This window comes from Saimiri boliviensis, chromosome 15 (genome assembly GCF_048565385.1).
Source record: "Saimiri boliviensis isolate mSaiBol1 chromosome 15, mSaiBol1.pri, whole genome shotgun sequence".
Lineage (NCBI taxonomy): Eukaryota > Metazoa > Chordata > Mammalia > Primates > Cebidae > Saimiri > Saimiri boliviensis.
In genome coordinates, this window is record NC_133463.1 from 61182296 (window position 1) to 61254384 (window position 72089).

The following is a 72089-nucleotide window of genomic DNA, read 5'->3' on the forward strand; positions in this document are numbered from 1 at the left end:
AAAAACGTTTCCAAATTTGTTTTTCTGTTTTCTCTTGTTTAATATTATCCTTGTTCTTTTCTTAACATGGCTATTCATTTTTAAGACTCAGCTCTTTTTGCTGCTTATTTTTTCTAATTTATATTAGAAACCCCTTTATTTTCCGTTCGCACTGTACCTTGCTTTTTATTTCATAATATCTGTCATCAAATTGTAATTTTAAAAATTTTCCATTGTGTTAAGGATACTGTAAGTTCTCTAAAATCATAAAACTATTTAGTTTTCCATCTGATTACCTTCCGCTACAAACCTAGGACCTAGTATAAAGCAGGCAATTAATAACTTAATTGAATAAAATGTTTGGATATAGGACATCTACTAGTACTGTTGTCTTAGTTGACATCATTACTATATATATTTGAAAAATATTTTAGGACAAAAGTTATAGTGGAACTATTGCTAAAAGGCAAATTTATAGCTTTATGAAGTTAGAAAAAGAAGATATATTAGATAAATAAACACCAGGGTCAACAGCAGAAAGATAAATACCAGGGAAAGAGTAGCCCTGGGCTTCAGAGTTCCTCTTATACCAGGCTGACTCCCATTTCCCCAGTCTTTAGGCCAGCCCATGTGGCTATAGGCACAAAGACAGTACCTGTGATTCCAGGCTTTACATTAGTCCCTGCAGACCCAGATTCCATGCCTGTGCCTGAAACAGGCGCACTACAGCCTCCAAGCTGGTCCCAATTACACCAGTCTCCAGAGAACTCAGGGTCCAGCCCTGCCCTAGCAAACCCATGGTTCAGGCTCATCCAAGTAGACCCCAGTGCTAGTCTGCAGAATGAGGATCTAGAAACACTCCTCCAGACACATTCTTAAGAACAGCATTTGCGAACCCAGGACCCAGGTTCATTCCCATGAACTTAGCCTTCAGATCCATTCTGGTGCTTGGCTGGCTTCTGAAGACTCAGGCACAAGGCCTTTTCTAATGCCAAACTAGTCCCTGTGGACCCAGGCATCAGGCCAGCCCCTGTGGATAGAGGATCCAGGCCCACCCCAGCAGACCTAATCTACAGGTGTATCATAGTACAACAGTACAACCAGGTCCCAGGCCTATACACTTGCTGACCCAGGCACACCCAAGCCAACCTGAAAACTCCAGAAGCAGCCCTGTCCAATGACCATGCCAAATGGCCCACCCAGAATCTCTGGATCAACTGACAGATGAAAGGCTTTTCCCAACACAGCCAGTCTGCAAGAATTGAAAAAGTACCTACATCATCAAATGTATAAAAATTGACATATGACCACAAGGATAGAGAAACATCAGAGAAACATGATATTACCAAATGGACAAAACAGCGTGGGTACCAGTGACTCAAATTTTTGAGTCAGAGGAGTACAAGAAGGTGAAAATAAATACCAAAGGGTAGAAAGTTTCTTTAAAGGTATATTAGCAGAAAACTTTCCAAATATAGAAAAGATACACATATGTAGGTACAACAAGGTCAAATGGTCCTAATCAGACCGGACAAGACTATCCCAAGACATATTATAATCAAGATGTAAAAACTCAAAGACAAATAGAGAACCTTGAAAGCAGTAAAAGAAAAAAGAGGCAAATAATATATAAATGAGTTCCAATAGAGTTAGCGGCAGATTTCTCAGCAGAAATCTTGCAGGCCAGGAGGGAATGAGACAATGTATTCCAAGCACTGAAAGCGGAGAAAAAAATTCTTTCAGAAATGAAGGAGAGATAAAGATATTTCCAGACAAACAAAAGCTGAGGGAGATCATAAACAAAAGAACTTCCTTAAAGGAAATGTTAGTGAGAATTCTTAAAACTCAAAGAAAAGAATGTTAATTAATAATATGAGAATATTTGAAAGTATAAACCTCATTGGTAAAAGTTAGTACTCAGTCAGACTCAGAATACTCCAATACCTAACAGTGGTGTGCATTTACATCCTTAGTATGAATGTTAAAAGACAAAACTATTTTAAAATGACACAATATTTGTTAAAACATATGCAATATAAAATGTAAATTGTGACATCAAAAAATCAAAGTTAGGAGCAAGAGTGTACAAAAGGTACTAAAATTTGGGGAGAGGCTTAAAAAAAAAAAAACAGTAAAATTGCTATCAGCTTAAAATAACCTGCTATAACTATAAGATGTTTTGGTAAGCTTCATGGTAACCGTAAAGAAAAACTGTATGATAGTAACATAAAAAATTAAAGTGAAAAAACAAAGCACACTACTAGAGAAAATCACTTAAGCACAAATGAAAACAGCAAGAGAGAATAATGGAAGAAAGAATCTACACAACTAAACAACATTTAAGAAAGCAGCAGTAGTAAGTCCTTACCTATCAATCAGTACCTTAAATGTAAACAGATTAAATTCTCCAATAAAAAGACACAGAGTGGAGAATGCTGGGAAGATGGTCGCCTAAGAACAGCTCAGGACTTCAGCTCCCAGTGAAGGTGCAGAGGGTGAGTGGACGCCGCATTTCCAGACGAACTCTTATCGCCCACAGACCAGGAGATACCCAGGCAGAGGGGTCGCCCGCAGTCCCAGCCGGTGCGGCTGTTTTGGCCCCTGTGGGGCTGATTCCGCCCGCGCGGCTGCTGTGACCACTCCCTGTTGCTGTGGTTCTCCGTACAAAAGCCACTGGTCTGGGAGCCCTCTTAGCTGGCGAACAGAGCCCTGAGACGGCAGAGTTGCCCATTCATCTGAAATAGCGAGTCAGGCCAGGAGATTCCTAGGCAAAAAACCTGCCAGGAGCCGGCGCCACAGTTCGAGCCGACTCTGTGAGTCGCAGCACGGGAGATCCCGCGCCTTTTCAGCAGGCGACCGGAACGCGGGGTCCTTCAACTTAAAAGACTCTGAGTCAGGGAGCCAGGTGATCAGGCTCGGTTGGTCCCACCCCTCAACCCCCAACAACAACGAAAACAAAAATAGTAATTGGAAACCCTCTGGGTTGAGCCCTCCAAACCAAGCACAGCTGAACCGGGACGGTCTGGCTCCGTGGGGGAGGGGCTTCCACCATTACTGAGACTCTCCACCGCTCCAGAGGCAGGCTGCCATTGCCAAGGCAACCCGCCGTTGCCGAGGCAACCTGCCACAACAGAGAGAGTCCGCCATAACAGAGGCGGGGCCACCATTGCCGAGACAGTTCTAACTACGCCCATATAAAAAGGACTACAGGGAAGAGCTCAGGGCAGCTGGGCGGAGCCCACAGCAGCTCAGCAAAGCCCCTGCGGGCAGGCAGTGGCGAGGCGTGCTGCTAGCTGGGGGGGTCAGACCTGAAAGAAAAATCAAAAAAGGCAGTAGTGCAACGGAAACTCATAAAGCTCCAACTCCTTGGGACAGAGACAGACAACAGGTGGATAAACCCACAAAAATGGGAAGAAACCAGCACAAAAAGGATGAAAACTCCCGAAACCAGAACACCTCTCCTCCTAAAAGGGATCACAACTCCTCACCAGCAAGGGAACCAGACCAGATGGAGAAGAAGGGTGACGAAATGACAGAATCAGACTTCAGAAGGTGGGTAGTAAGAAAGTACAATGAGCTAAAAGAACATGTTCTAACCCAACGCAAAGAAAATAGGAACCTTGAAAAAAGATTGGATGAACTGCTGACGAGAATGGACAGCATAGAGAGGAGTATAAGTGAATTGATGGAGCTGAAAAACGCAACACGAGAACTTCATGAAGCATGCACAAGCTTCAACAGCCGAATTGACCAAGCAGAAGAAAGGATATCAGAGGTCGAAGATCAACTCAATGAAATAAAAAGAGAAGGCAAGAACAGAGAAAAAAGCACAAAAAGGAATGAACAAAATCTTCAAGAAATGTGGGACTATGTGAAAAGACCTAATCTACGTCTGATAGGTGTACCTGAATGTGATGAAGAGAATGAATCCAAGCTGGAAAATACTCTTCAGGATATTATCCAGGAAAACTTCCCCAACCTAGCAAGGCAGACCAATATTCAAATCCAGGAAATACAGAGAACACCACAAAGATATTCCTCAAGAAGAGCAACCCCAAGGCACATAATCGTCAGATTCACCAGGGTTGAAATGAAAGAGAAAATGCTAAGGGCAGCCAGAGAGAAAGGTTGGGTTATCCACAAAGGGAAGCCCATTAGACTCACAGCAGATCTCTCAGCAGAAACCCTACAAGCCAGAAGAGATTGGGGGCCAATATTCAACATCCTTAAAGAAAAGAACTTTCAACCCAGAATCTCCTATCCAGCCACACTAAGCTTCATAAGTGAAGGAAAAATAAAATCCTTTGTGAACAAGCAAGCACTCAGAGATTTCATCACCACCAAACCTGCTCTACAAGAACTCCTGAAAGAAGCTCTACACATATAAAGGAACAACCAGTACCAGCCACTCCAAAAACACACCAAATGGTAAAAGAGCATCAACACAATCAAGAATCTGCATCAACTAACCAACAAAACAGCCAGGTAGCATCAAAATGACAGTATCAAATTCACACATAACAATACTATACCTAAATGTCAATGGACTAAATGCCCCAATCAAAAGACACAGACTGGCAAATTGGATAAAAAGCCAAAACCCATCAGTGTGTTGTATCCAGGAAACCCATCTTACATGCAAGGATACACAAAGGCTCAAAATAAAGGGATGGAGGAAGATCTACCAAGCAAATGGAGAGCAAAAAAAGGCAGGAGTTGCAATTCTCATCTCTGATAAAATACACTTTAAAGCAACAAAGATCAAAAGAGACAAAGAAGGACATTACATAATGGTAAAAGGATCACTGCAACAAGAAGAGCTAACGATCCTAAATATATACGCATCCAATACAGGAGCACCCAGATACATAAGGCAAGTTCTTAATGACTTACAAAGAGACTTAGACTCCCACACAATAATAGTGGGAGACTTTAACACCCCATTGTCAATATTAGACAGATCATCCAGACAGAAAATCAACAAGGATATCCAGGACCTGAATACAGACCTGGAACAAGCAAACCTAATAGACATTTACAGAACTCTCCACCCCAAATCCACAGAATATACATTCTTCTCAGCACCACATCACACCTACTCTAAAACTGACCACATAATTGGCAATAAATCACTCCTCAGCACATGCAAAAGAACAGAAATCATAACAAACAGTCTCTCAGACCACAGTGCAATCGAGTTAGAACTCAGAATGCAGAAACTAACCCAGAACCGCACAGCTTCATGGAAACTGAACAACTTGCTCTTGAATGTTGACTGGATAAACAATGAAATGAAGGCAGAAATAAAGATGTTCTTCAAAACCAATGAGAACGAAGACACAACATACCAGAATCTCTGGGACACATTTAAAGCAGTCTCTAGAGGAAAATATATAGCAATGAGTGCCCAAATGAGAAGAAAGGAGAGATCTAAAATTGACACCCTATCATCAAAATTGAAAGAGCTAGAGGAGCAAGATCAAAAAAACTCAAAACCTAGCAGAAGACAGGAAATAACTAAGATCAGAGCAGAACTGAAGGAAATAGAGACACAAAAAACTCTTCAGGGCCGGGCACGGTGGCTCAAGCCTGTAATCCCAGCACTTTGGGAGGCCGAGGCGGGTGGATCACAAGGTCAAGAGATCGAGACCATCCTGGTCAACATGGTGAAACCCCGTCTCTACTAAAGATACAAAAAATTACCTGGGCATGGTGGCACGTGCCTATAATCCCAGCTACTCAGGAGGCTGAGGCAGGAGAATTGCTTGAACCCAGGAGGCGGAGGTTGCGGTGAGCCGAGATCGTGCCATTGCACTCCAGCCTGGGTAACAAGGGCGAAACTCCGTCTCAAAAAAAAAAAAAAAAAACTCTTCAAAAAATCAATAAATCCAGGAGCTGGTTTTTTGAAAAGATCAACAAAATAGACAGACCACTAGCCAGATTAATAAAAAAGAAAAGAGAGAATAACCAAATTGATGCAATAAAAAACGATAAAGGGGATATCACCACAGATTCCACAGAAATTCAAACCATCATCAGAGATTATTACAAACAACTCTATGCACATAAACTAGTAAACCTGAAAGAAATGGATAAATTCCTGGACACCTGCATCCTCCCAAGCCTAAACCTGGAAGAAGCCGAAACCCTGAATAGACCAATAACATGGTCTGAAGTCGAGGCAGCAATAAAGAGCCTACCACCCAAAAAAAGCCCAGGTCCAGATGGGTTCACAGCTGAATTCTACCAGACATACAAAGAGGAGCTGATACCATTCCTTCTGAAACTATTCCAGACAATCCAAAAAGACATACGGGAGGCCAACAAACATATGAAAAAATGCTCATCATCACTGGTCATCAGAGAAATGCAAATCAAAACCACATTGAGATACCATCTCACACCAGTTAGAATGGCGATCATTAAAAAATCGGGAAACAACAGATGCTGGAGAGGATGTGGAGAAATAGGAACACTTTTACACTGTTGGTGGGAATGTAAATTAATTCAACCATTGTGGAAGACAGTGTGGCGATTCCTCAAGGACCTAAAAATAGAAATCCCATTTGACCCAGCAATTCCATTACTGGGTATATATCCAAAGGATTATAAATCATTCTACTATAAGGACACGTGCACACGAATGTTCATTGCAGCACTGTTTACAATAGCAAAGACCTGGAACCAACCCAAATGCCCAACGATGATAGACTGGATAGGGAAAATGTGGTACGTATACACCATGGAATATTACGCAGCCATCAAAAACGATGAGTTCACGTCCTTTGTAGGGACATGGATGAACCTGGAAACCATCATTCTCAGCAAACTGACACAAGAGCAGAAAATCAAACACCGTATATTCTCACTCATAGGTGGGTGTTGAACAATGAGAACACATGGACACAGGGAGGGGAGCACTACACACTGGGGTCTGTTGGGGGGAAATGGGGGAAGGGCGGGGGGGTGGGGAGGCAGGAAGAGATAGCATGGGGAGAAATGACAGACACAGGTGAGGGGACGGAAGGCAGCAAACCACACTGCCAAGTGTGTACCTATGCAACAATCTTGCATGTTCATCTCATGTACCCCAAAACCTAAAATGCAATAAAAAAAATAATAAATAAATAAATAAAAAAGACACAGAGTGGCTGAATGGATTAAAAACAACAATAAGATGCAAATAAATGTTGAAATAGTAGGAAACTAAATTTAACAGCATATTAAAAAGATCATTCACGCTGACTAGCTGGAAAGCTCTGGATTCCTGCGGGGTGTGGGGAGTGGGTAGGCAGGTGAGCAGGGGCAGGGCAAGACAGTCCACTGGTGAAAGGCTGAGTAGAGCATGAACAGGACTGACTGAGTTCAGAGGGGAGTTAGAAAGTAAAGGATGTAATGTTTACAAAATGCATGTATAATGGTGCATGTGTATATATATTCACACACACACACACACACACACACACACACACACACATGTGTATCTCTACCTTGTTTCAAAAATGTTTTATGCAGGCTATGCATAGTGCTGTTATTTAAGCCAGTATTATCTCTCTATAATTTTATACCCACAAGTAATAAATTATTTAGGGAAATAATTAAAATAAGAAAAATAAAAATCACTGAGGATGATCACATTTCTGACACTACTGATAAACCCAAGTTACAGTGGCATGGCTAAAATATTATAAAATCAAATTAAGTTTGATCACTTAGTTTTTCTGTTTATTTTCTGTATGGGTATATATTTGTGTATTCACATCTTTGTGTCTCTAAAAGCTCTAGCTTGAGAACATTTTCTTTCGAAATTTTTCACCTTTGTGAAGTAGGACAACCTGATTTTACTTCCTTAATTATATAATTGATGTTTAAACATTACATTGAAGTAGACAATCTATTCCATCTCAAATATAACCATTAAACAATGGTTTATCATTGCATTTTATGAAATGATTGCTTTGCCCTAGTTCTGGTTAGAATTTCATAGTCTTTATAATTTGAAGTAAAGAAGAAAGTTGGCTTAGATCTTCTTCCTTGTGTCTTTGAAGAGTTGTAATTACCCTAATTATCTGCTCCAGTGCAATGTTAAAATGTTTTAACACTCCACTTTATCTCCTGAGGAATGTACTTAGTTTCTAAGAAGTTGCCATCTGTTTTTTATTTGAACACTCACTGTAGGTTAAAAAGCCACTTGTGTGTTCAGCGCTATCAACTTCATCCATTAAGGACTTCCTATTTCAGGGGCAGACACTCTGCAAGTGACAGTAGGAGGTATAAAAGCAAGAGCCACAGTGCCCAGAAAGATCCAAATTTATAACATCTCCTCTCTCTTCTCTATCTAAAGAACATAGAGAGACTTTATTTTTAAAAGCTTTTCTTTTTCCTCTTTAAATAATCTTTTCATAATATCTAACAAAGTGCAATTGTCTTTTAACTTTCCATAATTTCCTCCAGTTATCTATGTTAATGTACATATATTTATGAAGAATTATGTGAATATTGCACTTTGAGAGGAAAGAAGTATGATAATTAGTGGAATTAAAAAGGTTGAATGTAACAATAACATCATGTTTGGATTTTTTAAGTGATGTAGAAAACATCTAAATTTAACTTAAAGTTACAAAGACAGAATCAACTAGAAGTGCCATTTTATGTCATTTACTGTGTTGTAAACTTCCAATATTCTTTAAAAATTATTTTTAGCTTTAATTGACACTCAATAATTATACATAATTGTTGAATATACTGTGATGTTTCAATACAGGTATACACTGTTTAACGATGAAGTAAAGGTAAATAGCAGATATATCATCTCAAACATTTGTCTCTCTTTGTGATGAGAACATTCAAAATCCTCTCTTTCAACTATTTTGAGGTACACAAATGACTCTAGTCATTCTACTGTGCAATAGGACACCAGAATTTACTCTTTACTTTCTACTTGTAACTTTGTGCTCATTGATCAACCAATCCTCATCCTCCTCTCTCTTACCTTCCCCAGTCCTGTGTAACCACTGTTCTATTTACTACTTCTATGTGATCAACTTTTAAAGATTCTGCATATGACTGAGAATATGCCTTACTTGTGTTTATGTGCCTGACTTGTTTCACTTAATGTCCTCCAAGCTCATTTATGTTGTCACACATGACAGGATTTTTTTTCCATGGCTAAATAGTATTCCATTGTGCATATGTGCCACATTTTCTTAACCATACATCCGTGGTTTGACACTTAAGTTGATTTTGTATCTTGGCTATTGTTAATAGTACAGCAATATACATGAATGCAGATATCTTTTCTATATATTGATTTAATTTTCTTTGAATATATACCCAGTAGTAGGATTACTGAATTATATCATAGCAATATTTTTATTTTGAATACTTATTTTTTGAGGAATCTCTTATTATATTAGGCCATTCTTGCACTGCTATAAAGAAATATCTGACATTGGGTAATTTAGAAAGACAAGAGGTTTAATAGGCTCACAGTTCTGCAAGCCTTATAGGAAGCATGACAGCATCTATGAAAGCTTCTAATCATGGTGGAAGGCACAGGGGAAGTAGGTATGTATCTCACATGTTAGGAGCAGCACCAAGGATGGGGAGGTGCTACACACTTTTAAATGACCAGATCGCACCAGAACTCACTTTCATGAAGACAGCACCAAGCCATAAGGAATCCTTCCCAGTGAGCTGAACACCTGCCAGGCCCCACTTCCAGCACTGGGGATTACTACTCAGCATGACATTTGGGCAAGGACAAATATCAGAACTATATTATTTCATCCTTTGCCTCTCCCAAATCTCATGTCCATCTCATATTGCAAAATACAATCGTGTCTTCCCAACCGTCTGCCAATGTCTTAACTCATTCAACTTGTTTTCAAGTTAGTTACTTCCAAGATACAATAGTGCTATAGGCATTGGGGGCAACATTTCCATTCCAAAATGAAGATATCAGCCAAAAGAAAGGGGTCATGAGCCTCATGCAAGTTCAAAATCCAGCAGGATCATTTTAATTGATGCTGAAAAAGCATTTGATAAGATTCAACATTCTTTCATGATGAAAACTTTCAAAAAGCTGGGTATAAAAGGGGCATACCTCAATATAGTAAATGCCACATATGACAGACCCACATCTAGTATCGTACTGCCTATCTAAGCTGTAAACAAGGTGAAACCGTTGAATGGTTACAGTGGGAGGTAACTGGATCATGGGAGCAAACTTAATTCTTTCTTATTCTTATGATAGTTAGTTCTCATGAGATCTGGTTGTTTAAAAATAGATTCAGGGCCCATGAAGACTGTGGGTTTGCCTTGCAGTAAGAACTGCAAATGTGTGCATCAATAATGAGGATGTTGGAGGGGGCTCCTGCTTATATTTTCTGCACAATGAGAAATCCCTCCTGGCTTCAAGCTGATCCCAGCAGTGAAGATTAGGTGCTGGGGACAGGAAGTTCCAGTTCCCCTGTATGCTTCCAACCTGGGCTTCTGTGTCCCAGAGGAATTTTGCCACTCGTTTGTTGCACTTTGTTGTATTCCATCTGGTTTCAGTCATGCTAGTCAAAAAATAATTGTTTATTTTGGTTTTCGTCTTTTTGGAAGGAAAGAGCAAGAGCCAGTTACCTCTAGTTAGGCATCTTTTTCATAAACTTCTAATCCTGATTGGTTAATTTAAATAAAAGGAAATTATTGGTTTAAAAAATATCATTGTCGATTAGTGTTTTATAAGCATTTTTTCTCACTGCATCACAAATTCATTTGAGAATTTGATGAAGGCCATATGTTCTCTCCTCAGAGAGAACAATTAACATTCATCCAATATTTTATATTTAGTTTTATAAAATTAATGGGCTGCCTGAAATACAGTGCAATCTTGGCCTGCCATCCAAAACTGCACTTTAATAGAAGAAAAACATTTCAAATTGGCACATAAAGTTTTTGAACATCAGATAAAGCTTTCAAGTTAAAGTATAAAAGACAACCGTGTCTGTAAGTGGTAATTTTAGATAAAATAAAAGTATTCTTCTTGCCAAAAAAAAAAGAAAAGCAAGTGTTATCCTCTATGTAAGCAATCAAAGGTAGTGTCTATTTAAAATGAATTTTCCTGGCACATACTCTTGGAGTATGTCACAGAGTTTGCTCTGATTTGGGTCCTAAGGTTCTGAATTTACTACAGAGAATAGAGACTGAAAATAGACAAATCTTCTAAAATGAATACGAAAAGTTTTAGAATGGTAATAATATTCTAGTTCCTTCATGTTTCATCTCTTATAAAAAGTTGATGACAAAATATAGAATTTGAAAAACAAGATTAGGAAAACCACTATTGCTATTAAAATGCCATAGGTATTTTTATAAAATACATTACATTTGTTTTCACAGTCTTGGTTTACAGACAAATCTAAATTTTTTTTTCTACCATATCTTAGAGTTGAAAATAAAAATTTACTCCACATGTATTATTTACTATGTGCCAGGCACAATTCTAAATGTTGGGAATTCACCAAACGAAACAGTAAAAAAAATTCCTTGTCCTGATGAAGCTCATAGTATAGCAGTAATGTGTGTAACAGATGGCATTAATAGTTCTCTTAAAAACAACTGAGTGAAATGTTACACAGTTTGCACTTGGCTCTCTTAATTATCCCCATCTCACATAATATAATTTCATTACTTACAAAATATTAAATCTACTTTTGGGGACTTATACATTTCTACATTTTGTCATTTTATTTTTAAATTTTCTTTTTTTGTCATTTAATCAATTTGCTAATTTTCGTAAGTGCCCTTTTTCTTTGTCTGTTAATGCTGCTAAAACAAAATACCACAGACTGGATAACTGATAAGCAAAACTACTTCTTACTGTTCTTAATTCTACAAAGTGCAAGATCAAGGCAGGTATGGTGTCCAGTGACAGCCTGGTCTCCATTTCCAAAATAGCACCTGTTGCTACATCCTCTGGAGGGATTGAACTCTGTTTCCTCACATGGTAGAAGAGTAAGGAGGCAAAGAAGGGTGAAGCTAGGTATCACTAACCATTTTGTAAGGCATAATCCACTTATGAGGGCAGAGCACTGATGACTTAATTATAATATGCCCATGAAGGCCCCACCTTTGAACGCCACCACAGTAAAGATTAAGTTTCAACACATGAATCTTGACGGGTACACATTCAAACCATAGCAACAATAAATTTAGTCATTTGGCCAAAGGAGTTTCCAAAACAGCAACAAAACTAGAGAATAACAAGTGAGAAAATATAAATAAAATATTTTATTTCTAAAGCAAACACGATAATATATGCTGACATCTTTAAAGTTAATGTACATACTCTGTTTTAGGTCTAATTGTACCTAATTGTGCTTAAATGTTTTCCCGTTTAGTTAAGTACAGTTTCATAGACCTTTCATACAAATTTCTGGCCTTGGCATCTTTCTACTCTTTTATTGTGTTATAGTCCTTCTAGTTTATACAAAAGCCTCTTATTCTTTGGAACAAGATACAAATTCATTGATGTCAAGCCAGAAGTCATTGACGTTTATATTTTCTGCTTCACTACAGGCTGTTGGTGTACTTAAAAACAAATACACCAAATACACACACACACACACACACACACACACACACACTTGTTTAACTATCTTTATAACCATATCGATGGCATAACACCATAGCTGTCATTAACATAGATTTTTTAAAATCCAGCTTTATTATAGCATAATTGAGATATGATAAACTGAACATTTTTAAAATGTACATTTTGATAAGTTTTGACGTTCATATAGAGTTGTGAAGCCATCAAAACAATGAATATGTATTTGCCTTCCAATAACTGCCATATTTCCACTGGACCATTGGAATTCCTCTCACTGATCACCCTCCAGCTCATCTCCATCTAACTGCTGATCTGTGTTCACCACGATACATTAAGTTACATTTTCTATAATTTTGTATAAATAGAATTACAAATTACCAACCCCCTTTTGTCTGGCCTTGTTCACTCAGTATGTTCATCAGTCATTCTTTTTACTGTTTAGTAAAGTAGTAGTATATCAGCATATGGACAGATCACAATTCATTTACTGCTCCCAGTTTTTGTTTATTACAAATAAGCCTGCTTTGAACATTTGTGGACAATCTTTGTATGAACATTTGGTTTCAATTCTTTCATTGGTTAATACTACAAAAGGAATGATTAGATCATATGTGATAAGTTACATTATATTTTTAAGGGACTATCACACTGTTTCTGAAGTTGTTCCATTTCATATTTTCATCAGTAATTTTTAAAAGTTAAGGTCACTCCCCATTTTTTTCGACGCTTAGTTATCTAATTTTATCATCTCAATAGCTATATATTAACTTCAATTCTGATTAATTTACATATTTCTATTGATTAATGACATCTTTTTATAAGACCATTAACCAATTTATCTTGTCATGTGCCTATTTGCCTTCTTATCTTCCTTGATAAAATGTCTGTTGAAACCTCTTGCCCATTTATTTTTAAATGATTTTTTTGTGACTGAGCTTTAAAAATAATTTATATATTCCAGATCCAACTCTTTTATCAGATACATGATTTGCAAATATTTCTACCCAGTCTGTGGCTGGTCTTTTTGACAGTGTCTTTTGAAAATAAGTTTTAAATAATAAGTTTAACTTAGTAACTTTTCCTTTTATGAGTCATGCTTTTGGTTTCCTGTCTAAGAAATTACTGTATAACTCAGGTCACAAACGTTTTCTCCTGTTTTCTTCTAGAAGTTTTATAGTTATAGTCATAAAGTCTAAGTATCATATATGATGAACAGGTATATCATCCATTTTCAGTTAATTTTATATTTAACCACAATTTCAGTCTATTTTTCAAGTATGTCTTCTACCAATTATGCTGCTGATTTGGTTTAATAAGTAGTACATAGTTTGGAACACTAAGATCAGTTAAACAGAGAGCTTATCAATATAACTAAATAACACTTAAGTTTAGTTTTAAGTCACGAAGAATAAATACACTGGCTATTTTTTAGTAATCTTGCAACTCATGTTATTAGCTAGGCTCTTGATAAAGTGGCTAACACAATCACTACTTGATTGTTGATTAGTCTTTTTCTGTCTGGTAGAATTTTTTATTTTTTGCTCTTTTAAATAATTAATTCGTTGTAATTAAACAATATTATTAATGGAGCAGCAGCTTCACCATCTTGGACAAGCACTATGAGTTAAAAGTTCCTCTGGATCAAAAACCACCTAAATCCAACCAGAAGATAATCAGCCTAATGGCTAATGTCAGCATGACCATAAACCAAAAATGACATATCTGACCAGAAAGATTCCAATCCCAAGATAAATCTCTCCCCAACCAGAGACATGTCAGTCCTGAGATAACCTCCTCCCCAACCAGAGAGATGTCACCCCCAAGATAACCTCCCCCTCCTACCAGAGACATTCCAACCCTGCAATAAACTTCTCCTCCACATTCCAAGCCTGTGATAAGCTCTCATCCTAAACCCTTAAATACTCCAAGTCTATAAGAGAGAGAGCTCCCCTGGAAATCAGCCAGAAGCCTCTCTCATTTATACTCCAAAATAAACCTGTCTTTGACCATAGAGCTGCTTTTCCTGTTTCTTTCCTCTTTCTTTAACTCTAACAATTATATTCTGCTTTCACTAGATTTCTAACCCTACACTAGAAATAATTTTAATTTTATAAGTTAGAAACCAGTAGACAACTGAAGATCATTGTAGAGAAATGTACTGAGGAACAACATACTGAAATCAAAATATAGAGATTTGATATACAGATTTAGCAGTCATTTTCTTTGTTTTCTAGGACAAAATACTTTGTTCTTTTAAATTTCCTTTCTCATGGGTGGAAAAAACTATGACTTTGTTCAGGAATAGTAATAGAGTTAATATTGTACATGAATTAAAATTGTAGTTTCTATCAAGATAAACAATTACTCAAGATATGCTTATGTCTTGAATTACTTCTGGTATTTTACATACTGTTGATTGGGTCATATTTTTGTTTTAAACTACTGCTTTGTTATGGTTATCTATGTAGGCATTTTTGTGGTTTTTGTTTTTGCTTGTCAATCACATAAGAAAAAGGCCAGGCCCTGTGTCTCACGCCTATAATACAGTACTTTAGGAGGCCAAGGCAGGAGGATCGCCTGAGGGGAGGGATTCCAGACCAGTGTAGCCAACATGGCAAAACTTTGTCTCTACAAAAAATGCAAAAATTAGCTGTGCATGGTGGCGCATGCTTGTAATCCCAGCTACTTGGAAGGCTGAGGCAGGAGAATCACTTGAACCTGGGATGTGGAGGTTGCAGTGAACCAAAACTGCACCACTGCAGTCCAGCATAAGCAACAGAGTGAGACTCTGTCTCAAATAAATAAATAAATAAATAAATAAATAAATAAATAAAAGAAAAATATAAGAAAAGAAAAAAAAAAAAAGAAAAAAGAAAGGAAGATTCAGAAGCCTCTAGGTCCTTATAGTAGTAAGGAAATTAGGAAGTGTAATGGGAGCTAATGATTATGCCATTTGGAACAAATCTTACTAGAAATTCTCCCCAAATATGAGCAAACATTTCTCTGAGAAGAATAAAATCAGCTTAGTGTATCTCATGTTACATAATTACATATATCGACTGTTAGGATAAACAAGTTTAAGGTAAGAATAAACTCTGATATAGCATAAAACTAGATTATATTTTCAAGAAGGAGTTAAGACCCAGAAATATATTTTACAAATTCTTCAGTAGGATCAAATAGTATTTTGCCTGTTTGAGACTGAATAGTGATTTCAGAAATGGAGTTACAATTTCTTTCTCCTAATTGCATATACTGCTATTTGAGGCATGTGAAATCGAAGCCTGGGATATTCTCTGCAATAGGTAAACTCTGAAATCTGCCAGTCAGATTAGTGAGTTGGTGTGTAGCCCTTTACAGTTACATTATTTGACTTAAAAATAACCTTATCAAGATGCTTCTGGTTCTTGGGTATGATAGACTACAATCTCTACCCTGTCTCTTCCCATGAATACAATTACAAACTTGACAGATTTCATAAACAGATATAATCAGACTCTCAGAAGTTATTTGCAGGAGGCTTGGGGAAGTAAACAAGAAAACTTACAGAAATCCTCTCTTGTTTCTCACCTACCCTTCTGATACCTCCAGGCCTAAATTCAATGGCAGTCTGAAAGCTGGCTATACACACCAGGCAGGAACAGAAGAGCTTTAAGTAAAATTCTCACTTACTGGGTTCAAAATCAGGAAGTAGACTTTTAAAGGTCAGAGTTTAGCAGAAATCAACTTTTTTCCTTCTTTCTTTTTTGCCTTCCTTGGCTCTCAGGCCATCATATAGTGGCATGTGTGGCAATGGTGATAACGCAGCAGTGACAACTGGGAAAGTACCTAACATGCTGCAAAAGGAGCAGCCTTTTTAATCTGACCGGAAGAGCTGAGCTACCAAGAACTTGGGCAAATCTCTTGCTTGTTTTGTGTCTTCCCACTACTGAACTCTAGAAGCAGACACAATCAGAGGAAGTGCTCAGTAAAGGTTGGAAAAAAAGCGTCCGCTTTCTAGATAGAAGACTGTAAGAAGGAAGCTCCAGGGAGCTGAATAACTTTAGGAATATTGCAAAGAGGAGGGAGATCAAAAGTGCAATGTCACAAAGTGATGTATAAAATTCTGGGGTCAACCTCAAAGCTGCATACCTGTTGATCTTACACTAAACATTATATTTTGATATTGAACCAAACTGAACAATGAATTAGACTAGGAATTAGACTAGGAATCAGGAAACGTTTTTTATTTTTAATGTAAGTTGAGATAGAACTATTTTAGACTCTGTGGGACATATGGTCTCTGTTGAAACTAGTCAATTCTGCCATTGTAGCATGAGAGGAGCCATAGACAGCAAGTAAATGAATGAGCCTAGCTTGTGTCAATACAACATTGTATTTACATCAATAGGCAATGGGCCAAATTTCAACCATGGTTTATTGTTTGCATTATCCTGAGATGTATTTCTGCCCAAGTCCATGTGTAAATGTAGCAGTATATCAATTCAATGTAACTGCAGAAAAATATATCACATTATTTTTCATCTATCATTCCTCCATATTTGTAAGTACAACTTAACCTAGACTAAATTATACACTCAAATTTTTAGGTAATGAATAAATCAACTATAAGTCAAATGGTTGAAATTCATTTGTATTATATTCCTGAAGTTCCTGGCTTCCTATAAGCTTCATCCAAGAGGATAGAACCCATTACTATCAAAGGTAAACCATTAATTCAGGGTTAAAAGTCCATTTGTTTGCTGACTTGTGCCTTGGGAGGTTACTGTTTCTTTCAAGAGTATAGCAAGTACCCAGTCTTAGAAAAAGTATGCAGGCAAAAATATATTTAATCCTTTAAAGACATGGCTATTTGTGTAATTATTTCCTGAAAGCAGTTACATTTTTATACCTGTTGATTACAGTGTCTGATATATGTTTTTATTCAGTTATTAAAATGTCTAATATTGAAGCTCTGGTAAATATGCATTTTAAATAAATATCTCACAGATTTTAATGGAGACATTTTTTGCACTTAAAAAAAAAAACACTGTTAAAAAGTCCAAGATAGAAATTTATTCAATGTGAAGGAAAGAGAACTCTTGCACATTGTTGCTGAAAACATAAATTAGTACAGCCATTATAGAAAACTTTATGATTGGTAAAATAACTAAAAATAGACTTACGTAATCCAGCAATTTTATTTCTGAGTGTAGACCCAAAAGATTTGAAATCAGTTTGTTGAACAGACATCTGCACTTCCATGTTCACTGTAGCTCTATTCAAATTAGCCAAGTTATGGAAACAATCTAAATGTCCATCAATAGATGAACAGATAAACAAAACATGGTACATATACACAATAGAATACTATTCAGCTTTAAATAAAAGGAAATCCTGTCATTTGCAACAATGTGTATGGAAATGGAGAATGTTGTGCCAAATGAAATAAGCCAGGCACAGAAAGACAAATGCAGCATGTTCTCACTTATATGTGGAATCTGAAGTAATCAAACTCATAGAGCGTAGAATGGTGGTTATAGAGGCTAGGAGGTGGCAAGAATGGGGAGATAATAATTAAAGGGTTCAAAAGCTCAGTTAGATGGGAGGAATAAGTTGTTATTGTGATATTGATTGCATAGCATGGTGAATATACTTAATAATAGTGTATTGCATGTTTCAGAATTACAAAGAGTATATTTCAAATGTGTGTACTACAAAAATAATAAGCATTGAGGTCATAGATATGTTAGCTTAATTTAAGTATTCCACATTTTATTCATAAATCATAACATTACTATATACCCTGTAAATATATGCAATTATAAATTGCCAATCAATAATAAAATAACAATTTTAAAAGGTTTATTCTAAGAAATTACATGTGTGGGGTTTTATGCTTTCCTTAAAAACATATTTTTTTTTCTAAATTAAAATAAGAATAAAGCAATAGTGAATGATACTTTAAAAGTTTTCAAATTTAGAAGGCTTTTGGAGAACGTGACTAATATCCTACTATGAACTATATGTATTATGAGACTCTCCTTGCACTGGAAGACCGGATGAAGCCAAAAGAATGCCTTAGGACGAGCTGGGTTAAAAAACAAAAGAAGTTTTGGTTATTTGGACATAAAGATATCGGGGAACTGAATTCTGTGGAATTCTTGCCAGAAAGTTTAAGACACGGTAGGCCCAAGTTATTAAGAAGGCCTTTGCTCTTTGGTTATTGTTTCCATTTTTCACAGAAATATGTCTGTTAAAGAAGGGATAAATCCACACGTCATGAAAGATTTAAGATAGCGTTGTAGTATAGACTTTTAATATAATTAAAAGGAAAAAATAGTTGAATTTATTATTAGTGACCCTGGCTAAGAGATTTGTTATCTAAAAACTATGCATAAACTTTAATGGAATGCCAACATTGTTGGCTACACTCTTGAATTATACTCAAAATTCCATCACTTTTTACCACCTTTATTGCAATCAACTTATCAAGACATTTCTCTGTCTCACATAAATACAATCACTCTTAACTAATTTACTTATTTATTCTTCTGATCCCTTACCCTCATCCATTCTTAAAATTGCATCAACAGTGATACCATTAAAAAGATAAGTAAGATCATATTATTCTTCCAATGATCAGCATTCACTGACTTGCTCAATTTCTCAAAGGTGAAAGATCTCAGTATAGTTGACTGAGCTCTGTGTAATCTGGCCCCCCACTTACCTATTTGACAATCTGCTTCCGTTGTCTCCACTCATTTACCTCCAACCCTAGTGGCCTCCCTGCTGATTCATATTTTTAGAGTTGCTCTTTTCTTGCTTCATATTGATATGATTAAGTTCTTCTTTTCCTTTAGTTTTTTTTTTTTTTTGTTTTGTTTTGTTTGTTGTTTTTTTTTTTTTTTTCAAAAACCACACTCTTAGTGAGGCTTTTTTGTGGGGGAAGCACACTACCCTAGACTGTAACCATTTAGCATTTTCTATACCTTTGTCCACTTGTGTTGTCCTTTTTATTACTTATCTTTACCTATCAAGCAGTGTATTTTAATTATTTATTACATTCATTATTTCACTAGAAAGTTAACTCCATGAGAATAAGGTTTTCTGTTCTGCTTTATTCTCCATAGTATACCCAGCAATTTAAAAAGTTCTTGACATGTAGTAGAAGCTCAATTAATAATTATTAACCGATGACTTTATATGTAAGGATCTAACAAACTGATTTATTTAATACTTAGATCAGCAAGAATTTTGTTGCCAGTAACGTGTCTTAAACAGGAAAAATGTGATTCATCTCCTATAAGAAGTCTAAGCATATAGAGACTCTGTAGTTACTTTGTTACAAGATATACTAATGCCCTCAAAAGTCAGAACTTTCCATTTTGCTACTGTGCTATAATTTGCTTTGTTATTTATTATTATTTTTTTTAATGCTTGCTTACTTTCTAATCACAATGTTGTTTCCTCAATATAGTATTTAAGGGCTTTATATAAACTCTTTATTCCTGCAGTTGTTGTTTTTTGTTTGTTTGTTTGTTTGTTTGTTTGTTTTGTTTTTCAAAAATAAGATGGTCTCTCCTTGGAGTCCGGTAAGTGGATTTCCTCTCATATCTCATTAACTACAAACTGATCACTTGCCTCTACTTAAGCCAATCATTAGCAAAACAATAGCATTACCAAGCTAACTCTCTCTAGGACATTGGTTATTAATCATGTTGGCATTTAGGAATCACACAAAGATTTTTTTTTAGTTACAAATTATTGCAATCCAGCTTAAAATAAGTAAATCAGAATCTCTCAAGGGAGCGCCTAGAAATTATTAACTTTTAAAATCATCTAGGTCGTTACCACTTGCAGTCAGGTTTTAAAAACATGGTCTATCTCTGGATGATGCAGGGCCTGGGCCAGATTTCTGTCAGATGGGGATAAGTATCTGAACAACATTTAGGTCTTGCCAGAATTAGAGAAGTGGGACAGAGTAAAGAAAAATGAATAAACCCTCAAAACGTTTGCTACACAGTATTAATTTCTTAATCTTGTATAATTTAAGAATAATAGAAATGGATTTTTAAATTCTTGATTGTGAATATATAGAAAATTTTGCTTGATCCAAACTAATAATTTATTCCGTTTATTAGTATATATTTATAGATCCTGAAGCATGCCAAAGTTACTATACAAAGAGACTTCTGGCCTTCAGAAAAACTTCTGAACATCATTTAAAGCTTTATGATATTCTTCATGCACAGAGTACTACCCTGCTCTATTACACTTTGGGACTTTGGTACCAGTAATGACCAATTATTTTAACTTTCACTGTTTACCTACTGTGTGACTGACCTTTTGAGAATCAAAAAAAGTAGTTAACCTCTTACTATACCTCTCACAGATGAAAGCTTCTTTTAATCTTATTTTCAATAGGCTTTCTGCTGCAGGGATTTTTAGCCAGTGGGTTGACCACAAAGATTTCTCAAGGGAATTCCTCAAAATTACAAGTATAATTCTCATTTCTGTGTGATACAGATGAATCCTAGTTATAAAACATTTCAGTGTCCTCATAATCAGCAGAGCTTCCAGAAGGTTCTACGGGAATCTTAAGAAGGATATTGATAATATTTCCTAATGTATAGAGGCCCCTTGCTCTGGTTAGACTCAGCAAGATTTAAACACGGGTACTTTTGTTATGAAAACAGCAAGAAGAGAATCTACAAGGTGGAAGGTAATTAAAATGCATGTCAGGTAACTCGGCATACAAATTTTTAATAGTTAATTGTTTAAAATTTAAGGTTGTTGTTAACATAAACATCATTACTTGTCCATATTTCTCATAATGTTTAGTATTTAATAGGTCCAAGTAATTGCAAATTTCAACTGCTAGTGGTGTTTCCCCTAAAGCATCATTAACTTACATATTTGGGAGTTCTTACACTGCAAAGGAAGATATCCTATAAAAATAAGAGTTTATTCCTTAGTTACCTAATTTTTTTACTTAGATGACATTTACAATTTAAACAGTAAGGGAGACACATTTGTTATTTTATATTCTGTAACCTGAGTACACACGAAAAAACTATTTTAAATTTTTAAATTATTTCTATGGCCATAGAGAAATAAATTAGCTTCCTGGGTCTGTAAGGTTAAGACTGTCTCTGTTTGGAGTTCACTCTTAAGAACCGCCATGCCCTCATATTTTAGCTGTGCACTAAAGTCTTCAGCTGTAACTTGGAAAGTTTTTTTTTTTCCACAGAAAAATTGGAAAGGAAAGAGCAAATGAAGGAAGCAAGAAAAGAAGGGAAGGAGAAAAGGGGAGAGAAGACTGTTTGAGACCAAATAATCTCCCCCAAATGTAGAGTGTGAATTCAGTTCAAGACATTCTAAATTTGACTCTCTGAATTATGCATATATCAGAAGGAAAGGTTGATATGATTGCTAATATGAATAGTAGCAGTGGAGATTTGTGAAATCAGAAGAAATACTGAAAAGAATTACTGTAACATTTTAAATTTAAAATATACAAATTATACACACATGCAAATATGGATATATGTAAATGTACATGTAGATATAGATAGATAGATATGGATATATATACTTTTTCAAACAGATTTTAATAAAATACATGTATATATCTATGACCACACATTCACATTCACACATATATGTATATCAACATACAATTTCATCTTTTAATATACAAATTACATATGTTGTATACACATATGAAATATTGTTAGGATGTATGCATATGTATTCAATTAATGTAGGATAAAAATATTTTTAGGCTACAAAACTATCAACAAATATTATTTAAAGAACTATACAAAGTTCTACGACATCTCTCATAACACTCCTGCTTTCAAAAATTTAAAATCAGTTTTGCAAAATAGAGTATGAAACAAAAATAAATTGTGATCATATTTTAACAACTTTGAACATGAACTATATAGACTTTAGTTTGAATCCTTAGCCCTTAAGCTATGTGACCCTGGATAATTTATTACCTTATTGATCTTTAGTTTTCTCATCCACATAACCACTTTACCTACCTTTCCTTTGTGGATAAAGTATATACCTCAGTACTGAAATACAGCAAATGTTCAGTAGATACTATGTCATTATTTAAATGGTAGCAGGATACACAACTAATATTAACAGAGTATGCTAAAATAGTCATACTAAATGACAAAATAATCATTTTTGCAATTTGGAGAAGAAAGCAAACATTTCATTCTGGCCTGATCAAGGAAGCCTTGGAAGAGATGGGAATTAAGTTGAGATTTGAAAAATGTTCATTTATAGTGAAAAATATGGGAGGGAATGACTACTCACCTCATATCAAAGCAGATACATGTACATATTCTTTTGTTAAATCCCTAAAACCATCCTATGATACAGGCATTGTTAATTTAGTTTTACAGATGAATGGCTCCAAAGCTCAAAGATATTAAATTACTTGTACTCTTTCCCAAAACTGAATGTAGTAGGGCTTAGATTTCAATCAACATTGCGAGATCCCAAAGTACTTGCTCTTTTCACAATTGCAATATAATCCTTCTTAAGCCAATCAGAACAAAGCATTCTAGAAAGTGAATGAATGCAAATATCACTACAGAGAGATGCTGTAGCCATTTACAGGTGACTTATTGAAGAATTCAGACTGTAAGCTGAGTTGGCTACAAAAGGATTTGAAGTGTACTCTGAAGGACAGATAAAATTTAAATAGGAAGGATAAATATTGAACAAACATTTAGGCTCAGGACTGTGAAAAAATTTTTACATGAAGCAATAAGTATATATAGGGAGAGAAGAAGAAAATGAGTTGAAAATGTATTCTGAGCCAGCATTCTGCAGGGTTTGAATGCCAAATAAAGTAGTATACAGTTTAGCCAATAGATTGCAGAAAGCTAGAAAAATAAAAAATGAAAAAGTCATAAAAAAAACTTTTGGAATAGACGAATAGCAATGAAAAGTGGTGTTTGGAAAGATCCATTTGAAAATATAGGAGAACAAATTGACAAAAAAAGGAAAAAATGATCAAAGTCTGATCAATTAAGAGACTTTAAATATGGTTTAACAATGGGTAAGAGCCTGACACAGGGGCCCTAAGTAAAGAAATATATAACCCATATTAGCTGGGAATAGTTCACAGAACTTTGTGTTTGATTGGTCATGGTTTGGGGTTCCAGGAAAGCCAACAATAAAAACTATAAAGATATTACATTTATAATAAATTGTATAAATTAAATAAATTAACAGAGAATGGCTAATTGTGTCAGTGAAAAAAAACCCTATTTCATTCAAGATGAGAACACAGTTTTTTCAGTTAATATATTTAGGGTTTGAAATGACAATGGAAAATAGTATAAAATGATAACAAAACTACTCATTCATTTATTTATTTTACAGCATTTATTACACTTCAACAATGTAGAAAATCAGTATTCTAGTGGCAATGAGACAGATTTTTTATTATTGTTTTCTTGTTTCTGCCTCCATCTGTCCCATTAAGGAGCATATGTGAGGGTAAAGATACAAAATAAAATAGTATGAATTTCTAAAATTAAATGTTATTAAGAAATTCAAAAGGATTATATAATAGTTATTAGAGACTTGGTGAGTTATTTTAGGGGGACCATGAAAGCCTTCTTAAAGAAATTATCTTGACCTGATTCTAAAGGATAAGAAGGAATCATCTATTCAAATAACATGTGGAGAACTATTTGGATCTAAGGTCATTGCAGGTATAAAGACCTTAACTCTGGAAGTAAGGACAATGTTGCCAGAGCACAATAATTATTGAGGACGACTAAATGGAGACTGAATAACATAGAGTCATGGAAATCAACTAAATAGTCTCATCTCAGTGTTATTTTAAGTTCAAGGACCCTACTGAAGAAATTTAAGTAAGGTTAGTACTGTGACTTTAGCACAGACCATGCTGTCTTCTATGTAGAGAGAGAAGTGGATTTAGAGGTATAGTGTGGAGATATTACATTTAAGGCACAGGAGCAATGAGGATGGCTTCGACTGAGAGGCTTAAAATTGAGATGATGACAAAAAATGAAAAAAGATTTGAAGCATATATAATAGTATAACCCTTGCTAAAGGAACCAGATGGAAGCATGGTATCTCCATAGCCAAAACCATTTTCAGAGCAGTACAAATTATTTCTTCACTTAATCATGTTATGACAAAATTCATTTTCATGATGGATAGACCCAACAAACACGTTGTTAATATTGAAACAAAATTTAAAGAAACTAGTTGTTTCAAGTTTGTCTCACAGATTTTTCTTAGAATAATTATGGGTAATAAGATAAGTAGATTTTACATGAAGATAGAGATTTTAAGAAAACAAAGGATTATGATTATGATTAATGAGCATGACTCTTTTAATGAGAAAACAAATTAGTGGGGGAAATGATTAATAGTAAAATATTTATGATCATTAAAATACAGCCCTGACATTGATGGACTATATATCTTGTGTAAGCTACTGGGAAACCATTTGCGTGTGGCAGAAGGTGAGGGTGAAGAGCCTGTATAGTATGTGTCTTCTTGAGTATATAATTGATTTAAATCATTTGTTATTTTGCTTAATGTGTTCATAAATGATCACATAAGGAAGCATTATTTATAAGATTATATAATACTTTAAAACTTAATAGAGTGTGTTTAAGAAATCTTAGTGATTTGAGTTGAAATGGGAGAAATTACCTTGTGAATAATAAGATATTCTGATTTTACTTCTAATTTTTGTAACAAGGAATACTAATAAAATTAACTGAAATTATTTGTGAAAATTCATAAAAATCATCTGTTAAGAAATCTTTTTAAAAACTGAATGCTTTCTCCTTTCTACTTCTGTCAGAGCCTTGTGAGCCAGAACAACTCTATCTTGAATAAGAACTAGGTAAAATGGGGCTGAAACCTACTGGGCTGCTTTCCCAGATAGTTAAGGCATTCTGAGTCACAGGAGGAGATAGGAGGATAGCACAAGAAACAGGTCATAAAGACCTTGCTGATGAAACAAGTTGCTATAAAGATACTAGCTAAATCCTAGCAAAACCAAGATGGCCACGAGCGTGACCTCTGGTCATTCTCACCACTACATGCCCATCAGTGCCGTGACAATTTACAAATGCCATGGCAAGTTCAGCAAGTAACCCTATATGCTCTAAAAATGGGAGGCTGCTCGGCCTACGGAGTAGCCATTCTTTTACAAATTTGCTTCACTCTGCACTGTGGACTCACCCTGCATTTTTTCCTGCACAAGATCCAGGAAACCTCTCTTGTGATTAGGATCAGTACGTTTTTCCTGTAACATATTTCTCTGTCCTATAACGTATTTCTGGCAACCACAGAAAGGATAATAGTGCAGAAACCACGACACAACTGCTACTTTTGGGTAAGTGTTGGGGTCCTGTAGCACTTCCATATCCTTTTATAAATTATCACATAATGTTGAAATATTTAATTATATAAAAGCTTTTTCTTAAAAGTCTATGCATTTAAAGGAAAGAATGCTGTATTTTTCATTATGGTACAATGCCTGACAACTAACTGTTGGATGACTGAGTGAATAAATTAATGAAAGAACTGGTTACAACAGTAAGCAGTGAAAGTGCAGAAAGAACATCACATGAAAATGTAAGCCATTCATAAATATTGTCAGTAGAGTGAATGCTTATTGTCCTTTTTTACTCTCTCATATTTTTGTTTGTTGAGTGACTAAGTATCACATGCTAGGACTCTTGCTAAATAGTGGTTATGGTGACGGTAAGATGTTCAAATATAAATGTAAAAAACAAAAACAATGTTTAAAGAAATAATTTTTAAAGTACATCTTTAAGATTGAAGAGTTTTTCTTGGGATGCATAGAGTAAATGAGAAAATTCAGTGCCATGAAGGAGAAGATAATGCATGTGATGCTGTACAAAACAGGAAGGGATTTGGTATAACTAGAAACATGAGTGGGCCAGTAAAATGGACAGAAATGAGATTGGTAACATAAATGATTACGTTGTCAGGATTCTAGCATATAGTGCTAACAGGATTGGGGTTTATTAATGCATTTTAATGTGAAATCAAAAAAGGTTCTCAATTAGAGGGCTGGAAAATTAATTTTCTTTAATCATAGCAACTTTACTACTGGTGATTAATCAACTGGCATAAAACAACTTCTCACTGTCTTACTACCAACCTAGGCTTAATATTTACTCATACTCAAAAATGTGTCATAAAAATATTACAATTCTTTTTTTTCCTGTCTTTCTTTCTCATCAGATTGGAGGAAATTAGTAACTATCAATAATAGTATATGGTTGAAGAAATTATACTATTAAATCTTGAATACAAGGAAAGAAGTAATTAAATTAACTGTAGAATATACATAAGCGCTTACAGATCTAAGACTCAATTAGCCAAAATTTAACTATAAATATTATTTTAGTTACAAAGAATATTTATTTTCCCAAATGATTACAACTTACAAAAGAAGATTTTGATCAATTATAGCAGCTATGTATTACCTTTTACCCCAATATCTCTTAGAACAAATAATAGATGTAAAATAATATCTATCATTACACTATGCACCTAAGTTTTATAAAATGTCATAATCCAAATTTTAACTTGTATTCATTGTTATTTTTATACGGATTTTTTTTTTAAAGAATGCACAGTTCTCCAGGATTATATGCTCCTTTGCAACTTTATCATTACAATTGCATATCATATTTCTTGGGCCTGAATAGAGCTCTCCAACACTCTTCATGACTCCCTATCCCTAAGATTCAATTCACAAATCTCCTTACCCAGTGACGAAGTTGATAATTTAAACACAACACAGTTACGTTGTATTCCTCTGTACTGCAATTAATTTACATCTGTTTCAAATCTTTCTTTGAATAATGTTAGGTCTTAAGCATTTCTGTATCTCTAGTAATAGCTTGCATGAGAAAGACATTTTTCTTTTTTATATATATATTTGGAATTCATTAATCTAATAGATAAATGAAAACTAAGAGATAAAAAGAGACCCATTATATAGGAATTGGGACTAAATACATGCAATAGATGAAATGTCAACTCAAATTAGTTTATATGAAAAAAAAAGAATTTATTTTTCTCCTCACAACTGAGAAAGTCAGGTAAATATTTAGCATAATTTTCATCTTGACCTTGGTTTAGGGTACACTATATCCATATAATGAGAGAGATGTCTGCCACCTCCGTCATTTCTTTAAACCCCAGCAGATTCAGGTTCAGATACTTAGATGTGTGACTAAAAATGAACATCATTCCCAGGGTACATAGTAATCCCACAAAGAGATTAACCCTACTTATATAGTCTACCTTGGATTCTTGCCCTGCACAAAGGGAGAATTATTTTGAATGACCACCCTAGGTAAAATGCCTGGATTTGGGAGGGATGAGATTCATTCTCATTAGAATTACATAGATTTAGGTATAAAGAGGATAGTTCTTGATAGATGTAAAAGGGTTAGACCAAAAAATAATACATGTCCACTCTTAACCCAAAAGTAATCTTTTGAGTCAGATTACTTCACAATAAATTCTGGCCTTACCATTTACAGCTGTTAAATACAGAAAAATGTACTCAAGCACACTGTGCTTCAGTTTTCTTTGTGTAAAAAAGATTACAAATCATAGCCAAGAATAATAGTTATCTTTAGACAGTGGTAATGAGGTATAACTGAGATAATGCAGCTATAACACTCAGCATTACATTTCACAAACAATAATCACTCAAAATATTTGCCATGATGACAATGTTGCAATTCTTAATCTTAAGTATGCACATTCTAGTCCCTTGATCCCAGAATATTTTTCAATGAGACATTAATCTATGCAGGGTTTTAAATAATGAGTCATAGTATTCTGGACATAGCACTCTCTGGGGATTCCTATAAAGGAGGGGAAAGAAGGAGAAGAATTGCATCTTATCTGGAATTGTAGCTTAAACTTAGAAGCTTTACATGTTGTGCCTCCAAGAAAGATTTTATTTGAAAGCAGAATTCCAGAGTTAAAATACGTTTTGTAACTCACTGATGCTCTAAGATATCATCTTTATAGGTCTAGATAAATCATATATGGAACACCTAAAATAAAGCAAAAAAATAGAGCAAGTGTACAGTGTTTGTTACAAGACAGCTGAGCAAAGAGTCTAGGTGAATAATGTCAGACATCATATTGCTCCAGGAAAGCAATTCAAAGTCACCACTTTACTGAACATATTTCAGTATTGTTATTTTTATAGAGTGAAGACAACATTGTTATATTATAATGCTATTAAGCATATCAAATATTATATGTGTAAAGAACCAAAGATACATATCTTCTTTTTCACTGTAAAAGCATCTTATTATTTCTTTCACAAGTGGAATCAGAGCACTGACAGAAAATACAGCAATTTATGAACTGTGGACAAAAAATGAGAGCATAAAAGCACAATCATATTAGGATTCCAGCTATGCTTATCTCATTATCTCAGTCAGAGCAGAAGAAATTTTAAGACATTTGTGTACAGAGAATGTTAACTGTTTTCAAAAGATCATTTTTAAATATTTCAAGATGAGAATGTAATAAAACGTGTGTGTAGAACGCAGGAATGGTTCTGGAAAAAGCCTTGGTACTTTTCCAAACATTTGCTCGAATATAATTTAACTCTAATGTGCAGCATTATTTGTTTTTCTCAATAACTGAATTATGAAAGAAAATCTAATTTTCTCAATCACTAGAAAGTGATAGTTAAAGCTTGCAAGATAACTAGCATCTGAAAGTGTCAAATCCTAGATGAATGATAAGAAAAAATTCACAAAACTCTGACAATGGTTATTTGCTCATTTTGATTGCAGTTATCTGAATAGCTATATTTCCAACAAATTTACTCACCAATCTTGGATTGTGTGTGTGTGTGTGTGTGCGCGCGTGTATGTGTGTGTGTGCATGTGTTTGTGTTTGTAAAGATGACTAGTTTCTAACCAGACACATTCTTCATAATTACTTTTGAAAGAATTTATTAAATGTTTTATATGTTCCTACTCTTTAGATAATTGATGTCTGATGTTAATAATTCTTATTTAGCTAAATAATTTAAGGTACCTGATCAAACATGGAAATGGTGAGCAAAATTTATTTCACCTCTTTGCCCTCCCAGAAAAAGGCAGATAGTATTTTTAATAAAAGAAAATATATTGGAACTATCAACAGAACATTAAATAGCCAAATTTTGAAATATATATTAGTTATATAATTTGATAAAAATCATAAATTTCATATGTTTTATTAGTACTATGTCTAGGTGCTCTATGATACTTTCCACATTAATATTCCTGTCATATATATGTATGATTAATAAGTAAAAAAGATACTTGTGCCAACAAAGAAAACTTAAAAATAAATTAATTATAAACTGCAAATTTATTTAAATATGCTGAAATATACATATTTTAAAAGTATGCTTAAAAAGGCTCAGTAGCAATTTGAAGAAGTGAGAAGCATTAAGGTACTCCAAAGGTGGCCTTGGCAGGGGCTTAATATCTAGTCTCTCAGGCAGATAGAAAAACAGAATGAATATATTCACATATTATGTATTGTAGTTCATATTGTGAATAGAGGGAATGTGACACCAATCTTGAGGTAACTAGATGTTGCAATTAGCACATAAGAATTTCAAAGAAGCTGTTATAATTATGCTAAGAATGTAAGAAGGACATGCATTGTAGTTGATATTATGGTGAAAGGGATAGCTGGAAAATGGATAAGCTAAAGGTTTCTGGGTTGTTTTGTTATCTATGCTTTTGGGCACAGATAACTTCCTGCAGGATATGGATGATGGGAAACCCTTATAATACTATATAGATTAACACATTATTCATAACAATTAGCGAATTACAAATGACTTAAGACACATCTAAAATGGTATAGTTGACCCTTGAACAACATGAAGATTGAGGGTGCTGACCCCCTGTGCAGTCAAAAATCCATGTGTAACTATTAACTCCCCCAAAACTTAATGTTAATAGCCTACTATTGACAGAAAGCCTTGCTGATGACATAAACCAGTTAACACATATTTTGTATATGTATCATATGCTGTATTCATAAATAAAGTAAGCTAGTGGAAAAGAATTCGATTAAGAAAATCATAAGGGAGATACAATATGTTTATTATTTATTAAGTGGAAATGGATTATCATAAAGTTATGTATTCTTATTATCTTCACTTTGAGTAGACTGAGGAGGAGGAAGGAAAATGAGAGATCTTTCTGTTTCAAGGGTGGCAAAGGTAGAGGAGGTGGAGGAGATGGAAAGGTAGGCAGGAGAGGCAGACACACACAGTGTAACGTTATGAAAATATGCTGTAATTTCTGGTCCAATATTTTTTGTTTTCGAATTTCTCTAAAAAGGTTTGTATTCAGCACCAATCCTTCTTCCACCATTTGCTTTATTCTCAGTGCCTGTACAGAAGGGTGCATGTTGTAAAAGAAGTCAAAAGGATTCTTTAGTAATCAGAACTGTTCTGATTGCCTAATGTCAATATGTGTTCTGGCACTGCTTCTTCTACATTTCCTTTCTCATCTTCTGGAGCTGGTTAGGAAGCACGCAGCTCCACCAAGTTTTCTTCTGTTAACTCTTCTTGTGTGGTGAGTATTAGTTCTTGAAATTCTTCATCTTTTATCTTTTTCACAATATCTCTCATCTCTTTTGTGATTTCCTTGATTGACTTTGTTGTAAAAGCTGTGAAGTAATGCATAACATCTGAGCACAGATCCCTCCCCACCCCCAGCAAGAATTTATTGTTTAATGATTGATGGCTTTCATGACTTTTTCTATAACAATGATGGAATTTTCAATGGTGTAATCCTTCCAGATTTTTATAATCTTCCCTCTATTGGGATCTCTTCCAAAGGGTTGACAATCCTTTCCATAAAATGTCATGTGTAATGTGCCTTAAGGATTCTTGTAAGCTCTGATAACAATTTAGAGGCTAAATTACAGATGTTGTATTTGGGAGCAAGTAAATTCCTGAAACACCTCTATGTTGGACTCATGGGGTTGTGACTAGCCAAGGGCATTGTCAATATGAAAATAACTTTAAATGGCAGTCCCTTCCTGGAAAAGTACATGCTGATATCAGGGACAAAGCAATAATGGAAGCAGTTCAGAAAGAGGGTTCTTGTTGTACAGGCCTTTTGCTGTACAGTGAAAAAAACTGGCAGCTGGTGTTTATCTTTTCTCTTCAAGGCTTGGGGTTAGCAGCTTTCTAGGTAAGAGTAGTCCTGATCAAAAACCTGACTGCATTTACACAAAACAGTAGAGTTAGCCTTATTACTCTCTGCCTTAAATCCTGGTGCTCACCTCTCTTTTTTAGTAATAAGTATCCTTTGTGGCACTTTTCTTCCCAAAATAAGGCACTCTATCTGCATTATGCACCTGTTCGGGCAGATCTCCTTTCTTTTCATTCACTATATTAATGATGTTGGGGAAGTCAGATGTTGCCTCTTGGTCAACAGAAGCTGTTTCTTCTGTTATGGTGACACTTTTTAATCTAACGCCCTTTTAAAATTATCAAATCATTTTTTGGTGGCCTTAAATTCTCCAGCTTTAGATCATATACTTTCCTTTTGCTTTAAGTTATCACATAAAGACTTCACTGTTTTGGAATCATCTTAAGAGTCTATAAGTAGGCCTTTCTTACATCAATCTTGCACTAAAGGTTCATTTTCAATATGAAATAAAAATTATTTGCAAAATGTTCAAGGTGTTTTTGTGCCTACTGGCTAACTGCAGAAATGGTATCACAAATTTTCTTTTCTTTTTCTTTTTTTTTTTTTTTTAACAGTAGTCTTTATGCTGAATTTATTTATTTAAAAATGATCAGCGACCACAGCTAAAGACTTCAATCTATGGTATATATCAAACAATTCAACTTTATTTGGTAATGTCATGACCTTTCTCTGCTTCTTGGGAGCACTTCCAGCATCACTAGCTGTGTATCATATGGGTCCCATGATGTTCCTTAAGGTTTACAGTATCACACTAAACATGATAAAAAATACTTGAGAACTATGAGAGATCACTTTTTGCTAAGATACATAATTTCTAGAGAAACAAATTGTTGACATGTAGATGTTTAACCTTACTGGGTTTTTTTCATTACTTTTAACGTATTATTATTATTATTATTATTAACAGATAGGGGTGCACTCTGATGCCCAGGCTGGAGTATAGTGGTACCATCATAGCTCACTGTAGTCTCGAACTCCTGGGCACAAGCAATCCTCTTCCATCAGCCTCCTGAGTATCTGGGACTAGAGATGTGAGCCACTATGCTCAATTATTATTTTTTTGAATAGGGATGAAGAACTCCTTATGTTGCCCAAATTATTCTTGAATTCTTGGCCCCAAGAGATCCTCTTGCCTTAAAATGATACTCACAACATTTGAGCTCAGTGCAAAAGCAACAGGAGGTAGCTACAAAATTATTACAGCAGTACAATACAAATAACTTTACACAGTTATAATTTCATGTCACATCTTTCCATTCGCTACCATTTCCCTCAACTGAGAATGATGCTATGTACAATTTGTGGATGTGTAGGTAAGTTTTGATAGCTTTTAACTTTTTTAACAGATTTGCATATCTTTTATGGTAGTGAATGCTATAATAGACTAATATCTACATATATTTTATGCATTCATGACACATTTAATTGACAAAGGAACATATTTATACATGCTAATTTATTAATATATTAATATATGTGTTTATTTATATGTAATATACGTAATACATAATTTCTATAAATAAATTAAAATGTTAAAATTTAAATTAAAAGTGACCAAATGATGTAACAATGCATGTAATAAAAGAAACAACTATAGCTCATAAATATTAGAAAGAATGTTCTACCTCATAGTAATAAGTCAAATATAAAAATACAGTAGGATTTATTTTAAAACCTATCAGATTTGTAAAAATTAAGACAGCCGAAGACATCTGACAACACAAAAAGATATTTAATAAGCTTATATGTGTCACTTTTATTAATCTAAATTGATGAAAACACTTTAGAAGACAACTGGTCTTTTTTGTTTGTTTGGGATTTATATATCCTCTGAGCCATTAATGCCATCGTGAGGAGTATAATAAGTGAAATTTTACACATGTGCAGCAGGACACATGTAGAGACTATACAAAGCTCTTTTTAATTTTTATTTTGTACAGCAAACACACTGAAGATAGCCCCAGTACATACTGGCAAGTGTACACACAAATATACCGTGGTAAAAATGTATTTCTACCATTTTCTTTAACAGCAAAGATGAGTATCAAAATAACTGTTAAAAAATAAAACACAAGGCACAGAAAACTATATGTGCTAAAATATAAGTACATAAAGAAAATAACATACTTAATATGCTATCTAAGGATGTTACATATTTCTTGAAATCAAAATCAAGAGAATAGAAACAATGAAACAAAATTATCTAATTATGAATTTGACACCATATAAAATGGTTCTTCATTGTTCCACCTAAATATTTTAATACCATATTTGTAATTAATATTTTATGTGGTATAAGAATAATCTATATTTGTGATATTTTTAATACATTACTATCAGTTGAATTAATATAGTAAAATACTGGCTCAGTTAAACCTAAAACTGATCAAAACAATACTTAGATTTTGCATATTTAGTATAAATTATGCTCTTTGGGACAAAAAATCTAAATCATGAGTTTGAATACAGTATTCAGCATGAGAAATATAAAATATAAAGAATAAAGGGTTATTTAAGATAAATTAATAAAAATTAAGATGCCCAAAGCCATTTTGCATTTAAAAAATTGTATATATAAAAATTTTATAGATATTCCCTTTTTGTAAATTTTGGGGGCTTATTTTTAAGTTGGAGGGAAAAATATATTAATGCCAGGAAAAAAATGGCATATGGTTACACTTGGGAATTTACCAAACTATGAACTGAATTTAATACATTTTAAATAGTATCAAAGAATAGAGATTCCTATCAAATATGTTGTATAAAAATATAGTTAATAAACCACTTTAAAATCTGTACAAAATTGCATATAGTGATTTGCAGAAATTTCTTAAGATATTTTTCTTACCTCTAAAGTGAAGAATTTTATAGTCAATAAACTTCAAGTTATTTTTAACATTCTTTCAGAAAGTGATATTTTTATGTAAGAATGAAGTATATATATTACATAAAAGCACACATTATTTGAGTGAGATGTGGATGAAAATGGAAAAACCATTCTGACCCACTACCAATCTTTTATTCTTATCATATTAGCAAATCACTTTAATTAGAAGTCTATTGATTTCCCAGCAAAACATGAACCTCACTACACTAAAGGAATTGTCTAGTTCTTTCCAACTATAAAAGTCTATAATTCAGTAAAAAGCAAGCTTTTTAATTTTATTTCCAATAATAAAATTATTTAGTATACATTTCGTGCATTATTATTTCCAAGATATAGGCAAAAAAAAAAAATTGAGACTCAAAAATATAAACTAAGCATCCCAAAATCTTACATCAAATGAGTTTGAGGTCATGCAACCAACTGTGTCTCTAAAGTCTGGTCTTTTATCACAATCCACCAGGAGCAAGAATTAAAAACACAGCAAAGGTTCTCCTCACCCTAAATCTCTTTCTTAACAGCAGTCACCAAAGGACAAAATTTCAAATGCTGAAATTTTATCTTTTTTTGGCTAACACCATTGTTCCTTTGATAAAAATTAATTATCTCCAGAAAAATCACACATTATTTTACCATAATTTCTCAATATCTTAGAGTGAATTATTTAATTTGTGTACTTTGAAAAGTTAGCTTTGGATGAGTTTTATAAAGAAATGTAATATCTGGATCTAGGTGACAGAGGAGTCTATGTACTGAATGTTACTGTAGTCATTTTCTTAAAAGCAAAGAATTGCAGTCATACAGAACTTGTGTGTATTTTCCAGACACCACCACTTATTGTGGAACTTTAGGTGATCATTTAAACTTTCCAGACTACGTTACCTTCATTGGTAAAAGAGGGCTAATAATTATACCTCATATCAAGGCTGTTTTCAGATTAAAGATAGAAAAAGTACTAAGCACAAGTCACATAGATGGCATTCACATAAACAATAAATAAATAATAACTGTTAATATTATAGGGTCACTATGCAAGAAAGAAAAGGATGTGAAGTTATGGAGGAAAACAAAAATACAAAATTAACTCCTAATCAGAAAGCACGAGATATAGTTTCATCAACAGCTCTCTGTGAACTATTGGGTAGGTAATTTTACCTCTTTGCATCTCATTTGTAGTATGAGAGGAATATATAGTGGGATGATAAGGATCTCTAAGTGTCTTTTCATTTCAAATATTCAGTGATTTTCATAATTATGCCTTGTACTAGCCCTAACTAAAACAACTTAAAAACAACTTTTCTACACCGTGAATTTTAATGCCTAAGAAGTAGACTTTTCTGGTAGTTGTTTTAATCTTACAACAGTTGATGGGCAGGGTGATAGGATATACAGCAAAAAGGTCTCATAGAATCCAGATTATTAAATAATCTAGATTATTTAATCTAGATTTACAAAGGTAAGTGTAGAGAAAAAATCAAGATCATTATGGCCACAGTTGCTTTTTAATTCCTACATTTGAAGGCTTCAAAACAGACTTATAAGGGGAAAAACTTATTTCAGAAATATTTGGTAATCCTTGAATCAGATAAAGTAATAATTTCTGGCTCATTCTAATTGGAGGAAGTAGTTGTAATAAAGCAAAAAGAGAAGAAGAAGAAGAAAAAGTCCTTCCTGGAAGTTTCCACTGCCTTAAAATTACAGCAAAATCTCATTAAGCAGTAATGGAAATTGAAATTACTTGCTCACGGAGTCCTGATTGTATTCCTGTTTGATCATTTGCATACTGTTTATTGATTGGATTACTGGTGAGGCTGAGAGGTCTCAGAACTGCATTCCTATGGAGTCATCTAATTCTACTGCTGTGACTGTGAGCAGAAATCATTTTCTGAACTTTGTAATATCCTCATGGAAGCATAGAAGCCTTCTTTAGATTTTAGATGGATATAAGTGTAAACTCCCAATGTTGGCTCAAAGCCGCATAATTTTCAAGAGCTTAAAATATAGTTTACCATGTTATATCATAGAACGTTAATAACTTTCTTAACAGTTTCAAATGTAATGAGCTAATACTTACATTCTTAGTAATGGCTTGTGTGGAATTAAAAAAAGAAAAGAAAATCAGAAATAGCAATACAATTTCTGGTTAAAATACAGTAACCACTTTTTTCTTTCCCACTTCTTTTTCTAGCCATTTTCGTATTATTTGAGGATATGCAATTCTCTTCCAGTATTAAGTTCCTCTGAAGGTAAATAGTGTTTTTGTTTTTGTTTTTGTTTTTGTCTCCTCTGGAAACTAACAACTAATAAGCCATTTTGCACATAGTACAGTTTAAACACAATAACATATTTTTCTAAGAATTAGTCTCATCTCTTTATTTATTATCTATCTTAACATATATATATACACACAACTAAGTAAAAATGAGCCAAAAACACATAGAATTTTATTTTTACAATTAAGCCCTCTTCTTTCTAAGGTTTGTCTTTCATTTAAAAAAATTACCTGGACTATTTCCTATAAGTAAGAATACAGCCACACAGGCCAGGAGCGGTGGCTCACTCCTGCAATCCCAGTACTTTGTGAGGCTGAGGTGGGTGGATCACTAGGTCAAGAGATCAAGACCATCCTGACCAATATGGTGAACCCCCTTCTCTACTAAAAATACAAAAATTAGCTGGGCATGGTGTTGTGCACCTGTAGTCCCAGCTACTTGCGAGGTTGTGGCAGGAGAATTGCTTAAACCAGGAGAATTGCGAGGCAGAGGTTGCAGTGAGCCAAGATCACACCAGTGCACTCTAGCCTGGTGCAAGAGCAAGACTCTACTAAAAACAAAAACAAAAACAAAAACAGAAAAAAACGCAGCCACAGAAAAACATTGTGTATAAACTAAGTACTTAAAATAAATCAGTCATTGTTGTCACCCAGTGTTGACATTTCAGTTATGTCTGTCAACATGTATATTTAATCACATCTGAGGGACTAGCTCTTCAAGAGACACTTATGTAAAAATTTCTAAGATTTCTGAAGTTAACATGGATATTTGTATTTAAATATAGCTCTAATGTTATGGCTAGTTCTTGAAAAATGTCCAGCACTGGGAAAATGTTCCAACAACGGAGAGAAAGAATGTGTATTTTTAAAATGTTCCAAGCAATGTTCCTTAGCTTGGGGTCATTTATGCCATTTTTCTCCTTTTTACCAATTCAATCTTTCATTTATAATGCTTTTTATTACAGAATTTTGCAACTTGGAATCAGATCAATTGGAATTATAGTAATGTCAATAGAGACACATGTAACATTTTTATCTATCAAGTTAGGTCTGATATATTATTATTGAAATGTCACAGTCAGTGTCTTGAGAGCCAGCATTAAATTAGTACTTTGTTCTGAATTCTTAAGATGTAGAAGATGTAGGACATTGTCAATCACAGAGCAATAATTCAATAAAGATGTCCTAACACATTTACTATGTAAGTAAAATGAAGGCATCATCACAAAATCGAACTACCACATAAAAGATATATTTACTACTAAGTTAAGAACACAGAGTTAATTTAAAGAAAACTTTAAAAACTCAGCTCATAATAAAAGACAATGGCTCCTAAATTCAGAATGACCTAGGCTCACATCCCATTTACATATGATATGGTTTGGATCTTTGTCCCTGCCAAATCATGTTGAACATAATCTCCAATATTGGAGACAGCCCTGGTAGGAGGTGACTAGAAAATGGGGACAGATTTCTCATGGATGGTCTAGCACCATCGCCTTTGTGCTGTCCTTGGGATAATGAATTCTTCCAATATCTAGTTGTTTAAAAGTCCAGCACCTCTCCCTCCTCACTCTCTGGCTTCTACTCCTGCCATGTTAGCTACCTGCTCCTCCTTTACCTTTCACCATGACTGTAAGCTTCCTGAGACCTCACCAGAAGCAGACGCCAGCACTATACTTCCCATACACCCTGTAGAACCATGAGCCCATTAAACCATTTTTCTTATAAATTACCCAGTCTCAGGTATTTCTTTATAGCAATGCAAGAACAGGCCAACACAACACATATTCTTAGAAGAATTATAATTCTAATCAGAATGAGAATAATTACAATGTCCTCATTAGTAAATAGAGAAACACGATATAATTTTAGGGCTCATAAAAATTAAATAAATAAAAAATAAACAAATAAATTCTGGATAACTAATATGATACTTTTTTATAATTCATTATTCCATTGTTTTTATATTGTAAAAATAAAAATAACTTTTGAAGAAGACAAAAATCAAAGTCTTCAAATGCACATACTGTTACTAAATTTATGCCTGCTTTCATCCAATTTATTTTTTTTCCTTCTGAGGAGGAAAAATTAACAGTTTGATGATTTAAAAATTTTATACATTGACAAAATAAATGTACATATACATATGAAAATGGAATAATAATTATACTAGTTAGAATAAAAGCTAAGCAGCATAGTAAAGAGATCCCCAAATACAACATGGTCCAAAGGACATGAGCACCTCTGATACATTAGCTTTCACCAGCCTAGGTTATCCGTATACTTATAGTTGAAAGGAAATATAATTACAAAGATAAATCTTTCCCCCAAGCACTCAACACACCCACTGCACACATATGCTTTGATTTTCCTAAAAGCCATTGCACCAATTAAGACTATTATTCTTAAGCCTATTTGGGGTTAATCTAGCAGTGAAACCAGAGACTATTTATTTCACAATGTTAAATTAGTTTTGCTTCTGAAACAGTCAGGAGATATGTTTTATGTGTGAAAAATATAAATCTTACTACAAGTTGTGAGTTGTACATCTAGAGCAAAATTCCTCTCTCCAACCATATTTTCACTAGTGTGCCTTCTAAGGTGCCTGGGTTTAAGTCTGTTAGTATTTATCAGTGAAGGCAGCATTAACATTTGGGCTAATCTTTTACTGTGCAACTCTGTCCTGTGCACTGCTAAATATTCAGCATCCCTGGCTTCAAATCACTAAATACCAGTTGATCTATTTCCTTCACTGTAAAAACCAAAACATGATTTCACCTACTTCCAGAATTCTCTTGGAGAACATTACACCTTCTCTTCCAAACAGTTGAGAATTTCTGCTAATATACAAATACAGTAACATTCTTACTAATTACAGCTTCAGTTCAGATTTATTTATCTCATGTACTAAACAGATAATTAGTAATTAGTAGGGCAAGGCTTTACTCTTTTTTTTTTTTTTTCTTTTTATGAGACTGAGTTTCAGTCTTGTTCCCCAGGCTGCTGGAGTGCAATGGCGCAATCTCGGCACACTGCAAACTCTCGGCCTCCTAAATTCACTCAGCTCACTGTAACCTTCGCCTCCTAAGTTCAAGCGATTTCCCTGCCTCAGCCTCCAGCGTAGCTGGGATTACAGGTGCCAGTCACTACACCTGACTAATTTTTTGTAATTTTAGTAGAGACAAGATTTCACCATGTTGGCCAGGCTGGTCTCCAACTCCTGACCTCAGGTGATCCACCCTCCTGGGCCTCCCAAAGTGCTAGGATTACAGGCGTGGACTACCGTGTCCAGCTGGCTTTACTTTTAATATTCAAGTTTTATTTCTCACTGTGTGTCTTTTCTCATGCCCCCCTTTTTTTTCTCAGAATTGCTAAGAATTTTTCTGGCACATGGTTCATCTGTCTACCTCATAACCATAACCCCAGCAAAAATGTTACAGTGCTAAGAACTCAAGAACCAATGTCTCGGAATCCAGTTGCACCATTTTTGTATAATGCATCATACTGGTTATTGATTTGTTTTTACTATTTTGTATTTTCTGAATGGATAGAAGCCTTACCATCAAAATGCAGCTGTTTCAACTAAAGTGTGCACACACACACACACACACACACACACACGCAAAGAGCAATAAAATCCCCCATCTATTTAATTCAGAAGTCACTAAGGAATTCTGAAGCACTCTGTCACACAGAAGTTTATGTTTTCTTACCATTTCAATTTTCAGAGAAATCGAATGAATGGCTTATGATGAATACATTCAGAAACTAAGAAATATCAGTTGCTGTGGCCAAAGCTTTGCTATTATTTATCATGGTCATTAAGTGAAGTCCAAAAGGAATTTATATTCTATCCTGTGAATTTGGCATCCAATGTCCTTTGTCAGGATCACACCCCTGTACTTGATTCTGTTCTATTACAGGTTGATATAACCAGATACTATAAAGATTAATTCTGTAAATCCAAATTTATGGCTTATAGCTACAGGTGGCTTTTCTCAAAAATAAACTACAAGAACCTCTGCATGTGCTTCAGTCTGAAGTCCTTATTTACTAGAAACAATACCAATATGACTGGATTTGAAACCTCTTTGGAAAGGATCATTGTAATTACTGTTAAATACCAACAAAGCATTTAAGTAATAAAGAGTAGATCACCAGATCCACATTTCCAAACTCCCAATAGGACATATTACCATCACCTGAACATATTTACACTTGGAGATCTGAAACAGGATTCTCCACAATTGGACAACGTTATAAAGGAGATACTTTTGTTTTTCAAGAAATTCAAAGAGCAAACTTCCAGGAAGAGGTGGTATCCACCCAAGATTCCCAAAGACCTACAAGTGTCATAAGCCACCAAATGTCTCATGCTTCTTGTCTTTCTTCTTTCTCTATCCACTTCCTCTGCTAAGCTATTAATGGATTGGAGTGGGTAGTTTGAGACAACTGACTCAGAAGTTAAGCTAGGTTTGGTTTTCTTGTCAATATTGTTACCTTCTTCACACTACAGCTTAAAATTCCTCTAGAGTTACCTCAGAGTCTGGGAAGGACACTTTGACATTACCCATGTCATCATTTCCCCACATCTGAATACTGAACTACAGACAGAGAAACTCCCTGCATGGGAGGACAGTGCAATGAGCTCTTAACTTCACTTAAGAATTCCAAAGCAGGCCTGTGTCTAGTGAACTCTGACACCAGGCCAGACCCCAATAACTCAGGCTCCAGAACAGCCTCTGCAAACTCAGACTCCAGGACTTTCCCAGTGCCTAGAACCTTGTCCATAGGATGGAGCAAGTTGATGAGGGACTTTCACAATGTTTCTGCTACATCTTCAGCTTCAAGCCCAACCCATTTTCCCATTCCCTATAGTCTCTTTCTTTCTCATTCTTCATTTGGAAACCGTTCTTTGCCTGATATTCAGTGCCTGCTGTCATGTTCCTACGGGGAGATAGAAGTTTCTGTCTCTCTCTTTTCTGCTGGCCCTGCTTGACTGTGTCTTAGGAAGTTGGCATTCTTAGTGATACTTCATCTTGTCTAGTATGAACAGACTTGCAATAGCATTGGAGTAGAATCCTGCAATAGCATTGGAGTAGACCATTTCCTATCTCTTCCCTAGGAGTTTTTTTTTTTTTCTCCCCCCATCCCTCAGCAGCAATTGGCTTTCACCTGTGTCCATGCAGTGATGGCTTAACACCCTTCCTACAGTAGCTTAATGATTTTATTTACTCGGGAAGAAGGGTGTGAACAGGACTTTTTTTTTTTTTAGTTTGATATATTTTATTTTATTTAAAAAATTAGTTGATAAATAATTGTATTTATGAAATACAATGTAAAATTTTGATATCTCTCTGCTCTGTGGAATGATGAAAGCAAGTACATTAATATACCCATCACTTGTGTGCATGCATGTGTGTGTGTGTGTGTGTGTGTGTGTGTTGAGAACATTTAAAATCTACTCTTAACAATTTTGAAGTTTACAATACATTACTATTAACCATGGTCATGATACAGTGCAATATCATTAAAACGTATTCCTTCTCTCTAACTGAAACTTTTTACCATTTGACCAACATTTTTTCTTTTCCTGTGTTGTTTCCTCCTATCTTCTTGCCCTGGTAACCAACATTCTCCTTTTCGCTTATGTGAATTTGAATTTTTAATATCCCATATATAAATGAGATCATGCAACATTTGTTTTTCTGTGCCTGGTTTATTTCACTTAAGACAATGTCCTCCTGGTTCATCCATGTTGTCACTGAGTGGGACTTTGTACCTTTCCCTCTTAGCAACCGCTTCTTTCCTCCAAGCCTGCCTCACCTAATGACGCTTTTTAAAATCTCTCAACCTGGCCCCAAACGTTTACTGAGCTGCTACTGGACTTCCATCCACAAAAGGCTATGCTTCTGTGTACACTTACTTTCTATCGGAGGTCCTCAACAATATATACTTTTAAATGACCTATCTTTGAGCTCACTGATTTTTGTATCTGGTTGATCAAGTCTGCCCTTGAAGTTGACTGTGGAATTCTTCAGTTCAGTTCTTTTTTCTTCCTCTCCAGAATTTCTGTTTGGTTCTTTTTTTTTATGGCGTCTATCTCTTTCTTGAACTTCTAATTTTGCTCACCTGTTGCTTTCCTGATTTTGTTATTTTTTTATTTGTGTTATCTTGTATCTCATTGAACATCTTTAAACTGTTTATTTTTAATTTTTCATAAGGCAGACTGTAGAGCTCTATTTCTATAGAGTCAGTTAGTAATGATTTATTTTATTCCTTTGGTTGTTGTGTTACCCTGGTTAGCCTTACATTGGTGTCCCTGTTTGAAAGAGTAGGCATCTCTTCCAGTCTTGACATTCTGGCTTTGGCAGGAAGAGTCAAAGAGCCCATCCAGAGATCCTGGGTATATCAGCTAGTAGGGTCCATGGTTGGGCTTGCGGCTGAAGTTCTAAAGTGGACTGGCCTTGTGCCTGGGCTGGCAAGCAAATTGGCCTGGCATCAAGTTCTGTGAGTGCAGACCTGGAGCTTGAGCCCAAAGGAGCTGGTCCAGGTGTTGGAATCCACTGGGGCAGGCCTGGTGACTGCCTTGCTCAGGCATGGCTGGAGCTGGGTTTGTGGAACCTGACTCTAGGCAGACCTAGCATCTGGTTCCATAGTGGGTAGCCTGAAGCCTGGGTTCATGGGTACTAACTCATCTCTGGGGAAGGCATTGAGCCTGAGTCAGCTGGGACCAGCCCATTACTGGGACGCACCTGGTGCTTGGGTATGAGGGATCAACATACACCTGGGCCAAGTAGCCTCAAGCTAATTGGCTGCAGAGTCCCCTGGGGTAGGCCTGATTCCTGGGTCAGTGGGTGGGCAAACTTAGAGCATGGGTTCGTAGGGGCCAGCCCAGCACTGGAGTCTACTGGAACAGGCTTGAACTCTAGGTCTATTAGAGTCTAGGGCCACAGGGGCCAGCCTAGAGCCTGGGGCTCTGCGGGCTGTCCTGGTTCTCGGGTGGTCCTGAAGCCTGGATTTACAGAGTTCAGTCTGGCACTGGGGTTCACTAGGGTGGGCATATTGCCTGAATCTACTAGGGAAAGGGTGAAGCCTGGGTCTGAGATTGTCAACTTGGCATGAGGGAAGGTTTGGGGTCTGGGTTTGCAGGGGCTATTCTAGAACCTGAGTTCTTGGGGGATGGCTGGTGGGCACAGGCCTAATTCTGGAGTCTTCAGTGAAGTCAAGTGCTCAGCTAGTTCGCCTTCTCCCATGCAGAGGGTATCTCTCTCTGGCACACTACTCAGTCTTGAGAGAACGGGAGAATGGTGACATGGCTTGTCAAAGTGTCCTTCCTAGACTCTTTAATGCATCTTGTATTATTTCTGTGCTATACCCAGATGCTCTAATCTGTCACATAGATTCCTTAGCATTTGTGAAATTCTTTTCATAAATAGATTTTTATTTAAATGGATAGTTTTACACAGAAATGATTGCTGGAAATTTTTATTCTGCCATCATGCTGATATCACTCTTTAGAAATCACATTTCTAAACCTAATTTATATATATATTGGTACCTTATTTATATATATAAAAATTAGGTTTAGAAATGTGATTTTTATATATAAATGTATAAATTATATATATAATAAATGTAAATTATATATAAATATATAAATTTATATATGTAACATATATATAAATTTAAATTAACACTTGTCCTTAGTTTATAAGACTTGCAGTGTTAAATGGTGTACTGCACATTAAACTTTTAGCACAATGACAGCACAGCAATGCCAAGTAAATAATAAATATCCTAAGATACCATCATTTAATACTGCTATCTCTTAAAATTCTGCAAGGATTGAGCTCCAGATACTTTTTCCCACTCATAGTATTTTCAGATAAAGACTATGCAATTTTAATTAGCATAATATGCAGCATACTACAGATTTATGTCAAGTTTCTTTGGACTACTTTGGAAAAAGTTTTTAAGGATATAGCCTTGGGTAGTGCTATTGAAACGGGCTATAGATTAATGAGAAGAGAGAGGATATAGAAGGATTCAGAATAAAAATTCTTGAGAAATGGGAGATAGAGAGAATTTTCAAAAGGATATATTTTCAGTTACTTAATAAGTAATAAGTTTGCTTACAGCCCATTGTAGAGGCTAAGGCAACCAATGAAGCATATTTTATTTACTTACAGTGCACAGACTGACCTGTCTATAATATTTGGATCTTTATGTGTGGGCATTATTGATTGCAATCATGTTTTTATCTTCCAAATCTCTCTTGAGCTGTTTTTAATATAATTTGAGCTTTCCCAGTCTAAAAATCCAAAGTTTCAGATAACCTAAAATCCAAAACTTTTTGAGCACTGACATGAAACTTAAAAAAAATATATTCATTGGAGCATTTGGATTTTGGATTTTTGGATTTGGGGTGCACATTCAGTATGTATTATGCAAATATTTAGAAATCTAAAAAATATGAAATTGTAAATCTTTGTGGTCCTAAGCATTTTGGATGAGGGTTACTCAACTTGCATTTATTGAAGATGTGAGTCTAATTGGTAAGACAGGTAAGAGAACAACTTGTTTTTAACACCTTGGTCAAAACTAATTTTTTTTAGAATAGAGTTTTTGGTTCATAAACTTAAATTGTTTTACATTGGCTATTTTATGTTATTTTTAACTAATGCAACTCATATTTCAGATTTGACTGAATGATTACATGGCAATCTTTAGTGAATCCTATCACCTCTACTCTTAAATCATTCTCCTAATTGTCTAGTCAAATGCATTTTTAAAAAAATAATTTGGGATTAAAGACTTAAACATCAGACCTAAAACCATAAAAACCCTAGAAGAAAACCTAGGCAAAACCATTCAGGACATAGGTATAGGCAAGGACTTCATGACCAAAACGCCAAAAGCAAGGGCAACAAAAGCCAAAATAGACAAATGGGACCTAATCAAACTCCACAGCTTTTGCACGGCAAAAGAAACAGTCAGTATAGTGAATCGGCAACCAACAGAATGGGAAAAAATTTTTGCAGTCTACCCATCTGACAAGGGGCTGATATCCAGAATTTACAAAGAACTAAAGCAGATCTACAAGAAAAAAACAAACAAGCCCATTCAAAAATGGGTGAAGGATATGAACAGATACTTTACAAAAGAAGACATACAGGAGGCCAACAAACATATGAAAAAATGCTCATCATCACTGGTCATCAGAGAAATGCAAATCAAAACCACATTGAGATACCATCTCACACCAGTTAGAATGGCGATCATTAAAAAATCGGGAAACAACAGATGCTGGAGAGGATGTGGAGAAATAGGAACACTTTTACACTGTTGGTGGGAATGTAAATTAATTCAACCATTGTGGAAGACAGTGTGTCGATTCCTCAAGGACCTAAAAATAGAAATCCCATTTGACCCAGCAATCCCATTATTGGGTATATATCCAAAGGATTATAAATCATTCTACTATAAGGACACGTGCACACGAATGTTCATTGCAGCACTGTTTACAATAGCAAAGACCTGGAACCAACCTAAATGCCCAACGATGATAGACTGGATAGGGAAAATGTGGTACATATACACCATGGAATATTACGCAGCCATCAAAAACGATGAGTTCACGGCCTTTGTAGGGACATGGATGAACCTGGAAAACATCATTCTCAGCAAACTAACACAAGAGCAGAAAATCAAACACCGTATATTCTCACTTATAGGCGGGTGTTGAACAATGAGAACACATGGACACAGGGAGGGGAACACTACACACTGGGGTCCGTTGGGGGGAAAGAGGGGAGGGACGGGGGATGGGGAGGTGGGAAGAGATAGCATGGGGAGAAATGACAGATACAGGTGAGGGGACGGAAGACAGCAAACCACACTGCCATGTGTGTACCTATGCAACAATCTTGCATGTTCTTCACATGTACCCCAAAACCTAAAATGCAATTAAAAAAAAAATTTTGTTTTTGTTTTTTAAATTTGAGCATATATTATTACATACAGAGACACTTAGAATTGTTGTATCTTACTGTTGAATTGAAAGTTGTATCATAATAATGTCTATATCAATTTTCAGCTGCTTGATATTAATATCTTCCTGACACTAATGTAGCTACAATGGCATTCATTTGCAAGTCACTTAGATAATACATTGTTTTTATGCTTTTATTTTTAAATCTTCTTTGTATTTATTTTAATATGTTTCTTTTTAAGTAAAAAGTATTGAATATTTTTATTTGAGTTTAATAATAATTATTATTGCATTTTAATTTGTGCACATATTGTGTTTTTATTTAATAAAATTGACAACATATTTAAAAAACAAAATAATAATTTGGGGTATATCAACCTTCTTATTAAAATTTCTATTGAAGCAGGACTAAATGTATGTTAATTTTCTTCATGGGTTTATTTATTGGGTTTACAACAAAATTTTCACCTACAGTGATCTTTTCACAATTGTGGCTTTTTTTATTCTTTACTATTTTTACTTAAATCATCTTTGTATAAAGATTACTGTAATAAGTATACATTTTTTTAACTGTCATTTGTAAATTGTTATTAATTTGGCCTTCTGTTTATTGTTTTATGCTTGGTTTGCTGATTCCCTTTTTAGGTAGCAAATAAGATTTCTCTAAGAATTTCAGAAATAATTCAATTTGTAATCTATGAAAGGTTACTTTCATAGAATATCTTCTTCAAGAGGACATTTAGGAGTAATATGTCAGAGTCTGTACTACCAGGAATGAGTATTCTTATTTGTGCAACTGGTTTCTCTTGTACCTTATTGGGACATTAATTTATGCATTTGACCATGTTTGCTTTTGTATTGGCTGCTAAGAATTGCAGGACAATTATTTATGAACCACATGGTTAATATACTTGAATTTTAAAGCTGTAGATTTGTAATATTTTTTTAAAAGTTGATAAACATTTGGAGATGACTCTTTCTATTAACTTTCAAATAACTTCTCAAATTTCTGATCAGAGAAAGCTCTATTTTCGTTTTGATTAACTCAGTTAAAAAACACTGTTAAAAAAACCTATTTAACATTGTCTAGTGCACAAATGCAACAGTCAAAAGCAGTTTACATTTGTTTTGGTTCAGATATAAGACATAAGAATAATTAAAAATTACCTGCTTCTAAAGCTTTTAATTATGAAAGAATAATAAATCTTGAAGATGTACAGAATAAATTCCAGAAAAATAAGCTAAATAATTTATTTTTTATCACTGGTTTCCAAATAACCCAGGGTTAAACTAAGAGAAAATTGATTAAAGAAATCTTACATAATTAAGCAAGCCTTTTTAGTTTTCTTTGTCAGTCATTTATTGCATATGCATTTTTACTTTTGAAATTATGGTAATGAATCCAGAAACTATATTTGTCTTGTTTGCATCATTTCACTAGTGCCTAGCATAGTGCTTGGCTATGGTTTGTATTCAATTAATATTTAAGAACAAATCTTAACACACACTTCCCATACAGAAAACTATTTTAAATCTGTTTAGATTACCAATATATTAGACCTTGGTTTGGGGGAAGAGGGGTCGTTGAACAGATTGCTGCTGCTCTTGTTGTTATTTGACCTGTTAACTCCTGTATCAATTCTGCTTTGGACCTTTTATTTACCCAGCTTAGATTAGAAATTATTTGAGGATCATCACTAAGCCAATACTCAGGATTCATACTTTTAATCTACTATTTTTGGGCTTTCTACTAATAATAACACATAGCCTGCTTTATTACATGATGTTTTTCCTTTTGAATAAGTAGTTACATTTTGGTAACCATCTTTCCAGCAGTCCTTAAAAACAATTTTTACTCCTGTGTTCTAAAAGTTCTTCAAACACTACAATTCTAAATATTTTGGGATCCATGTCAACATTACTTTAGATGTGAGGTCTGGACAATCAATGCTTCTTGTATCTTCCAGTGACCCTATGTCACTTTTTTTTCAAGATTAATTAATCTTTCAATTGATAACAAACATATTTTTCTTCCTAAAACTTTTAACCTTAACATCTCTGTGGATACATATTCACTGTTATGTAATGAATCATACTGGAGGACGTATTCATGGTACCCCTGAAAACTGGAGCTTATTTCTTTCATCAGTATAATCAAACCGTTTCCTGTAGGTTGTAAATTATTATCACAGTGCTTATATTTTTTATCTGGGAATTCAAAAGACTTGCTCAGGCAGAAAGGGAAAACATAAGACGTTATATTCAAAAGGCATGAGGCATTTGATTTTACTGCATGTGGAGTCTATGATTTTTCTACTCTGAATTATCTTATTTTCCTATTTTTCTAGTTGAATACTTTTATGGCTTTTACTCTTACTATAAAGCCATCATGGTAAATGTAGAAAACAAATACTGTTCTGAAAGAATTTTGTTAATAACTCATTCTGGCTTTCATGCTTTTTATTTTTTCTTTGAAACTAATGTTATAAATAACATAACTTACTTTTTCTAAAAGTTTCAAGAAATCAGTAAATGTTTTTTAAAAGAACAAACATCACTTCTAAAATTCTGAAATTATTTGATCCTGGAATTCCAAAGCTTTATATAAGATCTTTAAAAATATCTCTCAGCTAATTCTGCCAATAGAAAATTTTAGTGAGTGCTCAGCAGTGATCACATACAAACACACAGAGAGAATTTTATGCCTTAATGGCAATATCTCAATTCCCACCATTGCCTCTTGCCCTGTATCTTCTTGATTACTCATTTGTTAGCTGTTTTGCCTCTTCTACATTTAAGCATAGACCTTTGCTCTAAATTAAAATATAACAAAAATATTTAAATTAGTATATACATGAGAAAGAATACTTTCAGTTAATCTTCAAGTGAACTTTAATGTACAGGTGGCCTAATGCTCCTGATGAGTTTTTTTTTTCTAAATTTATTATTAGAAATTTAGAAATATACTGAAAACATGTCTTTCTTAGCCATCTCCTTGACAAAAGCAAAAAAAAAAAAAAAAAAAAAAAAAAAAAGAAAGAAAGAAAAAGAAAAGAAAAAGGAAAAAAAGAAAGAAATCAACAAATCTACAAACAAATCAACTTGGGGTCCCAATTTCATTATTCATTTTTTTCCTCTCTTTAAGGGAAGTGATTTACTTTTAAAATGTTGTGACAAGGAAATAAAATAAATATTTAAACATAACAAACCACAAAAAAAATCCAGTAGCAGAACCCACAAAAATTTTACAATTACTACACTTGAAAAATTAGAAGGAATAGTAAATAATGTTCTTAAATCTGGCAACAAAATTGAATATTTATTATAGTCACATAATGAGAATATGTAATTTTAAAAAACAACTTCCCTTCTTTGCTGAGTAGAATAATATAGAAATTCATGGGAAAATGTGTTTTATTATGAAAATCAAGTGTTCAGTGACATGAACTAAGTATTATACAATACAACTATGTAGGATTTTAAACTCAAGTATAAATTTATTTTTTCACATCAAAAAAAATCTCCAGATGGCAGTAGTACAGAAGATTTCCATATGGGTATTGTGTATTATTTAAATCTGATTTTTTATTCTGCTCACTGGAGCTGCAGATGGTGGTATAATTAAATTTTGACAGGGACCTCCAGCTACCTGTTAACCTCAATCTAAACTTGAAAACTCTGTACCACAGTGGATTATAATTTCTATAATCTCAATTTCTTTGGGCCCTGGGTGCATAACCTCTTTGAATGTCCTCTTTTAAATATATCTATGCTGTTTGCACAAATGTAGCCAATACAAAATAAGATTTCATATTATAAAGATTATAATACTAAATTCAGATCAGAGACAAAATTGTAGGGACTTTGATAGCAGGGTCATGTTTTATTCCTATTGGTAATCCCCCCAACACATAATTTTTGATCAATTAGGGAAAAGTTATAGAGTGATTCCTCCCCCCAAAAAATTGAATGAATCATGCTTTTCTTTTTATATATTTTTGTGATTCCATGAAGAACCACATTCATGAGATGATATGTATTTGTTAGAAATAACTTATTTTTCTGTGATTAATCATGTCACAACCAACCCAGGTGCCTGGGTGAAAAAATGGTATAAATTTTGATCTCTTTCTTCCAATTTGAAACATGTCAAATCTCCATTACAAGGTTCTTCATGAATCTAACCCATGTATTCCATCCTCATTGTCATTATATGTGCCTGGGACCAATTTCTTCCAGGAATTGTTGAGCCCTGCTTTTTATTTTTTTCTTCCAATGTATGCTCTACATTGTCAAGAAAGTGACGATGTAAAAATACATATGATTATGTATCTGCTGAAAAACCTTTGAGGGGTATTTACTTGTTACACGCAGTATGTAGTCTAAGGCTCTTGGAATGTTAGAAAGGCCCTGGGCCATGTTGGCATTACTTACTTCTCAGCTTTATTGCTTGTCAGATGTCTTCTTATGTCCAAATTATTCTGTCTTCCTGAAATGCCCTCCTTTTATTTCTTTATCTGACATACTTCTTTCTATACTTCAAAACTCTACTCCAGGTCACCTCCTTAGAAATCTTTTATTGACAGTCTTATTCTGAATTATGTATATCTCTCCTTTATTCTAGTTATATCTTTTGCTATACTGCCATGAAGAACTGACTAAAAATCCTCTATTAAACTTTTAAGTATTATTAACAGAAGATCATTATGTATGTATTTGTCCTATTAACCTACATAACACCTGCATTGTAGGAGGTGATTAAAAGTAAGGAAATCAATTTCTTTTCTATTTATGGTATGTGTGATGGTTAACTTTGGATGTCACCATGACTGTGTCAGAATATGTAAATATAGCTGGTAAAGCATTATTTCTAGGTATATTTGAGAAGGAGTTTCTGAAAGATATTGGGATTTGAACCAGTGCATTGAGTAAGAAAGGTTCACCTCCAGTGTGGGCAGGGACCACTCAGTTATATGAAGACTGGGTAGAACAAAATGGCAGAGGAGGGTAGGTTTACATTCTCTTTTCTGGAACAAAGGAACCCTAATTTTCCCCATTTTGGAGATCAGAACTCTAGGTTCTTCAGTCCTTGGGCTCTGGTACTTGCACCAAGGTCTCCTCCATCTCCAAATCTCTACTTCCACCCCGGTTCTCAGGCCTTTGGTCTCGGACTGAGAGTTACAAAACTGGTTCTCCCAGTGAAGGTTCTTAAGCCTTCTGATTTGGACTGAGTGACACTACTGGCTTCCCTGGATCTCTAGCTTGTTCAAGGCCCATTGTCCATTGAGACTTCTTGCCTCCATAATCACATGAGCAAATTCCTCTAATAAATCCCCTTTCATCTACCTTTCTCTCTTTCCCTCTCTCTCTCTCTCTTTCTCCATATATATATATATATATGCATATATATGTAAATAATATATATTTGTGTATATAGTATATATAAGATATATATTTTCTATTGGTTCTATCTCTGGAGAAGCCTAATACAGACTCAGTGGCACACACATAATTAGAAAAAGGAGACAATTACATAATGAAATATAAACCAATGAGATTTTCGAAACCTAAGTTTTTCTCATTTTTGAATAAAAATTTGAATCTTAGTATGTTGCATAATATAAAAAAACTGTGAATCTCAACTTCCTAAGTACATAACTGCCATGAATTTCTAGTAGTTCTTCTGTAAGGATAATTTTTAAAAAGTAGTTATTGTATAGGCTTATCTAAAGGATTAAATACATAATGTATATGCAGATGACTATCTAACATTTGGCACATAGTAAAGCTACATTGTGCATGTTCAAAAACCTGGACATGTGAGTGTGATTCTCCATGTATGAATTTTGGTTGAGCTTAATTAATCTCTGATTTTGTAACCTTTGGGAGGTTACTTAATCTCAGTATTCAAAGTATAAAATAATAAGGTTATTATGAACATTAAATAGAATTTTCTATATGAAGTGCCTGGCACATCGCAAGCATTCAATAAACATTAGCTAGTGTTAATATTTTTAGAGCAGGTACTTAATAAATGATTATTTTCTAAGTTTTTCTTCCCACTCATGCCTCAATATAAGTATAAAAAGTATTTAGTTAGGTATTCTGACAGCAGCCACTATGGAAGATCATTAAGAATTTTAATGTTAGGAATTTTAACATACAAACAATTAGAAGAATATTTTCAGATAGTGAACAGTGATAAAAATTGTTCATGTTTTATAATTTTTTTTCTGATTGATTATCATATTCTGAATTTTTCTTTTTTTTTTTTTTTTAGTAACTAATGTTTTCAAAATTGGACAGGAGCATTCAACTGAAATTGAGGACACCATGGGATTTATTTATGTAGCAGTAACGTCCTTCAGGTATTCATAATGATGTCTCATTGCTTCAAATCTTAATCCTTCACAAATTTCTTCTATTAAAGATAAGGAAAATTGTATTATTTCATCTCAAAATGCAGTAATTGCTGAAGTTATCTGTTTCCTTACTATTTTCTAATTTTATGACTATCTCAGCCAAGTTTTAATATAAATGACGTTTTATTTGAAGGATAAATAATAGGTTTTTATTTTGAGATGCCTACAGTAAGAGTGAAAACTGAAAATGACTGCAGTAAAATGTTGCTATTATAGCACCGTTGTATTTGTTTTAACTTATTTTCTGTGTTAACCTAAGATTGAATAACCAGTTGAGACTTTCTATTTATTCTAAAATAGTTACAATCTCAGGCCAATTTTAGTGAAGTTCTTTTTAAGCTTTTTAACATTATCTGCTTTTATTTCTGGAAGATGCAAGCATATAATCAGTGGTGTCTTATTTGAGTATCATGACTGAAATAAACTTGATAAGTTTATTATCAAGTTTATTGGTAAGTTAACTTATCAAGTTTATTTCAATCATGAGTAAATTAACAAAGTAGTAATAACTATTTATAAAGAAGTGAATATTTTATTTGAAATAGTGGCACAAATTTTCAAAATTCTGAAATCAAAAGTTTCTTACCACTATCAAATTTCTGAACACACCCTTCTCTGGCATTTGAACTATTATCTTCCCATTTTTAAGCGGCCCAAACCCTCACTTTACTGCTAATTAATTCCAAAATATAATGAATTTTAACAAGTTTTTTAGAAATAAGGTTTTAAAACCTGTAAGTGGTGTAGACTCTTAACTAGATACAGAAAATGTGTTAAATATTTTATCAGTAATGCTTATATTTCTCATGGGATTTAGTTATTCCTAGTGCTCTTAGTTCTTTGTTTTATGGTATAAACACAACCTCTTTCTCTGTTTTTATATTGCATTCTGATATGGTTTGGCTGTGTCCCCACCCAAATTTCGTCTTTACTTGTACTCCCATAATTCCCATGTGTTGTGGGAGAGACCCGGTAGCAGATAATTTGAATCATCGGGGCCGTTTCCCCCATACTGTTCTTATGGTAGTTAATAAGTCTCACAAGATCTGATGGTTTTATCAGAGGCTTCTGCTTTTGCATTTTCCTTATTTTCTCTTGCTGCTGCCATGTAAGATACGCCTTTCACTTGCTGCCGTGATTGTGAGGCCTCCCCAGCCATGTGGAACTGTGAGTCCAATTAAACCTTTTTCTTCCCAGTCTTGGATATGTCTTTATCAGCAGCATGAGAATGAAAGAACACACATTCCAACTTTAAATTAATGGTATGGTTTTAGCTTTACTTATCTACTCCTAGCTCTGCTATGTTCTAGTTCCAGACTCTACCACTTAGTCTCTTTAGTGACTCTAAGCTGCACAAAGGAAGGGTCATACCTGTCCTTTATATGTCCAGAATATTTCTGTTACAGGGCTTCCCCCTTCACTCCAAAAATGATATAACTTGGATTTAGGAGCAGTTAAATCTTTTCTCTTTCAAATTATTTTAAAGTGGGATCTATCAACTTTGAATTACATATTTGCAACAAAAATACACTATTTCAAATATGCACCATGGAAAGATGCTTAGCCTATCATTCAGTGTTTGGAGCTTAACGCATGTTTAATTTTGTTTCACACAGCAACTTTTTTTAGAATATAGGGAAACAAGGGTTGTTTTTTTGTTTTGTTTTGTTTTGTTTTTGAGTTCTCTAAGAAATTTCTGATTTGCAATTTAGTATATGTTTTTATCCTTTCTCTGAGCAAGCTTTTTACTTTATTTCTTTAATTTAAATCAGATACATCTATCCTGTCTTCTCTCAAATCCTATCTTTTTTGTCAACTCTTGCTCATTTTTCCTGTCACTGAAGGTCTCTATGTGAAGCCCCATAGCAGTCAATACCTTTCTTACTGAACATAGAATAAAATCTCCTTGAAGGCAAATATCTCATTTAATTATTCAGTGCTAGTACTCTGCTTATTATATAACAAGCTGCAAAAGTGCTTGTTAAAACAAACTAAAAACCTGTTAAAGTCAATGCTCGACTTCAGTTATGGGCTATTTTAGTATTATTTGAAAGCTATTAGTTCTCTATTTCATGTTTATAGTCAGTCTCATGCTACTAGAAGAGAGAAAAAAATAAAAATAGGATAATTGCTCTAAACATGCATAACAAATACTTCTAGGATATTGGAAAAGCACAGTGAAATATATGGAAACTTTTGTTTGTGTTTTTAAGATTACTATGCCTTAAATAATCAGCTACCACAGGTGTTTCCTTTTCCTATGTGGACTGTTTAAATTACATACATTAAAAATAGTAAATTTCCATGTGCTATGTTATTTATTAAAAATTAAATAAATATGAAAACAATTATAATAATAGAATTATACTTAGTGGATTTCCCTAACCTGGGTTGCAGATATCACAGCAAGTAACACAGTTGTGAAACTTACATTACAAAATTAGTGATTTTACATGTATAATGCAACTAATCATTTTCTAGCCTTCAGCTATTAATGATTTCAGGGGCCACTAAATAAGGCCTGCTTTGCCTTCTGTCTGATTTATTTTCAATAATAAGGCCGAGAAAACTATCATTCCCAAATCTCAAAAAAGGTTTAGCACATAGCCATAGTTGCTTACATTTTCTTAGCTGATGCCATGCTTTTCCCTGACAACCCAAGGTAAAAACTGAGTCCAACAGGAGTACTAGGACGTGAATATTTCTGTTCACCACACAGGATTTTTGCCACTTAGTCTTTGCCTTAAAATAAAGTTGTCCAACCCAGGGTGCACAGGTCACATGTGGCCCAGGATGGCTTTGAATGCAGCCCAACACAAATTCATAAACTTTCTTAAAACATTATAAGAATTTTTTCAACTGTTTTTAGCCTGCCAGCTATCCTTCATGTTAGTGTATTTTATGTGTTGTCCAAGATAATTCTTCTTCCAGTACGGCTCGGGGAAGCCAAAAGATTGGACACCCCTGCCTTAAAGCTTTTCATTCGGTTGGCCCAGACACATTTGTATCACAATCTTCCATTATTCCTACCAAATCCTGCTTAACCCTTCCTTCATTTTTTTTTTTTTGTAGGTATAACCCTACAATAGACTGCTTGCATTCAAAATTTTGTATCCACATCTCCTTTTCGGAGACTTTAACACAATAGTGTCAGAAGCGGGGTTTAGGGAGTACATTACTCTTTGTTTTACTGACAACAAGAACATCACAGGGGGGTTGTGAGATGTGGATAATCCTTAATGCAATGCAGAGACTCAATAGCTATAATTTTCACTGATAGTGACTTAGCGACTTGAGGAATGCCTCAGTGGAGGTTAATAACCTCGTCCTTGTAGTGAATTAAAAGTTTAAAAAATGTAGGGGGAATTGTGCATGCCAGAACAATTGAATTAACTGGTTGTTATTAAGTAGTATTGAGCCTTGATGGATGAATAATAAAAGGTTCAGGGAAATTTTTTATAAAGTGAAAAACTAAGAGTAAAGACCTAAGAGCCTGGTTGGGGTAGTTCACAAAATAGCCCTTACTGATTATGGTAGGAAGGCATATAAATGTTACTTAAGCTCAGGATTTAATAATTTTTTTTTTTTTTTTGAGATGGAGTTTTGCTCTTGTTACCCAGGCTGGAGTGCAATGGCATGATCTCGGCTCACCGCAACCTCCGCCTCCTGGGTTCAGGCAATTCTCCTGCCTCAGCCTCCTGAGTAGCTGGGATTACAGGCACGCGCCACCATGCCCAGCTAATTTTTTGTATTTTTAGTAGAGACGGGGTTTCACTATGTTGACCAGGATGGTCTCGATCTCTTGACCTCGTGATCCACCCGCCTCGGCCTCCCAAAGTGCTGGGATTACAGGATTGAGCCACCGTGCCCGGCCCTCAGGATTTAATAATTAAGGCAATTCAACTTAACCCAACTGAAACAAGCTGGTTGTACCAGTATTGTCTGGAAAAATTGCAACCCTTCAAACCCAGAAAGGAGACATCATGATATGAAATATGTGACTCAGGGATTTTGACTTCCAGACTGTTCTGATTCTCAAAAACTGAAGAGGTGACCTCCCTATTAAAAGATAGCCCTCTTCTGAGCCTAAGCCAATATCATTATCTAGGAGACACCGGAGAGTCTTCTCCCATCAAGTCCGTAGGAAAACCCATCAACCTCACATTTTCCCTTGGCTGCCAGAGGATAACTATGATTAAGTGCCAGCAGAACTCAACCAGGAATATCCAGGCCTGATAAAGTAGGCAAATACTTCAGCCTGGAAGAGCTACAAGAATTAGTTCACATTAATGGAAGTCAAGGGAGTACCTGTGGTACTAAATGTTGAAGATGTCTGATCAAGAGAGCTGGAATACAGGATTAGATCAGAAGGAGAATCTTCACTTGAGCTCACATATTTGAGACACAGAATTTAATATTTGGTAAGTATCCTAGGGCACTATGCAAATTCTTCATGACAGTGGCTTCTAGAAACCTGGAGAAAGTGTGACCTACACTGAATGAGGTTGAAATGCCAGTAATGCAATCACAAATGGCAAACGAATGAATTAAAATGCTCAGGGAGTTGTGCATGCTGGAATGAATATATTTCTTGAGCCTAGAAGACTCACCAAAAAACAGTGTTGCATAGGATGTTAACAAGTAACACTGTTCACCAAGACTATTAGGCATTTGTTGATGAGAGGGGCACTAAAGTTTGCTTTCCTCTACAAGTCAGGAATGATGGTAGAAGAGACTGTCAATAAACTTGGCTTAGCGATAACAATTTGAATTATGATCCTAAACCCACAGAGGTCAGGTTGTAACACGTAATCATCAGAAAGACTTTCAGTGCTGCTCAAGTCAAAGTGGCAGCCAAAGGAAAATGACCTGCAAAGCTCCAGTAGTACTACTGTCTTGGGACTTACAGAGACCTGATCCAAAGGCATAAGATTCTATAAAATAGTATCTAGATAGGCACCTGTTTTAAAACACTGGAAGCATGGGAGCAGGCCTACAACCATGTAATTCACTGGGTTTGTCAGATATTTTATTATCCAGAAGAAACTGTCCTAAGAGAGTATCAGAATGGCCTGCTGCAAGTACAGCTGAAGTGCCTTATTAAAGGCCATATCCTCTGAGATAATGTATACACATGGAATCCGAGAACTCTTTATGATCCTGTGTACCTGGTAGAAAGAATGCATGGGTCTCTAGGACCAAGGAACAGAAGAACAAGTGATTTACTTACCAGTTGAGGGACTTATGTTTCCTATCCTTACAATTCTGAGATGTGCAAGACTTGATTCTCCTCAAGTCCCAAAATGGGGCCCTTCAAGCGAAATACAAGACATCCTTTGAGTTGTAAGCTATGGCTCCCATCTAGGTAGTTTTGCCTTCTTATGTTTAGGAATCTACAAGCAAGAGGGAGGGTCACAATCTAATATAGAATAATTTCACCTGATTCTCAGGAGGAGGTGGGACTATCTTAAACAACTGGGAGAAGAAAGGCTTTATGTGAAACTCAGATAATCCCCTTGGGAACTAACCCAGACCTACAATAATGGCATTATTCCATTTTCCCTTCTTGTCTTAGTCCATTTTCTGTTACTAAAACATAATACCTTGGAATTAGTAATTTTTAAAGAAAATACATTTATTTCTCATGGGTCTGGAAGTTGAGAAGTCCAATAGGATGGTGCTGGCATCTCATGAGAGTCTTCCTGCAATGTCATGCCATACAAATAGGCAGAAGGGCAAAAAAGCACTTGTGAGAGAGACCTCACTTCTATAAGTAAATCACTCCTGCAATAACTAACCCACTTTCATTACAATGGCATCAATCCATTCATAAGTGTGGAGTTCCCATGACTACACACTTGTTAAAGGTACCACCTCTTAATCCTGTTACATTGGCAATTAAGTTTCTAACACATGCACTCTTAAGGGACACACTTAAACCGAAGTGTTCCATCTGTATCCTCCAAAATTTGTCTCCTTCCCACATGCAAAATGCATTAATTCCATCCCAATAGTCTCAAAAGTCTTAAATCACTCCAGCATCAACTTAAAAGTTCCAGTCTCATCTAAATTAGATATAGGTAAGGCGTAAGGCATGATTCATCCTGATGCAAATTCCTTCAACAGTGAGCCTGTGAAATCAAAACAAGTTTTCTACTTCCAAAAAAAAAAAATGGTGGAACAAGCATAGGCTAGACACCCCTAATCCAAAAGGGAGAAAAAGGCAAGAAAAGAAGGGTAACCGGCCCAAAGTTTTAAAGCTGTTGAATCATCTCCTTTGACTCCGTATCTTGCATCCTAGACACACTGGGGTGAGAGTTGTGTCACCAAGGCATCAGGCAGCCCCATCCTTAGACTTTGCTGGGCTCAGCCCACACAGCGGTTCTGATGGTCTTAATGTCTCATGTATGCAGTCATCCCAGGCTGTAGTTGCAATCTGATAGTTTTACAATTCTGGGGCCTTTGGGATGGCTCTACTTTCGTGGCTCCTCTAGGTATTGTCCAATTGGGCACTCTCTGTGACAGCTCCAATTCTATATTGCTGCTCAACATTGCTCTAGTAGGGGCTTTCTGTGGTGGCTCCATCTCTGTGGCTATTTTCTACTTGGGCTTCCATGCAGTCTGCAAAGTATTTGAAATCTGAATCGAGAAGGTCATGCCCGCATATTTGTTGCATTCTGTGTGCCTTCAGAATTAGTACCATGTGAATGCTTCCAAAATCTATGGCTTGTATCTCCTAGAGGGGCAGATTGAGTCACAGATGAGGAGGCTTGAGCCATAGCTGGGGTAGCCATGGGATGCTGGGGAAGAATGTGGGAAACAGAGTTCTGAGGCAACTCTGGGTAGTGAGCCCATGGAGGGTACCCTAGACCCATCTCCCCAAACCATTTTGCATTTATAGAGCTCTTGGCCTGTGATGGGAAGGGCAGCCATGAAGATCCTGGAAATGCCTTTAGGGTCTTTCAACAGCACACACTGTCCGGATGAATAGGATTTCACTCTTATTTCTACAGTAATCTTTTTAGCCAATGATTTCTCAGACACACCCTTAGTATTCTGTTCTTTATTATTCTCTCCCATTCATGCTTTTCCACTCTTTATGATAATCAGGCCATGAATTTTCCAATTTTTCCTCCATTTCTCTTTTAATTGTATAGCATGGCTTTAAGTCATTCATTTCCTCTTTCATCTCACTCTACGTGCTTAAAAGTAACCACACAGCAACCTGAACACATTGCCACTTAAAAGTATTTCTTCTACCAGATATTCTACTTTGTCACTCTTAAATTCTGCCTTCTATAAAGCCCTTAGTCATGGAAACAATGAATCCAAGCTCTTCACTGCTATATAAAAAGAATGGTACTTACTACAGTTTTCAGTACCTTCTTTCTCATTTCTGACTGAGATCTCATCAGAATGTTTGGTACTGCCTGTATTTCTGTGTTGATAGAAATCAATCATTCTCATCATGAACACTTAAGTGACGTCTATGTCTATGAAGATTCAGACCCTATGACTCTCTTCTGAGCCTTGATCAGAATATCTTTAAATGTTCTAATCACTGTAATTCAGGTTATTTCTAGCCTGTTCCTCCAAAGTATTCCAGCCTCTACTCATTATCCAGTTTTAAAACCGTTTTCACATTTTCAGGTATTTGTTATAACAACAGTCCTGCTTGTCAAGACCAATTTCCTGATTAAGCCTATTTTCTTCCACCAAACAGAATACCACAGACTGGATAATTTATACAGAAAATAAATATATTTATCATAGTTCTAGAGGCTGGTAAATCTAAGAATATGGTGCTGGCATCTGGTGAGGGCCTTCCTACTATGTCAGCATATGGTGGATAGGAAAACCACAAGGGAGTGTATGTGGGGGGAAAACAAAACTCACTTTAAAAAATAAAGCCACTCTGATGATAATTAACCCACTCCTGTGATAACAGCATGAATCCATTCATAACGGTGGTCCCCCATGACCTAATCACTTCATAAGGGCCCTGTCTGCTAACACTATTACATTGACAATTAAGTTTCTAACACATTAACTCTTGAGGACACATTCAAACTATGTGAATATCAAGGGGTAAGTGCATCAATTCTGACTCAACAAGGGAATGAATTCCAGGAGCTCAGTTCCCTCAGAAATGAAATTATGAATAACACTATCAAGTAAGCCACTGAGACCAGTGGAGGTGATAGCTAAGAACATGGGGAACAAAGAATTTTTAATGGAGAAAAGAGGTAATGAGTACCAGTTACATCCTAAGACTCACTGTAGTGGTGAATGTTGTAGTTTCTCTCACTATGCTTCCTCTTTTACGTTTTTCCTCAGAGAGTCCTCCATTGGTGCTTTGGAGGAACTGCTGTCAAAATATATGGAAAAATGAGTGTATGTGGTACAAGAGATGGACTTTTGCTACACATGGAGATTTGCTGCTAAGATCTTCAGTAGTGAAAGAAATCACCAGTGAGCTGCGCAGATTAGCCAAACACTGAGCTCGTTGGAACTACTAAGGCCTGGACATTTCTGTCTAATCCAGGATTCCCGTAATGATTAGTCTTTGCTTTAGAGCTTCCCAGTGTGTAGCTGAGAATGTGTCATATCTGCATTATAATCTAAGGCTCTATATGCTTAATTCTGTTTCTTCCCCTTTTTCCTTCCCTTTCTCAGGGATCAGCTCTGCTGCATAGTCTGAAAACTTTCCCTGCCCAATCCTGCTAAAACCTTTGCACTCCTAACTCAGTGTCTGCTTTCCAGAACACCCGATAAACACAGTGGTTAACTTAACCACATTCTAAATGAATCTTAATTTCATAAATTTCCAGGACCCGTAGGAAACTAGTCTCATATATAATCCTCACTTAGCATCTGGAAGTAATGTAGGCTTCTCTATCCACCTTCACAGAATCTCATCAAAGCAGATTTAACACTTTCCTAATTCTAGAAAACCTTATATCTCTGTAGTCTTGAAATGACAAGACTAAAATTCTCTTCTTTAGTCCGTGTGCTATAAATACAAGTAGCTTTTATTTCTGAAAGAACATGTAATTTATTCCAACAATTATTCAGTAAGATTTTGAATTGTAATTCCTAACCACCATTCATAACTAGTATTAATAACTACAGAAAAATGTAGATGAAAAGCAGGAATAGGCATTTTGAAAATATGTGAATATAATTTATATGAGAATTGCCTTAAAAACTAGCTGAATGCAATTTTCTTATTCTGGATAGTAAAAGTGGGTGATCTTTCTATCCAATCTTTCTTTTTTTAAATTTTTTTTATTGCATTTTAGGTTTGGGGGTACATGTGAAGAACATGCAAGATTGTTGCATAGGTACACACATGGCAGTGTGATTTGCTACCTTCCTTCCCCTCAGCTATATCTGTCATGTCTCCGCATGCTCTCTCTCCCCACCCCCGTCCCTCCCCCATTTCCCCCCTTTCTTTTGCATTGCTTCATTTTATTAATTTGGAAAAGATTTACCACATCTGTTGAACTGAAGAAAAAAATTACCTCTTTAAACTTCTTGGTCAGTGTTAACCCAAGAGCCATAGTTAGCCATTACCACTCCCAACTATACACACATCCTTAAAACTGCAAAATAAAATATATGCCTCCTTTTGAGGTAAATTAAAAGTAAATAGTGGAGGGGTAGAAAGTAACAACATTGGGAAAATATGCTGTAATTTAGTATTTAAAACCACTCACGTGATAACATCTCATATGAAAAAAAATTATGAGTAATTATTAGTAGGGTATAGGCTGAGAAAAAGCTCCTCTCCAAAAAAAAATGTTAAGAATACATATTTGCATGCTGATTTTCCTAATAAAATATTGGCTCTTTTTCAGATTATTATCGTTATTATTTAGAAATAGGAGTACATTCTATATTCAAAATACAGCTTATGTGTAGGGGAGGGATTACATTACACAGGTGAATGCAGTGTAGGCACTGAGCAGTCTAAGCTGTTTCCTGGAATTGAATCAACTACTATACTAAGCACTGTTTGTTTTGCCCACAAACAGATTTGAATTGAGGGGTTTGGAGGAGAACACCATAATTATAGACAAAAGCAAAAGAGAAAATAAATTAAAAAATTAAATTCACTGGCTGAAAAGGAAACAGAGGCCACAGTTAAGTATGTTAATGCAAATATAGAGACACCAATCTTATTCAATATGACATTGGAGTATCAGCAAGTACACTATGTTGAGTCTGTTCTAGAAATATTAATTGAAAAGGAAAACTGAGAATAACTGACTGCAGGAAATACAAAGTCGGATTCTTTGCCCTGACATAGCTGCCTTCACCTTAATTATATCTTTAGTACATACTTTGTTTAGTCTCAGCGCTTATTTTCTTTTACTTCTCTCTTCCCCACATTTGAAACATGTTTTTACGTTTACTTCTCTCTTCCCCACATTTCAAACACTTCATTACATACAATATATCTTTAGTTTTTCATATATGTTTAGGGAAGATCTTTCTCTGTCAAAGGGTCTTTGTCAATACATATTTGTGAAGTTTGGTTGTTTTACTGTTTATTATTACGTAGGAAATTATAAAAAATTATGTAAGAATGAGACAATTCTGAGAATGTACTGTCCTTATTTAATATAAAATGGAAGTGATCTCATAGATTACCATGATTACAAAAAACATATTACATAAACTGTATGGTTTTTCAAGAGCAGGTTCAATTTTCTTATTTTTATAAATTCTGGTACAGTTGATAATAACCAAATGTAACTAACACATATGCAGCAACAATAATTTCCCTCAAATTCCATCCAAGCTTATGATTCATCACAGCCTTCTTCCCAGGACTATTGTAGGAATCCTATGATTTCATGGATAAATACAGTGAAGAACTCTATCAAAACAATATTCATGATCAACCAGATCTACTCCCCAACTACTGTTTTGTCTGATGGTAAAAATAGTACATATTCCTTGAGGAAAAAGTCTACCAGAAAACAAAAATGGTAATAAGAATAAAAACAAACCGTAAAATGATAAAACTGTGTGATTATATATAGTATCTAGGGAAATCCACTGTTTACCCCGACGAGGCTTCCACTGATGCAGTGGGGTGGGGCACTCATTAGTGCAGGGTGGTGGTGGAAGTCCTGTCTCTGTGCTAGACCTTCTCTGATAATATCCCTGTGGGGAGAAGCAGAGGTGCTTCGTTCTGTCTGGTGGGGTGGAAGTCCAAGCTTCCTATATGGTCTTCGGTAACTTCACTGGGAAGGGGAATGATGAGGCTTGTCACAGCCTAGCAGGGATTAAAGTTCTGGCTTTCTGTACTTGGACTTCTTTATCCCTACTTTGGCAGGGCACTAAGATGCCTTGTTATAGTCCAGCAAGTGTGGAATTATTGACTCCCCAGTCGGCCTTAGACACCATAGTTGGGAGTAGAGAAGAGCTTTTCTGTCATGTTTGTCTAAGGTGGTTGTTTTCTTTTTAAAAAATATTATTTATTATACTTTAAGTTCTGGGGTACATGAGCAGAATGTGCAGGTTTGTTACATAGGTATACACATGCCGTGGTGGTTTGCTGCAACCATCACCCTGTCACCTACATTAGGTATTTCCCTCCTCAATCCCCCATCCTCTGCTATACCTCTCCTAGCTCCCTACACCCTGACGGGCCCCTATGTGTGATGTTCTCCTCCCTGTGTCCATGTGTTCTCATTGGAAAATGAGTCTGGAGAAGGAATTTGAAAAACGGACAGAAGCAGGCTTCAGAAGGTGAGTAATAACAAACTTCTCCAATCGAAAGGAGCATGTTCTAACCCAATGCAAGGAAACTAAGAACCTCGAAAAACGGTTAGACAAAATGCTAACTAGAATAACCAGCCTAGAGAAGAACATAAAGGACTTGATGGAGCTGAAAAACATAGCACGAGAACTTCTTGAAGCATATACAAGTTTCAATAACTGAATCGATCAAGCAGAAAAAAGGATATCAGAGATTGAAGATCAACTTAATGAAATAAAGCAAGAAAGCAAGATTAGGGAAAAAACGTGTGAAAAGAAATGTACAAAGCCTCCAAGGAATATGGGATTATGTGAAAAGACCAAATATATGTTTGATCAGTGTACCTGAAAGTGATGGGGAGAACGTAGCCAAGTTGGAAAGCATTCTTCAGGATATCATCAAAGAGAACTTCCTCAGCATAGCAAGGCAGGCCAATATTCAAATTCAGGAAATACAGAAAACACCACGAAGATATTCCTCAACAAGAGCAACCCCGAGGCATGTAATCATTAGATTCACCAGGGTTGAAATGAAGGAAAAAAAAAGCTAAGGGCAGCCAGGGAGAAAGCTCTGATTACCCACAAAGGGAAGCCCATCAGACTCAGAGGAAACCTCTTGGCAGAAACTCTACAAGCCAGAATAAAGTCATTATTTTCTAAAATTTTTTCTTTTCTAGTTCTTTGCCTAGAGAGAACAGGCTTTTTTGGGGGACTTTTTGGATTTAATTTTGTTTCTTGGTGTTGCTGGTTCCTGGTATCTTCAGCAACAAGTCTGAAACAAATTAGGCCCAATGAAAACCAAGAGCAAGCACCGCATTTGTTTCTACTTTAGCCAACGTGGGTAAACGTGCGATTGTTAACTCAACTCAGGTCTGGCTGCTCAGTGCTTGCAGAGCCGAACAACAAAAGCAAGGTACGGTGGAAAGAAAGTGACTTTATTTACCAAAACTAGCAATAGGGAAATGGCAGGATTCACATCCAAAGTAACCACTTTGAATTTCTGGCAGGAAGGCAAGGGTTTAAAAAGGGAAACTTGATATGGGAGGCATGTAGGAGTTGTGCTGAGTAGAAGGTCTGCGTATCTTGTTTGGGTGGCTATCTTGGGTCGTAGACCATCTGGAGCGCAGGCTGGTATCATCTCGACAATGGCAAGGTTGTTGCCGAGCTGCCTTGAAGAAATCTCTGGAAGTTTGCTGCTGGATCACCAAGGTTGGTCTGTCTGTCTCAAGATTAGCCCTTGGAACTTCCAGGTAAGCACATAACTAGAGAAAAGCATATAATTTGATAAATATGAGAGTATCCTGTGGGAAACGGTGGGATGGGGAGTCTATTTTAAGATTATGGGAAAAGGCTTCTGCAGTTTTCTTCAAGGTTACATCTCAAAACTAGGGAAAGAAAAGAAAGGAGAAAAGTTTTAAAATGCATTTTGAAGTGAAGCTGCTCAGTTACATAAGGAGGAACTTAAAATGCACATTGAAGAAAATATTGTTGGTTATATTTAGATTTGTGCTCTAAAGTAAATTTAAGATTCATTTAATGCTAAGTTTAAATATTAAAGTGTATTAAAGATAAGGCTCATGTTAATTAACTCTGGTAGGCCACTGCCTTCTTATCTTTGAAATTTTATTCTGTGATATTTTGAGAAAATTTACCATTCTTAATTCTTATGAGTAATTTGAGGCAGATGTATCTGTTTAATTTAATATTAAATCTGTTAAAAATAAGTAGATGATCAGTATAATACATAAGTAAATATATTTACAAATGTTTACTAGTAACTCATTATATGTGGTACCATAAAATGGTGTTAAATGAGTTTACCAAATAGTTTAACAAATAGGTAATATTTCACTCATGTAAAATCAGCTGAATTCAGTAGATCTGGGATTATTTCTTTATATATATATATATATATATATATATGTATGTATATGTATATATATATATATATATATATACACACACACACAATTGCATTTTAGGTTTTGGGGTACATGTGAAGAATGTGCAAGATTGTTGCATAGGTAGACACATGGCAGTGTGGTTTGCTGCCTTCCTCCCCATCACCTATATCTGGCATTTCTCCCCATATTATCCCTCCTCAACTCCCAACCCCTAGTGACCCTCCCCTAGTTCCCCTCCACAGACCCCAGTGTGTGATGCTCCCCTCCCTGTGTTCATGTGTTCTCATTGTTCAGCAACCCACTATGAGTGAGAACATGCAGTGTGTGATTTTCTGTTCTTGTGTCAGTTTGCTGAGAAGGATAGTTTCCAGATTATTTCTTTAATTTTACAAATGAGTGGTGAGAGGTGGGAGTTAGAATGGAAGAGATATTAGGTAGTTTGTCCCAAATTGTACAGCTATAAAATGAAGAATATGAATCATCTTTTGGGGTGAGTCTTCTATTTTTTAGGACATCAGCTATGAAAAATGAGGAAGAGTATGGCTTTTAAAGTGTGTTTCACTTTGACTTGGGGCTATGCCTACAAATATGGTTATTGTTAACTTGTGAATTATGCTGCCAGATGATCACATTTTCTCAAATATGGATACAACAAATATAAGTGTTAAAAATACAGAATCCATATTTAGTCTATTAGGTAGAAATAGGAAATTACCAGTTTTATAGGTCAATACAGCAAAATACTAGCAGTTTCATATTTAAGGCTATTATACAACTAATTTTTAGCCCACATAAAAATATAATTCAAAGGGATTTTTGTTAAAGCACTGTTAAGAAAATACTGAACCATTTTACATCTTTGGGATGGCTTATCTTCACTTACTTGAGGAGGATAGCTGCATTTTAATTGAATATATGTTTTAAAAGTTAAGTAAAATTTACAATTATAACTTCAGTCTATTTTTTCCCCTATATATAGTTTTTGAGATTCAATTAAAAAGTTCTTTAATACTAATTTTACCTGAAGTTTGGAATAAAAGCAAAAGCCCAAAAAATATTACAAGAAAAAGGTTGCAAGTAAAATTGGTGACTGTAGTTGATATCCAATAAAAATCAAATTTTTAGTGACTACTTGATTAGTTAGTCACTTCTCAAGGTGTCAGTTTATTTTAATTCACATGGAATACCTTTTCTTTCTTTCTTAGCTTAGTAGTTTTTGATTTGTTTTTTCCTATTATTTTACGAACTTATATCACTATGCTCTTTTAAACCTCTGTTTTCTATTAAAGGAGCTTCAGTTTTCTTTCATACATAAACATATTCTAATTATAAAACAAAGCAGTCTCTTAAACACTATTTCTTGTCTATATACATACATTACTTTATTGTTTCCTAAAAATATTCATTCTGGGCCTGGGTGCCGTGGGTCACACCTACAATCCCAGCACTTTGGGAGGCCGAGGTGGGCAGATCACAGGGTCAAGAGATTGAGAACATCCTGTCGAACATTGTTAAACTCTGCCTCTACTAAAATATAAAAATTAGCTGGATGTGGTGGTGCATGCCTGAAGTTCCAGCTACTTGGGAGACTGAGGCAGGAGAATTGCTTAAATCCAGGAGGCGGAGGTTGCAGTGAGCCGAGATCATGCCACTGCACTCCAGCATGGCAGCATGGTGACAGAGCAAGAATCTGTCTCAAAAAAAAAAAAAAAAAAAAAAAAAAAAAAAAAAAAAAAAAGCGCTCTCTCTCTCTCTCTCTCTCTCTCTCTCTATATATATATATATATATATATATATGTATATATATATAGTCATTTTTATTTATTTTTACATAGACTTATGAGTGTCAAATTACTGACCATTTCACATTTAAAGTAGGTAAGAAAAAAATAGCAGCCAAATTATTAAAAATGTAAAAGTAATACAAAATAATGTTCAATAAGAAAAACACAATAGAATATAAACTGACTAGGCATGTTAAATCAGAAATAGTAATTAACTATGTAAAATCAGGAAAGAACTTATACAAGTGACAATGTAAAAATCCAAAATATTATAATTTAAAAGTTAACCTTTAGTGTTCACTTTTGTTAACATTCAATTCCAGGCACTGTGTTAAGGGTGTTAAAGATACTATATCATTGTATCCTAATGCTGGAAGCTAGAGTTTAATTTTTCCCTTTATCCTAATGAGTAATATGATACATAGACATGTGGAATAATCTGCCCAATGTCACACAGTTTGTGAACGAGGAGTCAGTTGACTCTAGCACCAGCACTCTTAACTCCTACACTTTCAATCTTATCATGCTTAATTGGTCAAAGGATATTTAGAATGCTGTGACTTAGGAATAATAAACTGAAGCACCACAGTGATTATCTTGAAATACTTATCCGAACTTACAATTATATTTACAGTTGATAATAACCAAGGATAACTAACACAAAGGCAACAATAATAATTTCACAACGAATTCCCTCCATACTATGATTCATCACACTCTCCTTCCCAGGATTATTGCAGAGCTCATGTGATTTCATAGATAAATACAGTAAAGAGCTCCATCAAAGCAGTTTTCATGATCAACCTGATCTGTTCCCCAGTTTCTATTCCTGGAAAAAGTTCATGTCAATTCAGGGAAACATCATTATTCAAGTTCATTAGAACGAAGATACAGGAATCATCCTAAACTTTCTTCATTCTCTCTCAGCCCATATTCCAACTGTCAAAAATACCAGTCATTTCTATACTCAAAATATATATTTTAAATATAATTACCTGTCACCACCTCCATTACCACTACCATGATCCATGCAATCATCATTATCACTTAGTGTAAACATACCTCCCTGTAGAGGGAAGGTATTTTCACACTAAGGGCTCAAAAGAACTCTAGTATTGGAATATTGTTTGGTGAGATAATGGGAGGGTAAGAGGTGTATTAGTTCATTCTCACACTGCTATTATGAAATACCCAGAAGAGGGTAACTTATAAAGAAGAGGCTTAAGTTGGGTTCAGAGTCTCATGCCTGTAATCCCAGCACTTTGGGAGGCTGAGGCAGGTGGATCATTTGAGGTCAGTAGTTCGAGACCAGCCTGGCCAACGTGGTGAAACCTCATCTCTACTAAAAATACAAATATTAACTGGGCATGGTGGTGCGCACCTGCAATCACAGCTATTCAAAAGGCTGAGGCAGGAGATTGTCTTGAATCCGAGAGGCAGAGGTTGACATAATACAAGATCATGCCACTGCACTCTAGCCTGAGTGACAGAGTGAGACTCCATCTCAAGAAAAAAAGGGGAAAAAAGGAGGTTTAATTAGCTTATAGTTATGCTAGCTGTACAGGTTCCTGCTTCTAGGGAGGTCTCAGGAAACTTACAATTATGGTGGAGGGCAAAAGGGAAGCTGGTACATCTTACTTAGTGGGAGGAAGAGGAGAAAGGGGAAGGTGCTACACATTTTTAAACAATCAGATCTCAGGAGCACTCACTCACTATATCACAAGAATAGCAAGGGGGGGAATTTGCCCTGAGAACCCAGTCACCTCCTCCAAGATTGGAGATTACATTTTGACATAAGGTTGAGATTTGGGCAGGGACACAAATCCAACCTATACCAAGGGGACTTTTTTCCCCCTTATTTTAATAAAACTTGGTTTTTATGTATATTTCTATTTTCTCTTTAAGAGGTCTATTCTTTATACACAGTGAGACATCGTAGAATTAGCATAGACACTTTTAACATGATAGGTGGCTAGAACCACCTGCATTACAATGTCCTAAGTGTCAATTATTGGGATGTACAAGTTGATAAATAAATACAATATTAGCTAACATTTATTGATTACTTCTGAGAACTTTTATGTGATACCTCATTTAATTATTGCAACAACCCAATGAACTAAAGACTTATTTTTATCCTGCTTTACAGCATGTTAAGTGATAAAATTTATACATATATATGTATATACATTTTATATACATAAAATACACAGACATATATGTATATATACGTGTTTGTGTGTGTGTGTGTGTGTGTGTGTGTGTGTCATGAGGTAACAGAGCCATGTAAGTAGTACACACAGTTTTTGAGCCAGATAGTCTTGCTCTGTGGGTTATGCATGTGAAATCAACACCAAGGAGCTTTCTATGTTATTGTTTTATAGAAAGTTGTCACAGGGAGAAGGTGATAGATACAGGAAAGGTATTAGAAAACCCTTTTTATAGGTAATGGAGAGGCCACATGCAGATTTAAGAAAGTGGATGAAATATTTAAATTTACGGAAGGCAGCAAACCACACTGCCATGTGTGTACCTATGCAACAATCTTGCATGTTCTTCACATGTACCCCAAAACCTAAAATGCAATTAAAAAAAAAGAAAAAAATATATTTAAATTTTTATTTTGACCATCTCCATCAGGAAATGGATACTCTATTTGATGGTGACAAAAGTTAACCAGAAAATCAATTATAAAGCTTTTCAAATATTATGTATAAAAGAAGGAATGATTAAAGTAATGTCTAGAACGTAAAATTGTTAGAACTGTACATTTGATTACATAGGTAGAGGTTAAGTTAAAGAAAGGAAAATGTCTGTTATTGGTGTATAGGAATGCTTGTGATTATTGCACGTTGATTTTGTATCCTGAGACTTTGCTGAATTTATCAGTTTCAGGAGATTTTGGGCTGAGACGATGGGGTCTTCTAGATATACAATCATGTCATCTGCAAATAGAGACAATTTGATTTCCTCCTTTCCTATTTGAATACCCTTTATTTCTTGTTGCCTGATTGCTCTGGCTAGAACTTCCAGTACTATATTGAATAGGAGTGGTGAGAGAGGGCATCCTCCTCAGGATTCTGTATAAATGGCTAGGTGGGAGTTGGAAACAGCAACTATGAGAGAGATCACAGAAGGATTAGAGTCAGAGAAATGAAAGTCACTTCAAATAC